This window comes from Amborella trichopoda, chromosome 7, assembly GCF_054954075.1.
Source record: "Amborella trichopoda isolate Santa Cruz 75 chromosome 7, AtrichopodaSantaCruz75HAP2 v2.0, whole genome shotgun sequence".
Taxonomy (NCBI): domain Eukaryota; kingdom Viridiplantae; phylum Streptophyta; class Magnoliopsida; order Amborellales; family Amborellaceae; genus Amborella; species Amborella trichopoda.
This window is the reverse complement of record NC_142342.1, coordinates 42,280,350-42,352,438: the sequence shown is the minus strand read 5'-3', so window position 1 is coordinate 42,352,438 and position 72,089 is coordinate 42,280,350. Positions and strand designations below refer to the sequence as shown.

The 72,089-nt window shown below is 34.6% G+C and overlaps 3 protein-coding genes across 4 annotated transcripts in view; 1 reads left to right on the top strand and 2 right to left on the bottom strand.

Moving 5' to 3' along the window:
• Positions 1-7,720, top strand: part of LOC18422905 (transcription factor MYB17) — an 8,578-nt gene extending 858 nt beyond the window's left edge. Inside the window, exons 2-3 of the mRNA XM_011626930.3 lie at positions 2,079-2,208; positions 6,290-7,720. Of these exons, the coding sequence (XP_011625232.1) occupies positions 2,079-2,208; positions 6,290-7,115 (956 nt within the window). The 3' untranslated portion in view covers positions 7,116-7,720. The remainder of the gene's footprint in view (positions 1-2,078; positions 2,209-6,289) is intronic.
• Positions 7,721-17,077: 9,357 nt separating this feature from the next.
• LOC18423055 (remorin 1.4) lies at positions 17,078-25,890 on the bottom strand. 2 transcript variants are annotated; one of them, XM_088871465.1, is made up of 5 exons: positions 25,655-25,890; positions 24,328-24,390; positions 24,115-24,202; positions 22,783-22,864; positions 17,078-17,840 (listed from the first exon to the last, which is right to left on the bottom strand). In XM_088871465.1, exons 1-5 carry the CDS (start codon positions 25,782-25,784, stop codon positions 17,838-17,840), a joined length of 366 nt encoding a protein of 121 aa, XP_088727591.1. In that variant the 5' UTR covers positions 25,785-25,890; the 3' UTR covers positions 17,078-17,837. The 2 variants fall into 2 exon arrangements, with proteins under 2 accessions (XP_088727591.1, XP_006827693.1); XM_006827630.4 differs by having other exon boundaries at positions 17,078-17,563.
• A 20,217-nt stretch (positions 25,891-46,107) lies between these two features.
• On the bottom strand, positions 46,108-56,718 carry ACYB-2 (Cytochrome b561/ferric reductase transmembrane protein family). The gene is made up of 4 exons (XM_006827628.4): positions 56,531-56,718; positions 54,455-54,503; positions 51,081-51,280; positions 46,108-46,513 (listed from the first exon to the last, which is right to left on the bottom strand). Exons 1-4 carry the CDS (start codon positions 56,681-56,683, stop codon positions 46,208-46,210), a joined length of 708 nt encoding a protein of 235 aa, XP_006827691.1. The 5' UTR covers positions 56,684-56,718; the 3' UTR covers positions 46,108-46,207.
• Between the last annotated feature and the right edge of the window lie 15,371 nt (positions 56,719-72,089).

The window sequence follows — 72,089 nt, the reverse complement described above, 5'->3', positions numbered from 1 at the left end:
AATATAAATAATTTCCTTCTTAAATTTGAAATAATATTGGGAAACAAATATTTTGTCAAAAAAATATTGCCAAGTGTGTTATAACTTCTTGGCAAAAATAGCTTCCATATTTTTTTAAATTAATAATAATAAATGTCTATTCTCAAGCTGTAAATTAAAAGGAAACAGTTTTCAATGGGAAGCAACTTAAAGAAATGATGACCAAAATTTCGGCATATTTTCAGTGAAAATCGGCTAATCAACAATGACGAAATTTCGATGCATTTTTGTATAGATGGCTGTGCAATTTGGCCTTCATAATTTTTTATTTGAGAATTAAAATTGGAAGACTCTCGGTTTTTGCACAAATAATTAATAATATTAATAAGTACAATACTGCGAAGATTTTGGTAAATAAGGGCTGGCAATGAGTCGGGCCTGTGTGACTTGAGGGCCAGTACCAGCCTAGCTTGGCTTTTTTTTTTTTTCTTATTTTTTCTTTGGGTGTGGTTTCTATAACGTTGCAACCTTAAACAATCCAATTAAGGTTCACCTTCAAATTTTATCTTAATGTGTAATTTTGGTGTAAAAAAATCTTAGGATTATTTAAAATATATTTTTATATCTAATTATAAAATTTTAAAATTAAAAAATGATTAAAATCAAGTAGACCTATAAATATATGAAAATCTAGAAAATGGACGGTCAAAATTATGTGTTGCAAGATACACTATTTTTGGGACTCAAAATCATTTTTTTTTTTCATATTTATACTTCTCGATGTTAATATCATCAATTAGATGGTTTTTCAACATTAAAACAACATTATTCGATGGATTTTTTAAATGCATGTGTAATTCTACATTTTAAAGTTTCAACCTTATATAAACTTTTTCTTTTTCTTTTTAGTTTTTTTCATTTGTTTTTGCCCGACCTGGCCCCTACCCTAACGCGGCTAGGTCCTGACTAAGGCCAAGGCTGGCCCGGCCCTAACCCGGCTTTTGCCACCCCTATTTGTGTTCGGGCTTTGTTTGGGCTGAATTTCGGTTGACTTTGGAAATTATATGCTTGAATATAAATGACTATAATTCAATCTTTGATTATGAAAAAGTGACATTCTTATATTGTTTACTCATTTTTAGTAAAACCGTTCAATAAAAGAAAATAAAATAAATTACTTGGGAGAAACTTAAAATCAAACAAATTTCTTAAAATCTTTTTTTTGTGTTTTTGTTTTGGGTAAGTAGGAAGAAGGCCCCTACCCGTTTTTCATTAATAGGAAAAAAAAAGAGTAAGTACAAATCATAGTGTTACAACCCGGGAACTTGTTCAAACATCAGTAAGTAAAGGAAGGGTAAGGGTAAGAAAATTTGGCGGTTTTACATGACAAATGGTGGCAATAGATAAAGGTGTGGCTTTCTTGGCAAGAGTGTCAGCTATCATATTGGCCTCATGAAAGATGTGTGAAAAAGACCATGCGGCATTTTTTGGCTTGGCTTACAAAATTGAAGTTCTACATTAATAATAACTTTTAAATGTATTTAATTTACATTTTATTTATTATTGATGAGATACTTATAACTATCTATGCCTGTAAGATTTGGGATTATATAACATTAGACCATTTATTATTGTTATAAAAAAGGCACAATCATTTTTAATTATTAATTTGAAATCCAATAGATTGAAGTGTGTCATAACATTTCAAAATTTTTAGTTTAGACTATGTGCTCAACCAATGATGCATCATCCATCATTCGATTTCACATCCAACGGCCATTAATGATTTTGACATCTTTGTATAAAAAATAAATGGACTCATTGTATACATTTCTATAAGATTTTATTCAATTTTGTCACCTATTCAACCCAGCATAAATGGCAGGATAGCAAAAAAAGAAAAAGCCGAAAAAAAAAAATCTCTTGGAACCGCTCTTAAGTTAGAACTATTTTATTTTGGACGACCCAATCTATTTACCTGTTTTGTACAAATCTAGAAGTTTTTTCTATGTCTTGGGTTTGCTCGGGTGATTATGAGTCATCTTATCAAAGAATTGTATCACTATTGAAATATTATGAATTTCTTTTTTCTTTTTCAGGGTTGCTTAGATGTGGAAAGAGTTGCCGCTTACGCTGGACTAATTACTTGAGACCAGATATCAAGCGTGGCCCTTTCACACCCGAGGAGGAGAAAACCATCATTCAATTGCATGGTCTACTTGGAAATAGGTTAAGTTAAATTTTTGTTTTTATTTTTATATTTTTTAATAGTAATAGGTAAATTAATTTATTTATCATGTTTTTTTTTTTATTTGGGTGAGTCAAAAGTAGTCAGTCACTGGGGATTTTGAACCCCTACCTCTGTTGGGAATGGAGTCAACGATCCTATCATGGGGCTCGACAATACTACTGCCAACATCCAGGCCATTCTCATTTATCATGTATTTCGTTTTACTACTTATTTATTATCGGACATGCCTTCTATACGGGTATGCCTGCAAGCCCTCACACCATCTACCCTGTCCAACTTAATTGTACAGTGGACATTCCAAGGGCATGTTGCACAATTAAGTTGGATGGTTTAGATGGCGCTCGGGCTTGCGAGATAGCCTGCATGAAACAATTTTGCCTAATTATTTCTATTTTGTTATTAGTTTTTAGTCCTATATTCCAACCAAAATTGACATTGCGTAATGTACGCATGGCACGAGGCCTCTACGTGCACCTGCATGTGCAGCATGAGCTCTCCACCCACACCTAGATGTGTAGCCTGAGCATCAGTCTGCAACTTCATGTGCGGTGCGAGCCTTCCCCTGTGCTAGTGAGCTGCACATGATCCTTGAGAGTTTTTTTTTCTTTTTTTTTGCAGCAAATGCTTTAGCATATTTTCAAACGACACAAAAGCTAAAAAAAAGCGATGTTTTTTTTTTTTTTTAATTCATCGTTATCGAAGCCTTTTCTCTATATTTGAGGGTGGCTAATTTTTTTTAAAAAAAATAAGTTGTGGAAACTAATTGTGAATTATCCCATCATAGTGCGAGTGGCTCTATCCGATTGAAAAAGATGAATTGCTAAGAACACTTGATAATTTACCAAAACTAATTTCTACATTTTTACCATTTGTTGAAAAAAATATAATGGTGAAAACCTACCTTTTTACCATAAATTTTGGGTGGTTTTTTATTTATTTATTTATTTATTTTTCAATTTTTACTACAAGAAAAATACATTTGGATAGAACGAAAACATGATAACAATATTATAAACATGTTTTATCAGTCGACTCCTAATAGTTAGTTAAAAAAAGACTATAAAGATGATGATTATTATTATTATTGTTATTATTATTATAAACATGCCCTATAAGATACCATGTGACACACATCAAAGCAAATATGGCACATAGTAAAATCGAGCGGTTTCATTCCGCAAGTCATTGTACATATGAAGTATTTTACATGTACAAGAGCATTTAACCTCTCATTTACTTAAAAGATCAAATATAAAGGGCTGCATGCAATGAGACTGTCGCTTTTAGTACACAAATTACAAATGCATCACCGACTGAAGTCGCTTCTATGCACAGCTTTTCAAAAAAAAAGAAAAATTTTTAGACATTGGAGACAGTCCGCGATATACCCCAAATCGTTTGATTTCACATTTAATGGCTAATGGTCATTGTGATCTTTTTGTATCAAAAAGAAATGGATGTACCCCAAGCCGCTTGATTTCATATTTTAATGGCTAAACGTCGTTGAGATCTTCCAAACCTCTTGATTTCACATTTAATGGCTAAACTTCGTTGAGATCTTTTTGTATAAAAAATAAGAGAAATGACATATTGAGACTCTCTCGCACTTATATGAGTAGGATCCCAAAAGGAGCACCATTAAATTTGACATAGATTACTAAAAAAAAATTATCACATGAGTGTGAGACTTGACTTTTTTAAAAATCTGTGACAAATTTGATGGTGATTATTTGGGGTTCTATTCATATGGGTGTGGGAGGGTTTCATAAGATCATTAATCAAAAACTAAATGGTCTCATTATATTCTGACTTGAACAAGTTAGATGTGGACTATCCTACTAATCTAGGATTATTTTCAGAAGCCTCATCTGTTTTTAGTTCCAACCAACATGAATCAATGGATGTTCCCTTTTTTGTTTCATATTTTCTTATTTGTAACCTTAAATTCTTATTTGATATTATCCTTCTTAATAGTCAATATCTCATTTCAAGTGTGACCTGGTCTTATAAGTTCTCTAATGTACCTTGTTTCACAAACAAATTATACTTTGAAGGGGTTTTCATTCCTAGTAGCTTTGCTTTCTTTTATATAGTTCCTTACCTCGCTAAATATCTTTTTAAATAATATATCGTGAGTTTATATCAGATAATCTGTTCTAGATAAAATTAATGTATCTAGGTGCTGCTTTCTTTTTCTAGCTTTTTTTTTTTATAGCTATTTTGGCAAAAGCTATGATTTCCAATAAATTATTGTGCATAAGTAAAAAATGACATTTCAAAAACATAAACTTATATTTAAAACTGCCATTAATTTTATATAACTTCGTGATGGACACCGCTAAATAATAAATAATTGATAATCATTTTTTTGACATGGAAGTAATTAATTTTCTTTCTTTTTTTTTGGTAGTTCAATTGTAAAAATTGAACTTGAGATGTATCATTGTTAAATGACAACTGAAATAATTAATTACCATGATTATTGTAATGGTAAAAGATGCACTGAGCAAATAACCATCAAATTTTTAGGGTTAAAACCAGTGATTTTAAAAATGCCGGGTCGGCACTGCCCGATCCCATCCGGGAGTCATTCACCCCGTTCTAGTTCTGTGTATATATTGAAAAATTGCCGAGTCTAGAAGTGAACTAAAGGCTTTGCACTTTAAAACAGTGATTCTCTACAGTAAAACATCAATTTGGACTGTCGATTCGCCGATTCAAACCATTGTTCGTCGGTTTACTATTTTTTATTTTCATATGTTTTTTTGTCGGTTCACTATTTTGTTGGCCTAATAAAATAGTAGTCCAGGTGGCCGATTGACCAATCTGGATCGACTTTTGGGGTACCCGATCTGAAGCACCGCTACGTTTTTCAAATCACTTATTAAAACAATTTAAATCACTGGTCAATAAACATTTCGGCTTTTCAGATATTTTTTGTTGGTACTGTTTTAAATGACTTGGATACATCTTTTCACTCAAGTTGTTGAATTCATATATGTGGAGAAGTTTGATATTTCACAGGCGACTCGAGGGGACAGGGAGGGTTAACAAGCGACTTCAGGTACAAGGAAGTGAGAGATCACCAATTAATGAAGTTAAGAAAGAGAGAGAGAGAGAGAGAGAGAGAGAGAGAGAGGGTTTAATGAGGTTGGCAGCAACCAGCTAGTGAACTGCCGACGCAGTGTACTACTTTCTTTTCTAATGTTTCTTGTGCATAGCACTGTAGAAACCCCAACAATAAAGAGGGACAAAAATACTCCCCCTCTCTTTCTCTCTGTGTTTATTCTTATTTTTTCTCTCCTTTTTTTTCAAACTGTAGCTAGTTTCATCAAAAAATCACGAGAATTCTATGTTTCTCCCTCCTTTCGAGCTCACTAGTAGAGTAAAACCTGGGAATTTAAAAAATTAAAAAGCGTAAAAATAATATTAAATTATAAAACCAATATGCATTTGTTATATGTAATTTCGATGTTATTGATAATGTGAGCGTTTTTTGTCCTATATCTTATGTTTACATTTTTTATCCTTTTGTATTTTTTTATTAATAATGATCTTATGAGACTTTCTCACACCCATGTATATAGGGTCCAAGAGATCACCATTAAATTTAGCACAGATCTCTAAAAAATTATCAGATTGGTTTGGGATTTGATTTTTTTAGAGCTCTTACTATAAAATAACCATTTTTAAATCTCTGCTTTATATTTTTTTTCATTTCACTTGGTGTTATTTTTAGTTAGTTTGATCTTCACTCTTTTTTTTATGTTTAACCGTTGTTTTTATTTTTAATTTATGCGCATACACTACTATTGGGGTAATTCTAATGGAACTCATCCAATTTATCCAATCGACTAAGACTATTGTCTTTCAATTTAGAGCTTTATTCAAACTATTTGAGGTCATCTAATAACTCTTGGGTTGACATTTCTCTCTAGATTCATGCATTACTTCTCTCTCTCTAGTTATTGCTAAAAATTGTATTAATTACAATCTAAAAAATGTATTAATAATAAATAAATCAGATTATGATTATTAATAAATGAAATTAATAATCAGGTGGTCCTCCATAGCCTCTCAGCTCCCTGGACGCACCGATAACGAGATCAAAAACTTTTGGAACACTCACCTCAAGAAGCGCCTCTCCCTCTGTGGGCCCCTCCTTGAGTCGTCCACATCACCCGCCACGTCATCACCGCTAATGGGACCCATTCCTTCCATGACAACGTCCACCCGCCACATGGCCCAGTGGGAAAACGCCAGGTGTGATGCCGAGGCCCGCCTCTCCCTCCAAAACCAATACCAGAACCAGAACCAAAACAGCCTCTTCCAAAACCACCAGAGTCGAAAGGCGGTTTCTGACCACTTCCTCAAAATCTGGTATTCTGGCGTCGGGGAATCGTTCCGGCAATTTTCCGGCAAGTACGACGACCTCTCTCCGGCGACCTCATCCACGAAGAGGCCCCATGGGTCGGATTCCTGCGAATTCAATGTCCGAGTGTCAGATTCTGTGGAACTTAACGGCCAAGTCCCCGATTCCGGCGAAGTTGATGCTTCCCGTTTTGGTTCTGTCGAGATGAGTGGCGGGTGTTTGGACTCGAGCGAGGTGAAGGGCTTTCAAATGGATTCGGGTGAGATGAACGGTGCAGATTTGGACTCGACTGAGATCGACGGTGGTGGATTGGATTCGGGTGATTTTAAGGCAGAGGACTCGGCTAGCTCGAGCGAATTGGAAGTGACTGGTGCGTCATTTACGGCCTTGTTGGGGACCGAAATATTGCTGGATTTTTCCCAGGCCATGGCCGAGTCGCCAAACTTCGGTGGTTTTAACTCGCGGTCGAACCCTCAGATGTTGCCTTGGAACGATATAAAGTCCGAGTTTTGACTGTTTAGGGGTGATGTGCTGTAATTAAAATGACCTTGCTTTTATCATTATGCTTAAAAATACCCCTGACTTTTTAGAGCCATACGTTTGGTCCCAGTAGTGTCATTTTTGTTTTCTTTCTTTTTTTTGTTATCTTGTTTGCCAACACCCTTTGTTTTGAAATTCCCTAGCCTTTTTGGTTCCTCAAGGGTAACTTGGTATTTTATGTGGGTCTCTTCAGTGTTAGGGCTTATGTTAGAAGCAGGGGTCGTTTTGTTGAGTGATTAGGAAGTGTTTTTTATGGCCATGAAGGGGCATTTTGGTCACCTAGTTTTTGTCCTTTTGTCAAAAGTTTTTTGGGGTAGGATATTTGAATTTGTAGTGCTTATTATTACACATATAATGCATGTTTTACTTTTTTGGGTAATTTGTGGGATTTTTGGCTACTTTTTTGAGTAATTTGTGGGGTTTTTGGCTGGGTTTTATGTAAAGCCATGGAAGCAGGTAAAGGAAGGGGTTAAAGGTGAAGATAGATGGTAAATATTTTGATTTTGTTCGATATGGACATTATTTGTAACATAAGACATTTTGGCTTTTCTGTGATAATGGAAAGGAAAAGTTATGTATTTTGAGCTCCTTTGTGGCTGACAAGCTTTTGATAAGCACATTTTTTTTTTTTTTTGTATGGGTAATTTAGTGGGGAAGAATGGCCTATACCTATTTTTTTAAATTGATTAGAAGTTAGTTTTTTTTATGGTGTTAGTGAGACGATGTAGTTGGGAATGGAAATTACAACGTGGTGGTGATTAGGATACAGGGGTGCTACCACGACCCCGTTTCGATGCATGAAGTTATTCTACAAGTGAACTAATATATGAGTTCGTTCATTAGAAGTGCTTCTTATGTTGAGTTGTTCCCTCTACAAATTAAAGGCTGGCAATGGGCCAGGCAGTCCGCATGGAAAAACTTATATGGTTGGACCGCTTCGGCTTGAGGACCTAGCTATACTTGGCTTGCCATGGACCTAGTCGAGGGCCTTGGACCTTGGACCAGGCTTGGGGCAGAGCGCCTTTGATCTGGTCTAGTAGAATTCAAGGTGACGAGAGAGTGTAGGGAGGGGAGCCAAAGTTGATTAGAAACGATATTAGCATGATTAGTGTAGCCTGCCCTTGCTTCCGAAGATTTACATGCTCTGCTGAAGTGTTTTATTTCAATTTTTTGGGAAATTCAGTGGAAAATATGGGCCCGTGTCTTTTTTTTCAATTAGTTTAAGAGTTTGTTTGTTTAAAATGTTAGTGGGGTGGTATTAGTAGGAATGAAAATTACAACAACGTAATAAGGGTGTCGGGGTGCTACCACCACGACCCCAGCCCCTTCCCAAGATTGAAGATTTACGTGCCGGTAGAAACATCATTTTTTTTTTTTTTTCTTTAAATGTCTGACTCTTCATTGAAAAATAAAGAAACAATCGTGTACATGAGAAAAACATGCTGTATGGGACCGAGAGCGGCCAAATTTTTTGAAAACTCCATTACTCAAAATCTAACGTACAAAATTGTCTCGAAATCGATCTCCTTGGCAAGGACGTCAGAGGCAATCAGCCTCGCTGTTTGCCTCTCCATGTAAATGACTAAAAAGTCCCTCTCTTTAACCCACCGGGTCCTTAATTTCTAAAAAGGTCAAGCATATAACCGAGAGGGCTCTTAGAGCATCTCTGCACTCTCTAATGGCACTTTTTAAGAAGTATTTTTATGTGAAAAAACTTCATCATGTGATTAGGTCTGGGAGTTTTTTTTACACTAATTAAACTCAGTACATTTTTTTTAAGCATTCAATTGGTCTGAAAATTCTTTCATATGTAATAACATAAAATAATTTTTTCAAGCAAAAATATTTTTCATGCATACCAAACATGCCCTTAGTAAGTCCTCTTCTACTAAAATTTTCCTTGGGTGATAAAGTAGCAGCATGAGACCCTACAACAACGCCATAAGCCCAGAATAAAATTCAAAGCATCACGTTGTTGTGGATATAAGCATCACGTTCTGGTTATAAGCCCACGGTGGAATTCAAAGCATCGGGTTGTGGCATCCTGCCCACCATTTTGACTCCTTAGCCTTGCACCCATTCGCATAAAACTAATTGGGAAAAAGATTTTATACTCATATTGAAGTATACTATGCATTTATTACATTGGTTCAAACCCAATCCAGGAGCAGCTCTAGGACAAAAACTTTAGGATGTAGCTTTTTCAACAATAGACGAACCTCAATTAATTCTTTCTATATACTTGAATAAAATAATGTCTCAAGTTTGAATAAATACCATTTTGATTTTTGGAGGGTAACATCCAAGTGCAAAAAAAAAAAAAAAAAAAAAAAAAATTTATATAAAGTTGAGGCTCTAAACAATCAAGCTAAGGCTCACCTCTAAAATTCATTCGAAGTTATTTCGATGCCGAAAATTCTTGAGATCCCATCATCTCAACCTTGAGATACATAGATTTCACGAAAAAGAAAAAAAACTTCAAATTGTTGGACATAGTGCATCTTGTAAGTTTTTATTTAGACGGTCATTTTTCAAAATTTTCAACTGTTCAAAGATGTGTTTGATATGCACACTTTTTAAAACTTTAATTTATAATTAGAGAGTAAAATAAATTTTCAAACCATCAAAAAGACTTTTAGCAGTTAAACCACATCCTTCAATACTATTACAAGTAAGCCTTACTTTGATTGTTTAGGGCCTCAACTTTATACAAACCACACACTTTAAATAATAATCTAGTGATTATTAGGTGTTTCACAAATTTTCATATTGACAAGGAAACCTCCTAGGTGGGTATTTGACCGAGGGAGTAGATACACAGGTTGTTCCTGTGACCGCAAGCACGTAGTATAAATCTAAGAAATGACACGTTCACGTCCAGAAAAAGCGGTGCGTCATGCTCTCTCTTTCAACCCTTATAGTCCGTAAAGTGTTAGTGGTCCACAAACATTAAGTCTCCGTACACTCGCATGCCCCTCTCAGTAACTCTCTCTCTCCCCATTTTATGCCAAGCGATTATGTGCTCCCGCGGGAGTGTAACCCCAAACCCTTATAGTCCGTAAAGTGTTAGTGGTCCACAAACATTAAAGTCTCCGTACACTCGCATGCCCCTCTCAGTAACTCTCTCTCTCCCCATTTTATGCCAAGCGATTATGTGCTCCCGCGGGAGTGTAACCCCAAACCCTTATAGTCCGTAAAGTGTTAGTGGTCCACAAACATTAAGCCTCCGTACACTCGCATGCCCCTCTCAGTAACTCTCTCTCCCCATTTTATGCCAAGCGATTATGTGCTCCCGCGGGAGTGTAACCCCAAACCTCCCCACTTATTCACAGGAAATAAAGAGAAAAAAGTATATATACAAACCTTATTTGGCGTAAAATCTTCGTAGCCTAAATTTTGGGATGCGCCCTTGAATAACCTTAAATATAAATAGAAAAGGTCCCTTTCCATTTTTATGCTCCTAAACATATGATTAATGAGACTATCTAATAATTTAAATATTTTCAAACTCAATACCCAAAACTAATTTTCTCATGATATTCATCCATTGGTTTTAGAGGAAATTTCCCATATATCCTATGTAATTACATAATCACTAATATCCCCTCAATTATTGCGCATGTATCCCATTTCTTGTTACATTCTTTTTATTCCTATTTTACCCACACTTATGATGTTGAAAATCTAAGTCACCAAATTATGACTTTGAATTTCTGATGTCTAAAATTACAAGGTTACCGTATGACTTCAAATTTCCAATATCTATATTCACAAGATCACGACATTGGATTATCTAAATAGGAATAAAAAACCATAAAATAAATGTATATAATTTTTAAAAACTAAGAGGAATTACAGTAAGACAATTATTTGTATAAGGTCACAACCCTAAAATGTAAAATTAAAGTGCACCCAAAAAATTCATGGAATAAGGCTATTTAAATGTTTGAAACTCTCTAATTGATCATCTCGACATCGAGATATCAAAAATATGTGGAAAAAAAAAAAGAAGAGAAAGATTTTTTGTCCTAAAAACAGTACATTTTGCAACACATTATCTAGATCTTCTATTTTCAAGATTCTTACATGTTTATAGATCTACTTGATTTGAACCTTTTTTAGAATTTAAAATTTTATGATTAAAGATGAAAATGAATTACCAAGACATCGTAAAAAAAATTTAACACAAAATTATTTGTTATAACAAAATATAGAAGTGTACATTACTTTGATCGTTTAAGATTGCAACCTTATACAAACCAGACCCAAATAGGTATTATGGGAATTATACAAGGATATAAGGATAATTTTATCTTAGGTGTGAAGTGAGTTCCAAAATTTCGTCTCCAAATCCACTGTTTCCCTGATGAGACAATTTCATAGTATAATCCCGAAGGATGACGATATCTTTCAAGTAGATCTCCACGCCATGCTGAGCGACGTGTTTCTGTCACTCACGCCGTCACATCCCCATCAAAATTGCGTCAAATTCATAAATTTCCTTTGGCAACATTGAAACGTCGATTGCACGTCGACATGACGGCCTCTCCCCTTAGGGGACAAAAGTGGACAATAATACCCTTTGTCAACATATGCGTCGTCAGAGCATGTGAATAATTAACAAAAAAACAAATTGCTAAAAAAAAACCTTAAAAAATATATTTTTTTGGCGACTCTATCGCTACCCAGAACGTTTTTCATTTATTTTTTTCAAAAATTATCTTTTATAATTATTATTTTTTATTAGAAAAATATATATTTCTTCATATGACAAATCATTTCCGGGTCTCAATAATGAAAACCTCGAACCGCTTTTGTATAACGGTAGACTCCAAACCGCATTTGTACAACGGCAAACTTTTTAGTCTGATGCACTTCAAAAAGCCGAACTACCCCTCTAAAATGCAGAATTGCAGCTTCAAAATATCATACCCTAACTTCAAAATGCCAGACCGTCCATTTCAGCAAAAAAAATAATCGTAAGACCGCCACCATAACTTGTTAAAAATATCAGACTGGTCACTCTGACGAAAATAATTTGTTATATGAGATAAAGGTATTTTCGTCCAAAATAAATAAACTCTTTGCGTAGGAGTATTAGTTAAAAAACACCATTTTTTTTTTTTTTGCTAAAAAAAAGAGTTTCGGCAGAGTGTAAAATAGGTGGGTTTTAGCAATTTTTCCAATAATTAACACCATAGCAGACCTTTTAAATTTCGCTAACGTTTCGTTTTCGGAATCGCCAAAGGCTTCCGTGTTTCGGGAAAGTTTCGTTAGGATGATTGCTGCATGCCAACATCATATACGTCATTCACATGCACGCACATGTAGATCGCATCATTTAGAGTGAACATGCACATGCATGATCATCCGCATTAAATGCAACAATGTAAGGTTCGATCAATTGAAAGCGGATTTCAGCGTTCAAGTAAAATTTTCTGGCGGATTTTCTACTTTGTTTCATATAGTATTTTCCATGTTCTTATTTTGAGATTGTATATTAGGAGACCATTTACACCTGCTTATAACAAAGTAATGTAAGGTATGACAATTCCATTTTCCATCGGGATAATTTCTTTTGAACTTTGAGCCACGTTAATGAAATCAATGTACTCACTTAATCATACTATCTCATTTTTTCTTAACATAAAATATTACTAAAACTTATTATGAATCATCAACCTACAATAGCTGCGTATGCTAAGGGGTTTCCCATAAGCAACACACTGTATTGGAACTCGAAAAAAGTGATAAATGAGCAAAAGTTTACTAAAAGTATATGACTCTTAATAAAGCATAATTATAGATTAAAATTTGTATAACTTACCTCAATTAGTTGAAAAAAAAACTTTGACATTGATAATGATCCAATTATACATCTAATGATCAAAGATTAATCGTGACTTCTATGTATCAATTATAAATGGTCTTATTATACAATTTTTTGTTTTTTTTTTAGGAAAAACTTATTAAAATATCTATATCAGATGAACTATTTAACATTGTATGTACTTTATTTTATTTAATTTCAAAATTCCCATAAAGAAACACATGATCACGAGAATAGTGTCATAAATAACCTTGTAGAATTTCTTATTCTAGTAATAATTATCTCTAATAAATGTATTTATTTCTTTATTTTTCAAAAAATAAGGTCTACCTAAATTAGTGCGACTCCCTAGTCCTAACCAATGAATTGGTTAAGTTGGGGCAAGGGAAAGGTTCAGTCTCTATCCGATTAGAGACTTATACAGACCTTACTCAAAGAAAAATTAGTAATTCATATTTGAAAAGAAATGTCTCACTAAACCGAATGAAAAGCAAGGAATTGATGGCGGATATGTGAGTTAAAGCTATCAAAATTGGATACTATCTAAAGCTTTAAAAATTAGATTAGATACTAAGGTTTGGTACTTTAATTTTGTAATTTGATAGCAATTTAGAAACTTATAGTTTAATGTTACTTACTTAGGGAAGGGGCTGGGGCATAGCCACCCTAGACTTAGTCACCACATTACGGTTTTCATTTCTACCACTAATACCACTTTATTAACACTTTAAAAAATCTAACTCTTTATCTAGCTAAAAAAGCGGATAGGGCATGTCTTCTCCACTAAATTATCCAAAAAAAAGAAAAAGAAATGTTACTTAGATAAAAGTAAATGAAAAGCAGCATGTAAGAACTTTGAAATATGAGTGAAAGCTATTAATTGGATATTAGATTTTAATATTTTAATTTTCATATAAATAAAAATTAGGGAAAATTTACTTAATACCCATAGACAATGAACTATTTAACATTCTACTCATATCTTTTGGTTTATTTAAAATGTTCATAAATAAAAAAACATGATCATGAGTTAGAATGGTAACAAATGGGTAAAACAACAAATAGTTCAACTTTTATGAGTATTTTAATAAAAAAAATTTAAAGGGTTATGTTAGCGTGCTCACACCATGGAGTAATTTAACATTATACTTAATATAATTTGGACATTATATATATATATGAGAAATGATTGTATCGTAATATGATGCAACAAGCTTCAAAAACCATGTTATGGCCATTTGTTTGATCCAAATTTTGAAATATACACTCTCTTCATTCTAATGAACAATCGCAAAAAAATATACACTCTTTTCATTCTAATGAACAATTGCAAACAAAACAATATATATATATATATATATATATATATAAAGAGAGAGAGAGATAGAGAGAGAGCGAGAGAGAGAGAGAGCAATGATCCAATGCAATGGTTGTATTATAGTATAATGCAACGACACTTCTAAAAAACAATGTTTGTGGTATTTGAATGAACTCAAATTTTACACACACACTCTCTTCATCTCAATAATAAATACCCAAAAAAAAAAAAGTTCAATTTTAACCCTATATATGGTCCAAATGAGTCATCTCAAAAAACGAATCTAAATCATTCATTTTGTGAATTTCAAGATCTTAGCCTTTATAAACTCAAAATCATTTTTTTCTTTTTTAATATTGTTCATCTAATGATAATAAAATCATCCAAAAAAATTGGAAATGAAAAAATCCTTCTAAAGCCTAGATCTCAGTATCTCACCAAAATGAACGGCCTATGTTAATTGGGCTAAAAAAATACTTCCTAGATTGTGTTTTCAATTTTTTATTTTTTTGTGATTGTTCATTAGAATGAAAAGAGTGTATATTTCAAAATTTGGATCAAACAAATGGCTATAAAATGGTTTTTTAACATTGTTGCATCATATTACCATACAATGGTTGCATGATATCATTGCCCATATATATATATATATATATATATATCATTTACCATTCATACAAGACAGTCACAATTACTTACAACCATCTGATGTGGAATTTGATAGCTTGGATGTTTCACAAAGTTTGAGAAAATTTCTTTTGAAGTTTGAGCTTGGTCAATAGAATAATTGTAGCTACTCAATTTCACATCTAATGGTCAAGATTAATGTAACAACCTTGTACCAAAGGTAAATGCTCTCACTTTAAACTTTCCCTATATATGGAAAAAGTTCATATAAGGTTGCAACCTTAAAATGTGGAATTATAGATGCACCTAAAAAGTCCATCAAAAAATGTTGTTTTAATATTAAAAAACCTTCTAATTGATAATCTGAATATTGAGATGTATGAATATGACAAAAGAAAAAGATTTTGAGTCCCAAAAATAATGCATCTTGCACCACATTATCTAGATCGTCCATTTTCAATATTTTCATATATTTATATATCTACTTGATTTTAAACATTTTTAGAGTATAAAATTTTATAATTACATATGAAAATAGATTTTCATATAATCTTAAGAATGTTTTAAACTAAAATTACATGTTATGATAAAATTTGGAGCTACGGGTTAATTGGATTGTTTAAGGTTGCAAACTTCTAAAACCCATACACAGAGTGAACTCAAAATTTCATACTTAAAAATTTTTTACAAGAAGAAGATGCCCTTACAAATATAAAAACTACATTAAGACTAGCCTATTGGAAGGGAATATTTGTGATTTAATAAATATTTACTCATTATTAAAAAAAGTCAAAAAAATCTTTTTAAAAGTAGTATAGATATGGCTGATTGAAAATATTTCCATAATGAAGCTGGTATTACGGTGTTTCGGATGGAATGTGGGAAGGTCACATTCTCATTAATAGATAAAGAGATGTAACCTTCAAATAAGGATAGATGACAAAATGTCCAAGACTAGGAGTCCACTTTGAACCTTCAAAAAGCTTAAAAAACGATTGCAGTTGGTTGTTTTTTAGGTGTATCTAATCTTGATTTCAAATTTGAGCTGTAATACCATACTAAATGAGGATATTTCGCATTTTTCTAATTCTTATTCCTTTATTTATTTTATTATAGTGGTTAGATCAACCAAAAAGGCACTTCCCTCATTTCCCATTGAAAAAAATTGGCAACCTAAGAGTATGATAATCATCTTTCCTGTTCCAACATGGCATTGGAATGTGTTCATGTTATCTCAGAATAGGACATCCCCCTCTCTCAATCCCATATTTCAATAATAAATGCTACATTTGAAAACAGGAAGGGCTTAAAAATTATTTTGTTGATTAATAATTAAAACAATCATCTCCAATAAATGAACTTCTTATATCCATCTCTAACAAGTACTTTTTTTATTTAGCATAGGGTTTTAACGTGTCGACGCTACATGTTCAAAGGCGGTTTCATCCTAAAATCCAACTTAGACATGGGTTATGTTTTCAGAAAATCCAACTTAGACATGGGTTATGTTTTCAAAATTTATCGGTCAATAATCTCGACCACGATGCAAAACCAGAAAGAGAATGGAATTTGGTCCTTCAAAATAATCCATCCTCTCCTGTTCTTTTGGTCTTGTCGTTTTAGTTTTCATACACCATCAAATTTGAAATTCTTTTTGAGCTGCAAAATCACGGATCTAAAGTGAAAAAGAGTTTGGGGTGACTTAAAGGTATGCTTCAGATCCCAAGTACCGTGTAGACTGACTTGTCTAGAGATGTACAATAAAATTTTCCTGTAATCGATCCACAATTAAAGCATTCAAAACTTTTGTTTCGAGGGGATCAATGGATACCTAGTGTATGAATCATTGTTTTAAACATTTCCACTACTTTCCCCTAACAAATTAAACATTTAAAAACCCTTCTTAAGAGTCATACATCCCCCTTTTATCACGCCACCTTAAAATCTTGAATCATTATCATCAAAACTTCTTTCCAACTAATTAAAATCCGCTACACTAATCCTGATCTACCATTCTGCTTTATTAAAATTCATACTCTTAATAAGACCATAAACCCTCATATGTTAAAATCTAGAATCCTAAGATACAAAAAGAGGTAGATCTCGTACTCAAGGTCACATTCAAGTGCATTATCTGTCTCTCAATAACACACGTGTATATGTTTGCACACACAAAGATTTGCTTCAATAACAAATTCTTGTAAATCATAAACACATGTTGGTCCTATGCAATTAAGTAGGAGACCTGGACATACACCCCTTAATTGTACAACAAATATAAATACATAAAATACACACATACATACCTACATACATGGACACACCACTGGAAAAATTAACATAAAACCCCCAAAAGAACGCCAGATCAAATCAACATGCTTTAAGCACAAACGATGGGTAAAAGAGAAAAAAAAATAAGCAAATGTAAAAAGAAAGAGGGCTTTTCTAACCACCAAAACAGCCTATTAGCTTCTTTGGGGCAAGGCCGGTGGCCCTATACTTCGCGGCTGTCTCCTCGGCCTTGAGCAATTCTTCACCACGTTTTGCTTCAGTCATGGCTCTCTTCTCCTCAGCCTCCTTGTGGATTAGAGCAATTTTGTTCTTCATTTTCTCAGCATACTCTGCTTTCTGTCTTTCCAACTTTTCCTAACATAGAGGAACCATTGATAATGCATCACTAGGCATGAGTGATTGATTTTCTTTTTACTGAACCTTTCCGGTGAAAGTTCATATTTTTCTAGCCTCTATCAGTAAATAATGCAAGTCATAAAAAAAGAAAAAAATCTAGAGCCAGTTTGGCTGCAGCTTGCATATTGGTAAAATCCGCATTGACAGAGCTCTGACAAAATGCGACTTGTTGCAGGTGAGGTGAAAGCTTGTATTTTTCAATTCATCCAACAGACAAACCCATGTCCGTTTTTTACTGCACCAACACACATGGCATTCGTGAGTGGTATCCATAGATTCCATTCAACCACAAAACTAGCATTACCTAAAATGCCACCCCAACAGATATTATCTGAGGTAGATGCTTTTCTTCCTATTCTGATGCACGCATTGTTCTGATGGACGCTTTATTTTCAGTTGCCCATTTCCATTCAATATCCAAAAGGGCTACAAGATTGGTTATATTTCTCAATATTAACAGATTGGGCCCTGCCGACTACTATGTGCCAGAGTGTACCCTATAAAGTCAAAACTGGTATAGCGAAATATTGGACCATTTTGAGGATTATTCTTCAGTTATTGGCATGAAAGCCAATATAGCACTTTCTTCACTATTTGAAACAAAAGGACCATAAAACCCCAGTATATCTATCTCTTCTTAAAAAATTTCCCATGAAAAACAAAAAAGTTGACTATTTCTTGAATATATTAGTAAATAAAGAATGGCACAACCATTATATTTGTTATAAAGTTCGTTACGTCCAATATCTCAAACAATGACAACATTAAGCTGTTGCATTTTAAAAGATATTTGTGCTTTTATTCGATTATTTTAACCCCCATATATAGATCGGTCCCGTACACGATAGTGTTAGCCTTTAATCAATTTAGACATCAATGCCTTGATGGAAAAAATACAACAAGATTATTTACCTTTAATACAAGGAGGTCACAATCAACCTTAGCTGTTGGATGTGAAATCAGGCGGCAAGGGTTGTACCATTGATCAGGCTCAAAGTCCAAAAGAAAATTTTTCAAACTTTGTGACACACCCTAGACTGTCAGATTTCACATCTGACAGCTATGGGTGATTATGACCTCCTTGTACCAAAGGTAAACAGTCTTCCAGTATATAATCCCATTTTCTTACACTTCTTCGCTGAGTTCCAAAAGGGATTGTCTACTATAAAGACCATTTAAGGTGGTACAATGAGGCCACAATCATCTATAGCAGTCAGATGTGAAATCTGACAACTTGGGGCGTGTCACAAAGTTCAAAAAATTTTCTTTTGAACTTTGAACCTAGTCAATGGGACACCCCAAGCCACCTAATTTCACATCCAACAGCCCAGGTTAAATGTGACCTCCTCATACTAAAGGAAAATGATATTATTGTAGACTTTTCCTTCCAAAACAAACCTTGAAAGGCTAATCAATTGATGGCGTAACATCCATCCTCTTGCACAATGGGGCAATACGAATGAAGAGAAAGTAGGTATTTTCATTCGTCTTGTAGAACCAGGGCTAGAGGCGGCATTTTTATTAGTTGCTATTTGTAGAAGTTTGTAACAAAGGTAGAGCTTTGACCGCCGGACGTATTCTCACCCATTTTGGTAATAAAAAATTATGAACTTCGCCCTTTTCACCAACAAAGTCTTAGTCTTTCTTAAGAGAATTTGTTTAGAAAAAGAGTTGGGGAAATTTTAAAAAATAAGACTGACAATTACTAAAGGCCCATTAGGACATCATTCTAGCCACATCGTAGCCTTATGTTTACCTACCTTTATGGGCAAACATGACAATAAGCACTCAAATTGGACATAAAACTCCTGGAACAATATCCACATTTTGTGTCGATGGCGTAAGATAGCTTTTTCCTTTCCTTTTGTCACTATCAACAAAACCCCCACTATCGACGACTTTTTCTAAATAAGTGAGTTTCTATTGCAATGAAGTTGAATCCATGAATAGTGGTAAGCCAAGCTGACAGTCCACAAGTTCCAAGGCAACTATAAGGGAGGTTTATACCTAATGCCAAAAAAGCGAATGCCTAAATGGTTCTTCAGTATATAGTATGGTACCAATGTTACCATCACATACTTTTATTGCCTGGTAGCACCTGTCGCACATGGTTATACTTTAACATGTATTGACACTTCAAGACACCTAAGCATCTAAAAATAGTTAAAAACTATCAAGGGGCTCATTCTAGGGTTTGAACGAGTGTTTCATGGATATTAACACAATGTCAATGCCTCCAAGTGTCGAGGACTCTAGTGCTTCAATCTAAAAGGTGATATGGCTAGACACATCCGTACAATTATTATTTACAAACCAAATATTATAATATTTTAGTACACATAATATAATTCCTCCATTTGTACCACATGAGAAGTGGATGTGGAGGTGGTAAAGTATATGACAGTAAGCCATTGCTTTATATATGCCATTGCATTCTCAAGTATCGACACATGCTGAAGTGTCGACTAGGAAGACCAGCCAAGGTGGGGCGTCACAAATACACTTAGTCTAAACTTGAGCCATCATTACCTACCGTCCTATGCTTTACTACCTTCCAATGTACTTCTTACGTGATATACAATGTGAAATTACATTACATATATTCAAAGATACAATAATTCTATTTTATAAATAATAGTTATAGAGACGTGCCTAGCCGGATCAACTTTTTAGGCCAAAATACTAGACACCTTTGACACTTGTAGACACGACCATTCAGCCATGTAACACTTAACAACACCCTCAAAATCAACCCTCAATCTCAACCTTTCTCAACTTCAGAAAGAGTAAAAAACTTTCTAGACTTGCCCACTGAAGTTTCCATTACAAGAGTCCTTGATATGTGGGCCGGCGATCATGGAAAGCATTGTTATGCGCACCAAGTTTTTCTCCACCAAACTTGCATTCTGTAATTTCAGGGCCCTTGCAAAATATAGAGAGGGCTTTCATTTGTTACACTTCACCTGGGAAGAGGTCGAGATCTATTTTCTCACTGACTGCGTGAGAATGTGTTACCGTTTGGCACAATTCGACAAATGGGCAACTAGTGAAAATATTACTCCTGGCCCTTCTTTTACAAATATAAGAAAAAAGACCTCACAAGGTATTTTAATTCGTATAGTACCACCCACAATTGAACACTGATTGAACAATGTAACAGGGGGCTGTTACACCAATGGCAAATTAAGTAGTAGTCATGAGCCCTCTTTTTGATCCCTTTAACTTGCAATCTCAAGTTGTTCATTTGTGAAAGCAGTCAGAAAAACTATGAGTAACTCATGCTTTGCTCAATAGCAGGGTATTGGACACCAATTCAAAGCCCATGGCATCGATCTAAAATTTTAATCGTGTTTTGAAGCAACAATGGGGGGGAATGACAATGACTAATGTATGTTTTGCTACAGATTTTCCTAATTTACCTGCTAATAGAAAATTGGCTTGAAATCTCAACACCAAGGAATATGATGAACCAATATTGAGATTCAAATGATCTAGAAAAATAAATAAAGTGATGCAAGAGAACATTAAAAACAGTTGTCGTTTATAGATTACCAAATTCGCAAACGCAGGAGTAACAAGGACAAAGTGCAGGACAATAAGCCAATTAGTAGTAAACAGGCCTCAGAAAATCACTTCCAGGTGTTATAAATTGGTCGCTTCCACCATTACATGTGGAGAACTTCATCCCTCTACAGATTTATATGTCCACGGACAATTTTCTCTATTCAGTCCATTTTTTATAAAATCCAGATGGATGAAAATATTTAACTGACACCTCCAGCTGTTTACTACTTCACAACTTATAGCCCGCTCTCCTCCTGCGACTCGTATATAAATGATACAGCGACTCATGTAGAATATGGCAGCCCATGAACAAAAACTAAAAGAAATTTGATTTTTTTTTCTTGCATCCTTGTTTTTCCTTTATTTTCCTTGTCCATATTCATTTGGATCCAGCCACCATTTTATCACATTCTTCGGAGCTAATCTTCATCCCAACTATCTATCTCTAATATAAAACTAGAAAATTAGGATGACTCTAGTGAAGGACATAAAGAGTTTTGTCATTAGAAAGTCTTGATCCTCGATGCATGGATTAAATTAAAGGGTAGGCTCCAAATGGATAACCTTCTTCATTAGTGATTGGCATGAGCCATTTGTAGCCTTTCTCGTTGTTCCAATTGATCAATATCCATGAATTTTGAAATGAGGGGGTCAAAACAAAGGCCATTAACTAATGAATGACAGTCTTTTCCCTGTCTTGGAACTTGAAAGGGTTCTTCTCTAACTAAGAAGACAACCGTGTTGGGCAGGCTTCGTATGTGTCAAGTGTGGACATATCACATGCTGACATGTCAAACACATAACCCAACACATCTCAAATGGGTCACCATATATGAGTTGAAACCCTTTGGGACAAACATGTGACACGTGGTCTGCCAAACTTCATCACGCTTGTGTCAAGTCTGGACACGCATCTCTAACTTTGGACACCTGTGTCCTTCATTTAGATACATATATTCATAATTTGACACATGGATATGCAATTCTGGTTAAAGATTAGAAACTATACTAGGATAAAAGGAACCATATTGTAAGATAAGTCATTTATTAAACTCCCATTCCCAAAATGGACAGTCAAAATGGATCACAGCACCATTATCAACATAGCTCATATCATTGACTCATTATTGTCCCGGCAGATATCTCTGTCTTGGAGATGGAGAGCTAAGATGATATGTATCATACACAAAGCATCAATGTATGGTTTGGTCAATCAGAAATCCATTCCAAAGTGGATGGATTATGATTAGCGTTTTAAAGCAAGGACCTGGTTGGGTATTCACTAGGGTCTGGAGTCCGATTCAAGCAACTTGATTTAGCTGAGTCTGGTGGAGACTAGGCCGAGAGCTAAACAAGTTAACAATCATATATTGGTGAATCAGCTCCCATGATTTATATCGCGGACTCGGCATCTTGCCGAGCTTGGACGAGTCCGAGTCCGAGTCGGACACCCCCAGTTCCCAAACAGTGGTTAATATACTATGATCAAGCATGCATAGTACCAGTCTCTATAGATGCAAGCTATGAAATAGCAAGTAAAATTAATGGGAAAAAAAAAACAAAGAATGAGGAGGTCAGAAAAGCCACATAAGGTAATAGTGCAGAAAATAAACCTCGATCTTTCTCAGTTCGGCTTCAACAGCTGCCTTTTTCGAATTTTCCCAAGACCCTATGGACGAAAGCTTCTTGTAACACCTATCCATGGACATAAAATGAATCAATCCTAGTTTAAAGCACCAAATATAAGGCCCATTGAGTCAATATTTTACTATGTGGATTGTACATAATGAGATCGTCAACTTTTGTACACAAAATTCACAAATACTAAATAGGGAGTGCCTGGTTTCTCTACTCAAAGTCCTACAGAAAATTTCTCGAATTCGAGCTTTATTATAGGCAAACCTCCAGCCAAATGAAAAATATCTCTAATTCAAGCAATCTTAACGGCACACCTCCAGACACCTGATTTCACATTTGATAAGTCCGAGTAAATCGCCCATGTCTAGTGTGCATTTTTTAAAAAAAGAAAATGAAGAAAAACATATAATATGTAAATTAAGTGCGAACTTTTATAACATCAAATAGCCAATGGTGTGCCGTGGAACGTTGGGCCTCGATTTTTTTAAAGTTTCTATGAAGTAAAAACAGTGACAAGTCTAATCAATGGTGTGTTGATTATGCCGTGGGACGTTTGGGCCTCAATTTTTTTGAAGTTTATGTGAAGTAGAAAAAGTGACAAGTTAGTCAACGGTGTTTTGGTTATGCCGTGGGACGTTTAAGCCTTGATTTTTTAAAAGTTTCTGTGAAGTAAAAAAAGTGACAAGTTTTTATTTAAAGTTTCTCATAAGTAAAAAATGTGACAAGTTTTTATAAAAAACGGGATGTTCTACCCACGATATCTGCCAAATCTCACGCATAAGCGATAACCAGCGACACTTGACGACTTATGTAACTTAAATGTGACATATAAATATAAGAGTAATGACACCATGAGATCCTCCCACACGCATCTGGGTAGGACCCCAAAGGACCACAATTATCGTAGTGGGACTTGACTTTTTTTTAAACATCAGTGCCAAATTTAATGGTGATCCTTTGATGTCCTACACAAATATTACACAAATATTTAATGGTGATCTTTTGATGTCCTACACAAATGGGTACAAATGGGTGTGGGGATCAATACCCTAAATATAAATATACTTTATAAAAATTGTTGCTAGCAAGGCCGAGTAACTCGCACAAGTTTCAAAACCATGGTATTTTCCTTCCGGTATTTTATCGATCATAAGCTCTCTCTTTCTCTCTCTAGACACGTGAATGTGTCCCCACATGTCTCTCATGTGGACCCCCCTCTCTTTCTCTCTCTCTAAAAAGGATTGAATGACTCTCTCACACACACACATAGAGTGAGAAGCATCAAAAAGGATGGAATGAAATCTTACTTGTTCTCAGCTTTTGTTTTCTCGCTTTCTTCCCATGCCCTTATAAGAGACATTCTCTTCTCACTCTCAACCTTTGCAAGAACCGCATCTGAATATATGTATCGAGAGAAAAGGAGTAATTTCCCGGGATTAGTTAGAGACAGAGAAGAGAGAGCAATTAAATTTCAAGGATTTGATGACGAGAGAGAATAAATTCAAGGGATTAGTATAAACCTCTGTCAATGGATCCTCCTATGCTTTTCTCCACGTCCAAAGAGGGAACAGGATCTGCAACCTCTGTAACGATTTTTATTTTAAATGCCGAACAAAACGAAAAATTAAGAGATTATATGACAAAAAAAATATAGGAAAAAAAACAATTACCCCCCTTCTAAGAATGTTTTCGAAATTTATAATAAGGAAAAGAAATTGGGGACCTCATAAGCCATGGGTTCAGTAAATATAAAAAGGGAACAAGTTTAAAACAAACTGAATTCAATAAAATAATTAAAAAGGAATAATAACTATAAGATAAATTTCATCAAGAGTAAAAAGAAGCATATTTAATATCTCTTAGAATAGCAGAAAAATTAGTAATATTCCAGGAATAAAAAAGTGAAATATCCGTGTTTTGGTAAAATCAAATGGTACTTTACACAAATCAGGTGAATTCAGCAAAGAAGGTTGAGAGATCGTGGTCCCGCGTGATCAAAATTGAGAGAGAGAGAGAGAGAGAGAGAGAGACTCCTAAGAAGGCCCAGCGATAAGGGCCCAATAAGGCCAAAATATGAAGGCTAGAAACCATAGAGGGAAAAAAATCGTAGAGAAAGAGAGTCCCCAAAAGGTTAGGAAATGAAGGCCCAAAAAAAGTTAAAATTAAGATTAGAGGTGGAAGAGAGAGAAGGTTGAAACTTGAGAAATAATGGGCCCAAATAAAGACAAGAGGAAGTCGTAAAAAGGCCAATTTAAGTCCAGATTGAAGATAAGAGGAAGGATACAATTCCTAAATATGGCCAAAGTAAGACCATAGAACCATATTTCGCAGATAAACTCGTAATAAAGCAGAGATATTGTGGTCGGAAACTTGAAAGAGAGAGATCAGAAAAGGGCCCAGACTTAGAGACCCGATTGGACCAAACTAAACCTAGAGAGAGAGAAAGAGCCCAGATTTAAGGCCTAATTAGACCAAACTAAAACTAGATAACCATGAAAACAGAGAGAGTTCTAACAAGGCCTAGAAATAAAGGCCCAAGAAGGCCAATCGGCACTAGCGAACCAGAGAGAGAGAAAAAAAGCATAGAAATATAAATCCGAGAAGCTCAATCAACAGTAGAGAACCATGAAGCCCAGAAATAAAGGCCCAAGAAGGCCAATCAAAACTAGAGAACCAGGGAGAGAGAGAGAGGGAGAGATTTCCAGCAAAGCCCAGAAATAAAGGCCCAAGAAGGCCAATCAAAACGAGAGAACCATGGAGAGAGAGAGAGAGGGAGAGATTTTCAGCAAAGCCCAGAAACAAAGGCCCAAGAAGGCCAATCAACGCTAGAGAGAGAGAGAGAGTTACTTTCAACGACAGCAAGAGCCTTTGAATCGTCTTGAGGAGCCGGAACAGGTGGAGTCTCATTAGTTCGAGGAATCACAGTCTTCTCCTCTGCCACATCTCCACCCATCGCCTTTGCCTCCTCTACTCCCATTTCTTCTCCTTCTCTCTATCCCCTGCCCCGCTAACTTACTACAAACCCCTAAATTTAGCTACCTCTTCCACCTCTATTCAAACGACAACCACCTCCCCCTCACCCTCTGTCCTCCACAAAACCAATTAAGAGAGAGAAACAATTGTAGAGAGAGAGAGAGAGAAGTGGAAAGGGAAGATGAGACTTGGGTCTCACTATTATAGGGAGTTGAGGGGATTTAAGAAGTCAGCTGCCCTTATCCTCAACAAATATGCCAATGTTCACTTGGTCCTGAACTAAGTTTTTAATGGTGAGGTTCATATCACAAATGCACTTCTCTTTATTCGCTATTCTCTCTTACTGTTGGCAACTCCATGCGTTTTTATGAGCTTCTTTTACATGGGATTCCCACCCACCCTTTTGTGGGAACTATTACTCTAATTTGAGGAGGTTCTACCCTATTATATAGCTTTGTTTATTCTTTTTTCTTTCTTTCTTTTTCCCCTTTCCATAACTTTTATCTACATTCTCATAGATCTTGTCTCTTTCATGTTCACTTTCTCTTTTTAAAGTTCCAATTTTTTACCCTATGGTCTCCCAAAATATTCAAAAGTTATAGGCTGTTGTTGCAGGAGCATCATATCTATTCTCATCGAGTTAGATCCTAACTAGAGTATTTTATAAGATCCCATATGTAACCTCCTCAACTTAGCGACACACCTATGGAAAAAAGCAAAAAGAAAAAAGAACATCGTAATATTACACAAAGATGGTTATTTTTTTGGACAACTAGCCTATGTTCTTAAACACTTAAATCCATGACTTTTTTCTTAAACATATCTATTTCATGGTTTTATGTAGATCACAAAATTTCAGATTAAAAAAAAAATCCCAGTAATTATTCTGTTTGAAGGAGTTAGTGTGAAGCATAATCTCAAGGAACTAAGCCACGGGAGCTCGTTCCTCAACCTTGGAAACTATGGATCGATATTGTGGAGGATACTTTAAGGACTCCCATGACATATATCTATTTGTTATGGATATGTTGACAGCAAATTATGTGGCTCACTTGGAGTGGCATTCATGTGACCGTGTGTTGGCCGTGTGTTGGTGTATCCATTACTTGAGGGTTTTGCTTTTTTTGTTGTGTTTCATTTTTTGTCCTCAAATGATCGGCGATTTAGGACCTATTTTTTCGAGGGACCATTTCTGCTTTTTTTAAACAAAAATTTATTGTTATTTTTTGGTTTTCAGTGGTTTTGGGACAAAAAACGCCCATGTTTTTGTATTGCTAGTTTAGAATAACCTCCATTTTTTATTAAAATTAAAGGGTGCGGTTTTGGTGTGGGGGCGGCTTCACGATATTTATTGAATCCACGCTTCGCAAACGGGCCTGGTGGATCTTTGGTTTTGGGTCCTGGCAGCAGGTCAGTTCAAGTTCCAAGGCTAGATTGCCTCGATCTAATATGTATATGGGCAATTATGCAATTGGATCATATACAATGAAACTATTTACCTTTTAAGTGTCTCACAAAGCTCAAGCCTTTTTTTTTTTTTTTTATTTTAAATTTTGTGTTTGATCAATGAAATAAATGCAAACACCCAATTTCACATTCAATGGCAAAAATCGACTGTGACCACTTTGTACCAAAGATAAATAATCTCATTATATGTTTATTTTTATATGATATATATTTAATTATAAAATTATAAAATACAAATATTTATTTTTGATACAAAGTGATCACAATTACTCTTGACATGTGAATTATATCACTGCATTTATTTTATTTATCAGGCTCAAACTTCAATAGATTGTTTTTTAAGTGGTTAGTTTCTAAATATGTTAGTGAGAATGAAGGTCAAAACTTTTTAAGTGATGTTCAGAGGTACTTCTACCACAACCCTAGCTCCATTCTTACATTAAAGAAATTAAAATATCCTAATTAATATTAAAATATATTTAGGTTATATTTCACTCATATACCGCCTAAATAAATATCTTAAAAATGCTCAGACTGCCTTTATTCAGGGTTGGGAAGTTGAAATGTTAGTTACATTTTAGTAACTTTGAAAGCATTTACTCCTTCTAGTTAGTCTCTTGTGGAGTCAAATTATCGAAATGCTATCGCTTGTTCAAGGTTTCTAACATTAAAGGGAGGTAGTGTGAATGTTTTTAAATATATTTTTTTAAAAAAAATTTGGGGTAAAATAAAAACTCACAAATAATCTTTCAATGTGAGATTTTCTAAAAGATTTTGAGCCTTCAATGATATTTTTCCTTTTATAAAAGGAAAAAAATTATATCAAGGTGAGGCCCTAAATAATTAAATTAAGGCACACTTAAAAAAAATCCACCAGCAAAGATTATTTTAATGCCCAAAAATCCTCAGATCCATCATCTCGGCCTCAAAATGTATAGACATGATATTTCAAGTCTTAAAAATAATCTATCTGGTAATGTATTTCTGATCTATTAATTTTTCAAGTATTCTTGAATATGTTCAATGTACACCAGTTTTAATATTTAAATTTTATAATTAAATATAAAAATAAAATTCGTAGCCATCACAAAAACTTTCACTGCCCAAAAAACATATTTCAATAAAGTGTGCCCACTTTGATTGTTTGGGGCGTCAGCCCTATACAATCCACAACCTCATAAAGACAAATACTTCTCTACTTGCCAAAAATATCTCGACGGCTAGGGAACAATTGTGGTACATTCGCTGTATCTCACCGTTACGAACAACGCAATAGATATTCACGAGGCAATAATAGCGAGCTCTCTCTCTCTCTCTCTCTCTCTCTCGCTCTCGATTTAACGACCGGTACTACGTTTTGTCGCATATTTCGTGTTGTCACGGTTTAGATTGGCCGTTCGGTTTATTAAATCGCCTAATAATAATAATAATAAATAAAAGATAAAATAAAATATTAAAAAATACTTAAAATAAAAGATGGAGTTTAGAACTTGCGGGTTTACTAATTTGATTGATTCTGGATATATAATAGAAATTGGATTTATCCTACTTATTCTTAATTTGAATTAGGCATTTTGATCTATACCGATACCTTTTAAAAACATAGCCACAAATATGAAACAAGTTAGCATCATCATCATGGTTTTTTTTACCTACTTGGGATCGATTGTATGAATGAAAGTTAAATAGACCCACATCGATCTCTCGCATCTGCTATCTAAATCCAAACCTGGATGGGTTGACGTGACCCGATGACACCCATAGGAGAAACACACCTGTAGAGTAGATGGAGACAGAGAGAGATGCCGTACAATGCTCATGGGCTTTACGTGGACCTCGATATTAACAGTATTTATCTTAGCCATCAATCTTAAAAACAACATAAATTTGACATTTTGCCATGAAACATAAAAATTTATATAAAATAATAATTTTAACTGTAGAATAAAAATTATATTAATATGTAATATTTATTTTAATTAGATGATGTAGATCTGATAATTTTTTAAAAAACTTATTTTAAACACATCATAAGTGAGATTTTGAAAAAAAATAAAAAAAATTTGAGCATATTATATGTATTAACGAGATCACATCTTCAAAAACACCCTAAAACTACTTTGAGATTGAGTTGTATCGATAATGAACATTATGATATAAAAATTTATATAAAATTAATATTTTAATTGTAAAATAAAAATTATAATAATCCGTATTATCTATTTTAATTCAATGATGTAAATCTGATAATCTTCTTAAAAAAAAATTTAAATAATAATAAATAAGATTTTTTTAAAAAAAATATTAAACATAACGTATGTATTAAAGAGGTCACATCCTCATAAAGATCCTAAAAGTACTCGGAGATTGAGTTGTACCCAAGGGAGTAATGGACGTTATGCTTCTGCAGAGCAAGAAATCTTTTGGCGGATAAAAAGTGTTTGTATTCTGTATTTTGTGGAATATGTCACAATGATACCAGGCAGACACGTTTTATCCGGTGGGTATAAATGTACAATGTACTCCTGCATAAATGTACAATGATATAGAATCATTGACAAGAAAGGAAAGATGCGCATGGTGCGTATGTAGTTTACAAGTGACGAAGTGCATATCAGCTCAGGTTGTGGACCAATAGTTTGATGTGAAATGTCCATCACAGTGTCCACTATAGAAAGGCCAAGTTCATCCCATCCGTCCACAATGGACGGTTGAGATAATGTACGGCCTACTGATTGTGAAATCGTATGCATCACATCTGTACAATCCTAATGGTCTTCGTCTGAAATCTATTTTTTTCTTTCGGTAATTAAAAACATGCTGGGGCCACTCAGGAGCGATCCAGAAATTTCCCGACTCACAGGCCGAGATGGGAACTCAACAATTTCTGATGAAGAACATAAAAATCGGGGCGATTGTCTTGATCCCAGGGTGTTCTTTGTTATTTTTCGCAAAATCGACCGATTCAGACTTGATATGCTGCCTTCGATTCGATTGGTTCTAAAACTGACTTGGGCTTGGGAATCTAGTCACTCGAAGCCGAGTCCGTTTCTTAGGCCACCGTCTCTCGCCACAAATCTATGGCAATTAGTGTTTTAAAACCTGCACTTTTCGATCCAAATTGTCGATCTGATTTGATACGAAGCGGTCAGTACTAAACTAGTTTTAGGATGGTTTGAGTCTCAACCCAATTCCTCCCAAAAGAACCTTCCTTGTATATATTTTCTTATTTTTCTTTTATGCTTATTCAATGTTTTCATAAGGACCCTATATGTCCCCACCTTATAAATATCTGTTTTAATTTATATTTTATTTTATTTATTTTTTAATATATTTTAAATCACCTATTCATATCAATCCAGACCCGATCCAGATCACTTATCCAACGAACTACATGGACATGTGGGTAAACAATCCATCCTACCAATCCAGATTTTGAAACATTGATGGCACAGAGACGTACACATTAGACAAGAATTCGAAAACTCTAATAGTCTTAAACAATAACATATATGAAATAATTTCATAAAATAAAGAAAGCAATCATGAATATATAAAGAGAAGCAATTGACATAAATTTCGGTTAAGATGCAGCAGATTCAATGAGCCAGAGTGAAAGAACAAATAATGTAAAAGTGCAAAAGGGCGAGAGAGTAGTAGCATACTGGACAGGAAGATCCCGAGATGTGATGAAGCCAAACGTAAGGAAAAGGTTTCTATACTTCTTCTAAAACATAGGAGATCTATGCTTATTTACCATCCAACCGTCCAATTTTGATAAAGAGAGCTATTCATCATTTGAACTTAAATCCGACATCTGAAAGTATTTTATTTTTAGTTTTTTTTATACAAATTGTATGAATATGAAATTTGGCACTTGTCATCTTCTCTTTTGGGCACACCTATTAAAAATATTTTAAAAAAATTAGATAGAATATAATGATCAAAATACTCATAAAAATTTTCAAAGGTATTTTGGTCATTTTATTTTATTAGAAATATTTTTTTATATTTTTTGTTAGTGCGAGTTTAATAGAGGATTGGACATACAAAATCTGGTGTCAAAATATTTTCTAAAAAAGAATTAAAAATAAAATAATACAAAAATGTAACATTGTGATTGAGACAATCTTGACCCTTCATTCAAAATGAAAGGTTGGATAAAGAGAAGGGTAGAAGGTTCATGTTGTAGGGAAGCACCCCCATATTGAATATCATAAAATTTCAAGACCACAGATAAATAATGCACACTCAAATTAAAGATCTCGCCATGATGGGATAATTATGTAATTTTCAGAAGTCAGCACTAATTCATAAATTAGGGCAACTTGGTAATTTTAAAAAGAGAGTCAGATTGAACTCGAGATAGCATAGAAAATAAAGAAAAAGCTATTCCGTGAGGCTACAGTTGTATACTATTGTAGGCCAAATATTTTTTGAAAAAACAATGACGGTACTAGAACTTTCCAAAATCCATCCTCTCTTTCTTGATTTGAAAATAATTTTAAACCTTAAAAGTCGTTCATCTTGCAACACTTTTATTAAGCCAATCATTTCAAGTCTTCATAAATATTAGCCATTGAAGTAGCGGCCTTAGGAAAACATTTGCAGAGAGTTTAGTGGAAAGAATTTAAATGAAGCTCGGGCTTTACACTAAAAAGTAAATTAATGCTTCAATACCCAGAGGAAAACGTAACTTTGGAGTAAGAAAACCATCAAATGGATCATTTCGAACTAAAAAATTGTGCATTTAGAAAAAAAGAAAACTTTCAACCACTAAAAACGATATATCTTGAGGCAAACAATATGGACTGTCAATTTTCAAGTGATTTTTTGGCTATCTGCAATATTTTGAAAGCTTTAGATTTTATAATGATTAGGAGGAGAGTCTGGTGCCATTCAACATCAAAGTTGGATTTTAGGGGTTTTGAGATGCAGCTTTACTTTTTAAGTAAAAACATAAACCATATATTAACCGATGTCATATTTTTTTTGGATAGATCAATGGGGAATACATGCCCCTACCTGTTTTATAAATAATTAGTGGTTTTCAAAAGTGTCAGTGAATGAAAACCTAAACCGACAGTTGAAGCTCAAATGGTGCTAACAATCTTACTTAAAAGAGGGTTATTTAAGCAATTCATGGGGATTTCCAACCTACTCATGCTAATGAAGATTAGGTGAGGTGCTCCTTTCTTTTGGTGCCATTGGCCTTTTCAAAGTTCTAATTTTCAACAACGGATAATTTTATCTTTTTTTTTTAATACTACTAAAGTAAAAGCTCAATGACCTTTAAGTTTGCTGTGGGTCCTAGCAAAAAGCTATAAATGGAAGCTTCATTGCTGTCTTGGTGCCCCACTATACTGAAAGCATTTATGTAAAAACTTCGAGGAATTCTTTTTTTTTTTTTTGGTTTTTTTTGGTTTTTCTCTCTTTTGCTTTAACTCCTTTTCTCTTTTGACTAAAGTTTAAAGCATCATTGGAATTGGCCGTTATTCATGATATTAAGGATGAAATATTCGAATAAAATCCGGAAAAGTGTGTGTCCGTTTGGACCAGGAGGGAAGCCACACCAAATTACTTTTATTGTATCATATAACATATTAAAACGGGCACTATTTAATAGGTTTTTATGCACATATAATTTATTTATATTTAAGCATCAATATTTAATCAAGAACAGTCAATTGTCGGTTATCAAATATAGACAATTATATATGAATAAGAACCCTTGAAAATTTACCCTGATATTGTAATTTATATTCAAGAAAGAGAGGCTCAATGCACAAGTTGTTAGGATGGCAGGCACGTTCCATTTCTACAAAGTCTTGATTTCACATATTAAAAAAAAGAAGAAGAAAAAGAAAAAGTAAGAAACTCAAACACTCGATAATCACAATGGTAGTTTGATCTAGGAAATTATATCATTCATATCAAACATTTTGGCTTCCAATAAGCTCGGAAAATCTCAACCGTCCATTCTATGGGTGTGTAATCCATTGGGGTTGGGCCCCATTATGTTTTGGTGAAAACCCCATGCCATGTATCGTGTTACGGATCATCGACAACATACAATCTGTAACGGACTTCTTAACCTTTTGTGGAGTCACACAAGCGAGCTTATTCCATCGTTTTGTATTTTTTAATCGTTATTTAAGGCTGCTAACGATTTGGGTCCGACTGCACCTAACCCAGTAAACCTGGGACCAATGTGAACCCAACTGGGTCCAGATTGACTGGACTTGGCTCCAACCACCTGGGTCCACGTCCAAGTCTACACACAAACGTCAGGCCCATACTTAAACCCATGTTGATCAGTTGATCCACCCAACCTGCTTAGCAACCCTAAATTTATGTGTATAACCTTTTCTACCAAGCTTGAATCATGTACCAGCTGACATTTTGCTTGTAATCATAGCACGTGCCTAGAATATAACGAAGCTCTAGTTGAGTGTTGTCATTGTCGGACTAATTCATCGATGTTCATTTATTATTGATGATTCTTATGTCAATAATCATGTTTAAAAAACCACTCAAAAAATACTTAATTTTTTTTATATAATAATATTGTGCGATCATATGGATTATCAATTATATCACATCATTATAATGCAGAAAAAAATTTATGCTGGATACCAACCTAATACAACCATCTTTTTTTCTCATATGGGCTTGGGACTGCCAATCGCAGCTCACTAAATACAATATATAAAAAGTTAAAAAATTGTTTCATCACATTTCTCTTATGTAAAATTCCAAACTCCTTAAAGTGCCACCTTGCAGAAATTTAAAGAAAGGAGGAAGGGCTCTAGGTGGCCCCTTCAAGAAGATTAGGACATTTCTTTATTTGAAAAGAAAATAATGTTAAAACACTCATGAGAGTTGCACCATTTGCCATTTTATACATTGATAATTATTTCAACTCATGATGTTTTATTCGCATTTTATAATTAAATCAAACAATGTGTATAATAATAATAATAAATAATGTAACATTTTATGGGTATTTTACAGATTCATGAGAAATATTTCATGGGTGTTTTCCGGATTCATGAGAAAAGGCTTTGAAGGGGAAGAAGAAGATGATAATTTTTTATCGGTATTTTAATAGGGTGCGGTTTGTATAGAGAAAAGGCTTTGGAGGGGAAGAAGAAGATGATAATCTTTTATCCGTATTTTAATAGGGTGCGGTTTGTATAGAGCCTAGGCTCTAAACAATTAAATTAGAGCCTACCTTCAAATAGTGTCGAGAATTGTTGTTTCAATACTAGAAATATTTGTGATAGCCTTAAAATATATTTTCATATATATTTATAAAGTTTAAAGTTTCAAAAATAGTGTAGATAAACAGATCTATAAAAACTTGAAATTCTTGAAAATTGACGGTAAATACAGTTATTTTTAAAGCTTGAAATCAATTTTTTTCTCATGCTCATGCATCTTGATGTCGAGATTATCAATTTGAGGATATTTCAGCATCAAAACAACATCTTCTAGTGAAATATTTGAGATAAGTTGTTAATTGATTGTTTAGAGCCTCGGCTTTATATAAACTTTTCCCATTTTAATAAAGGAAAAAGTTTATATAGAGTGAGGCTCTAAACAATCAAATTAGAGCCCACCTCAAAAATTTTACTAGAAGAGGTAGTTTTGATGTCTAAATATCTTCAAATTGATCATCTCGGCATCAAGATGCATGGACATGAGAAAAAAATAAATTTCAAGTTTCAAAAAATAGTGAATCTTGTAACACAGTTTTGGACAGTTAATTTTCAAGATTTTCAAAATTGCATATATCTGCTGCGTTCTACACGATTTTTTATGCTTTAAATTTTATAATTAAAAATGAAAATACATTTTAAAGCTATCACAAAGATTTTCCAGTATTGAAACCATATTTCTCGATACTATTTGAAGACATACTTTACTTTGATGGTTTAGAGCCTTAGCTCTTTACAAACCGCACCCTTTAATAAATTTCCCCATATATTTTATATGTTAAGAGAATAACGTGTCGAAAATATTTGATAGAGCTATGGCTCCATCAAAATAAGAAACCTTACCTCAAAACTCATTAAAAATTGAAGTTTTGTTATCATATAGCTTTCAAATTTGTCGTCTCCGGCCTTCAATTATAGTTGTGAAAAAAATTAGGATTTTAAGCCTTAAAATTAGGGAGGGCTTTCTATGTGACCCCACCCACATATATGATATATGTGACCCCTTGTCTCTGCCATCAGATCTAAGTAGATGGCGAGATGGCTTGAGTCACAAAATCACAAGCTAGCACTTAACCGTCAGATCTTGATCAGACATCTCATACTATTTTATGTTTTTTTTTTTTTCTACAAGTAATTCTGAAGCAAAATTTGGGGCATGCATAGATCTAACAAGGGTGCACATGATAAAAATATTTTAAAAATATTTCCAATGATGAAAAATTACCAGAATACCCCGTAAAATTGTAGGTACATTTTGATCATCTATTTTTACATGAAATATTTTTGTTTTATTTTTTTTCCAAGTTCGCCTTAATTTTTTGATGGGATGCCCAAAATTTCATCAAAAAATATTTTAGACAAAAATTAAGAAAAATGAAATAGTATTTGATATGACATTGTGGTGTGAACAATCATAGCCGTTCGATTTAATTCGAGCGGCTAAAAAGTGGGATCACAAATAACTTATATGTTATTGGGGTCTCATAGAAACATTTCCAATGTATATTGTAAGACATTTATTTAGACGGTCCATTTCACCCTTGTTTTCACATATCCACAAGATTTGTACTATTTTTTGAGCTACAAATTTTATTATCAATAGTAAAAATTGAAATTAAAACCATCATATATACTTTCAATGGACCAACAAATTTTATGGACAAAATTTCATAGAGAAGATTTGCTTTTTTTTTTCATAAGACATAGGCCTTATAATACTACATCGTATGTCTTTTTTAGAAAAAAAAAGGACGAAAGAAGATATTTTGATGACCGGCACTATTCTATCCATTGTATTAAAAAGGTTGGTAGCCGATTAAATCGGTCTGTAACTCGGCCGACAAAATAGCGAAATACCTTAATGAGGCCACGTGGCCTCTTGTGCACTATCTATACACGTGGCGGTTAGGCGAGGGATCAAATCTCATGTTTTTGGACAGCTGGCAGTGTCACCAACTTTGCACCAAGTAGACCCAAGACGAGCATTGCTTGTGTGTTATTAGGTGACGTTTTGGGTTTGAATCCCCTAAACTTTTGAAGAGAGGGAGAGAGAGCTTGGGAGTCGAGAGGGTTAGATAGGGGTGGCAATGGCCCCGACCCGACCCGACCCGACTTAAACCTAACACCCAACGGTTTCTAGTATGGGTCTAAGTTTTACAACCGAAAATTGTTTGGGTCCAAGTCCAGCCAAACCTGACCCGTTGTCACCGTTAACGTCGGATAGAAAAATTGAGAGAAGGGATGTGAGGGGAAAGTTCATGGTTAGAGAGAAAGAAAAAATGCATATAAAGAGAGAGGGGAAATGGGAAGCATGTGGCAAGGCATAGGCTGGATAACCCTAACCCGGGGCTAGCCTAATTTGGCCAGCTTAGGGTCAAGCTTTTTTTAGCCCGACTAGGGCCAAGCCCCTCTAGGGATTAAAACAGGAACAGGGCTCATCGCCTAAGTCAGAGCCAGCCCAGGCTCAGGCCCAAGCCTAGGCTCAGGCCCAAGTGCAGGCCTAGGCTTAGGCTCAAGCCCAGGCCATCTTGTTGCCACCCCTACCCGGAAAGGTTAGGCTAAGAGAGAGGAGAGAGAAAGTTACAAGAGAGTACGGGGAAGGTAGAGAGAGAGAGAGTAGTTGGAGTGGGGGATACGATAATTGAAAGGAGATCAAGATACAACCACCCCATCCCGGACAACGATGAGAGCCCACTTATTTTTTGTGGTTGTGGAATCTATATTTTGAAATTTAGAGGTATCTTTTGTGTTCATTCCTTAGTTTTGGAATAAATAAAAAAATTAAAATAATTGGTGTCTCTTTTTTAATATTAAAAAGATTTTGTTTTTTCTTTTTTTTTGGATACCAAGTGTCTTAGAAAAATAAAATAAAATGTTGGAATCTTAAGTTAAATATGACAAGGGGATCTATTCTCTCATTCATTTTGACCATTTTATGGGAAAATTCTAATAATATAACAAGTGGATCTCTTTCTGTCACTTAGGAAACTATTAGTAGAAGTGTTTGGTGAGGATAGGGTTATTGGACTATGTCCGCACATTACCTTCTAAGAGTAGAGATTAAATTTAAGCCTCTACATTTACTGTTCATTGTAGATTGACGGTGGATATGTCAAGGAAGGGGTTCAGTAATGTCTCCCAAACTTAAAACCTTCAAACAACATACAATGAGGTTCTCAAATTGTGTCTCTATTCAGGTTTGGGTAAACTTATACAAATTATATCGTTAAAACTGTTTTCCAACTAATTGGAGTTGATTACATGAATCTTGGTATGCCATTCTGCTATATTAAGAGTCATACTCTTAGTGAGGCAAGAAGTCATGTTGACCTCACTGACATAAAATCAAATTACGTTTCTAATACACTCGTTTCACGCCTAATTTAGGGTAATTTGAATAAATGAGCTAAATTACCAAATACGTTGTTTGGATCCAAAAACCTAAATGAGGGATTTCATTTTAATGAAAAACCTCCATTCCAGGTTTGGAAATTGGAACAAACTAGGGTATGCATTATTGGGCTTGAGCCATATAAATCGAATGACACTTCAACTACGAGATTTTAATTAAAAAAATATGTTTTGGATTTGGAACCCTATGGAAGGCTTATTGCAACCGATATCCTTACCTAGAAGGCTTATTGCATTCCTTGAAAGCATTGCATCCTAAATACTAATTCGAGATGACTCTCCCAAGTTTGATTTTTTAAAAAAATTAAACCTCATGTGGTATTGGGGTTGGGGCATCAGTGGTTAGGGGGCGAATGCTTCAACATGATGTCCAATCTTCCATTTCAAACGTTCCATTTCAAACGTTAACGTGTCAAAAAAAAAAAAAAAAACCAACCAACCATGTAGCACCTACACATGTTGTGTGCATGAGCTCATAGACGGCCTTCTACAAGAATATGGTGCATTCATGATATTTCAAGACTGAAGAAAAGAAAGACACCCTTCAAATAAATAAGGGAAAAGTTTATATAGAGCCGAGGCTCTAAACAATTAAATTTGAGCCTATCTAAAAAATTTCACTAGAAGATGTTGTTTTGATGCTCAAATATTGTCAAATTGATCATCTCGACATTAAGATGCATGGACATGAGAAAAAAATAGATTTCAAGTTTTGAAAATAGTGTATTTTGTAATGTAATTTTGGACCGTCAATTGTCAAGGCTTTCAAGTTTTTATAAATCTATCGATCTACACTATTTTTTGAAGCTTCAAATTTTATAAATAAATATAAAAATATATTTTAAGGCTATCACAAAGATTTTCAATAATGAAACCACATTTCTCGATACTATTTGAAGATAAGTTCTAATTTGATTGTTCACAGCCTAAGCTCTATACAAACCGCACCCAATAAATAACACGTAATGCATTCATGAAATCACACATGGCCTCATTTATGACTCATGGTGAATGCGTGACAGCATAAATGGCCCCATCAATCGCTTGATTAATTGACCAAATCATACCAAATCATTTGCAAACGTATGGAGCTTTCCTTCTTTCTTGAGAAGAAACAATTTCCTATGCAATGATACATGCTTCTTTTAGTCTTAAGCATTTTTGCCAAGAAGACGGTTTGATAGGGCTGCAGCCCTATCAAAATAAGTAAATCCATACTTCATGGCTCATAAAAAATGGCAAGTCAAGCATCGTAAGAGCTATACATCGATCATCTTGACTTGAACATTATCGTTGTGAAAAACAAATATGATTTTAAGCTCTAAAAATAGTGTATAATGTAACAAATTATCTAGACTGTTTATTTTGCTTTAAAAATAAGTGTTCACATATCCACAAAATCTGTACCATTTTTTAGTTTCAAATTTGATTGTCGGTGTTGGACGTTAATTTTAGAGCTATCATAAATATTTCGATTGCTGAAAGTACTTTCAAGATGAAGATTTGAGGTGAGATTTTCTTTTGTTTTCATAAAACCTCATCCTTTTTCCATAATGGAGTGCACGCAACAAGCACTAGTGCAATGGATTCAACCATCTAAGCAAAGCAAGATTAGCCAATTATAATAAAGAAAAGTGGAGGTGGTGCCAGCCTCAACAGGCTGTTTGTGTTGAATTTCACATGCTCATCAACTAGAGAACTCAAGAAAAAGAAGAGCTTGTCAAGATGAGGCAATTGTGATGGTGAAAGGGCTCATGAGGCACTAGCCATACCAAGAGTGGATAACCCCTCCATCCAATCATTAAAGCCTCTCTTGTAGCGGTGACAATCGGACCTGGTGCTTGGTGGGTTGACCCGATCGGTTCCAGGTATGGACCCGCTAGGGTGGACGTGACGGGATGGGTCAGGTCCCCAGATGGACCTTGTCAGTAGGGCTGGGCACATGCAAGTAAGTCCTAGATTCGAAGGATCCTTGGCCTAGGGCTCCATGGGCTAAAAAGATTCAAGAAATTTAAAAAAATGAAAAAACAAGAGCAAACATAGGGCTGGGGTTGGAAGTGGCCTAGGCCTAGGAACAAACCTCGTCCTCAGGTCATATTTTATGGCTCATGCCCTAGTTTTTCAGAATTGGCCTTGGAGACCGACGATTGCCAAACTTACTCGCCGGATCAGGTCCAAATCAGGGTTGACCAGCCCCACTTACATAGCTATATTCTCTATCTCAGTTGAATACCTACTCCTAAGAAGACAACCATCTTTCACTGTCACTTGTTTGAGTAAGAAAGAATATGTCTATATTTTGTGGATGTCGGTAGGTGTCTAGGAGTTTTCCCTTTGTCTCTCGAACTCTTGGCTTCCATGTATCTAATCAAACCAGAAACCCACTTGCCACTCACTAATATTGAGTATATTACAGGAGACTAACTTAAAATACAACAAATAACAAAAGACTCCCATTTAAAATGAAATCGTAGCTTTCTTCACAATGAAGGTTATTCATTCATTAATTCTCAATTTGAGGGAGCTTCTTCTTGATACCTACTTTTGATCTTTTATATAATAAGGCTTCAAATAAAACACTGTTACTTTGTGAGCTTGATGAAAATTGAAAATACTAGTTTTCATCAGCTCACAAGTTGGCTACTTTAGGTGGAGCATTGAGCTCAGACTGATCAAACTCAAGCTAGCATCCAAACTCGGAGCAAAACGGTCTGGAAAAAATAACATCGCAGGAAAGAACTTAGACTGTGCGTTCAAATCCAAGTGTTTAGAAACTCAAAAATTCATAAATTTTTGAAATTATTTATTTGGTGGTCGCAATGTAATAGTGTCAGACCAAACAAATCCTCTTAGATGGATATTTTACTCGAAGGAGCGAGTGTACAATTTTCTTAAGGAATACCGTGCACTACCACAGGTTATAATGTAGCATGCATCTTCTTGGGCTCACCAAGAAAGAAAAAAAAAAAGAGACTACCTATTCTATACCCTAATGATTATTTGATGAACTCGTTCAACTCCTTTTTTTTTTATATTAATTTGGAAAGTAGTTGTCTCTTTTATTTTAGATTTAATGCAATGAAACTATTCCAAAAGTTGATCCAAAATACTCATCTATTTTGCCGTAGAGAAGCCAGTTTTGGAGATAGATGGTTGAGATGGATTAATGGTTGCTTGGAATCTACACACTTTCAATTATGATTAAAGGCAAACCAAATGGTTTCTTTAAGACTACACGAGGGATAAGACAAGGGGATCCTTTATCCCCTTCCTTATTCACTATTGTGGGGGAAATATTTAATGGTTGAGATGGGGATACTTTGGTTTTATAGTTAAAAACAATGGGATTGTGGTATCCCACTTTCAATATGTTGATGATATTTTAATCTTCTGAAAAACACATAAACAAACGATAAAAATACTTAAGAGATTCTTGAACTGTTTTGAGGTGATCGTAGGGTAGAAAGTGAATCTCCAGAAAACTAATATTTTTGGTGTGGCATGCAATGAGCATAAGATGAGAGCATTTGCTGAGGTGGTTAACTGTGGGATTGGTACTTTTCCTATAAAGTACTTAGGTTTCCCTTTATCTACAAATAATAGACCTATGGCCATTTGGGATCCTCTAATACAACGGATGCAATACAAGCTTGATCCCTGGAAATTAAGTTGTTATCTCTTGGGGGTCGTTTGACACTTATTAAGTCAGCTTTAGCAAACCTACCTATTTACTATATGTCCCTATTCAAATTTGCCAAGTAAGGTGATAAAGAAGTTGGAATATATTATGAGAAGATTTTTGTGGGGAGAATATGATGAGAAAAAATGTTTTCACCTTGTTAATTGGGATAAGGTTTGTGCCCCTATTTGTGATGGTGGTTTGGGTATCAAAAGACTAAAAGCAGGGAACAATGCTCTTCTTACAAAATATGGTGGTGGAGATGTGCTAGTGAGGATGAGCAATTATGGATGACCATGTTAGGTGAGAAATATGGGACTGATAAGGAACATGGGATCATTGCTAAAGGAAGAAATGTAAAAAGGATTACATCTATATGGAAAGGGATTGTAGCCCATCGAATTTTCTTCTTGGGTAATATGAGAATGGAAGTGGGCAAAGGTGTTAAGGTCAGATTTTGACAACAAATTTGGATTGGTCATTGTCCCTTGAAGATCCAATTTCCAAATTTATTTGCTGAGGTGAACTCTAAAGGTAAGATCATATGTGAAATGGTAAGTGGGAGAGGTTTTGAGGCAGTTTGGGACAGTCAATGTTCCTACAGGAGAGTTAATAGCATTGTAGCAGACACGTTTGTTTAGTGTTTTATCTTACTTTAGCAATATTTTTACTGTCCTAATGAAAAGGATAGGTGTGTTTGGACCCCAAATAATTATGGTCAATTTACTGTTAAATCTGCTTATAACTTGATGTAACATGACGGAGTTTGATAGATAAAAGGTTAGCAAAGATTTGGCAATGGCCCATTCCCCTTAAGTGAGAGTGTTCATTTGGATACTATCATAAACAAAATTATTAATTGTGGATACGTTGAGAATAAGAGGAAAAGTGATCCCAAATGTATGTTTATTATGTAAAAATGATGAAGAAACTGTAGACCATTTATTTTTTAACTGTGAATTTTGGGAAAAGGCTGTGGGGATGGGTGTTTAACTTTTTGGGGGTGAATGTTGGTTTTCTTTCAAATGCCGACAGATTTATTGATGATTAGAGCAAGTAGGTAAAAAGGTCAAAGGTATTTGGAAAGTGGTGAAAGAAACTATTGTGTGGGAGTTATGGAAAGAGAGAAACAACAGATGCTTTGAAAGTCAAAGTAAATCAGTTAATGGGATTAAAGAGAAAATCAGGATTACTACAGTAGAATGGTTATCAGTGATAAAGGATTGGTGGGGGGTACCTCGGGTTGATCTAATGTATTATCTAAATATCTTATTAAAGTAAAAAAGCCTTAAAGAGATCAGAGTAGGTATTTGGAAAAAACCAAATGAAGGGTGGATTAAGGTGAACTTCGATGGTAGTTCTATGGGTAACCTAAGCCCTGCAGGGATTGGGGGTATTATCTGTGATTGTGTTGGAAATGTCTTATTGAAATTTGCCGGACCTATAGGGACCATAATGGCAAATGGGGCGGAGATGACGTCTTTGCTTCAAGGTGTTAAATTGGGTAAACAATTTGGCAAACCCTGATAATAGAAGGCGATTCACTAAATGTTATTAAGTGGTAAAGTCTGAGGCATAATTTCCTTGGTTGTTACATAGATTGGTGAGAGAAATGAGAGTGGAATGCTGTAATTTAACTGTTCTATTTGGCCATGTATATCAAGAATCAAATATGAAAGCTGATAGGTCAAAAATCAAATATGAAAGCTGATAGGTTTGCCAAAGAAGGTGTTTCGTTGGAAAACTTTTAAGTATTGAGCTGTTGCAGGATTTGTAGTGCTGTGTTTTAGTTTCTGGTTTTTTTTGTTTTTTTAATAATTGTGTGGAGCTTTAGGGCTCTTTGTAGACTGTTATATTTTGCGATGAATGAATGCATGAAAAGTGAATTCTTATAAATAAATAAATAAAATAGAAGGGGTTTGCTTATTCTTTATGATGACCAGGACAAGGCAGATCCAGAAAGCATTGCTATAAACTATCTTATAAACACTTCATAGGTAGGTACTAGGGTTAGAAACGTCGACTCGGGCCGAATACTCGGTCTAGGCCTGAGTTGAGTACTCGGGTTGAGTCTGAATAACTCGGCCTGAGTAGTGCTGTCGAGTAAAGTAACAGCAAAAAAAAAAAAAAAAAAAGCTTTGAAAAAGTATTAAAAACATAAAAATTTTCAAAAAAAAAAAGAAAAGGAAATGTGATGCACTAGATTATCACAAGATCACCATTAGCTTGTGTTCATTAAATGGGTGCCATTTGTATAAGGTCTCAACCCTAAACAATCAAAAGTAAGTCACAACTTCAAACTATACCGAAAGATGCAATTCTCCTATGCCTAAAAGCCTTATGATATCATGGAAATTTATTTCCACCACTAACTACAAAATTTAGGAAAAGGAGGGCATGCTTCTACATGTGCGTCCCTTGATGCAACTATCATCCATCTTAAAGATGGAGGTTAAAAAGGTGTTGTTACCACCAAAATATATAAATGAACAGTCTAAATTACTTTTTTTTACATAAAACATTTTTAATATTCATGTTCACAATAATATAGATTATCAAACCTAAAATTCTTTAATCCATCGACGGAGCTTTCTATGTGACCCCACAAAAATATAAAGTATATGTGACCCCTGGTCTCAGTCGTCAGATCTGAGTAGACGGTTGAGATGGCTTGAGTCACAATGTCACAAGCTAGTTCTTAACGTCATATTTTGATCAGACGACTCATAGGTTTTTTATTTTTTATTTTTATTATACAAATAATTTTGAAGCAAAATTTGAGGCATGCATAGATCTGACAGGGGCACATACGATACAATTAATAAAAAAAAAAGACTCTTGAATATTATAAGGGCATTTTAGGGATTTATTTTAACATAATATATTTGTTTTTTTATTATATTCTTTCTAATTCTATCATGGGATGCCTAAAATTTTATCCAAAAATATTTTATAAAAAATAATTAAAAATGTGTTTGACGTCGTGACATTGTGGTATGACCCCGTTTGATTATCGAATGGCTAAGATGTTTAGATGTGGCCATATAGAAACATTCCCAATTCGAAAATCGATCTCTAATAAAATAGATTTAGGAAAGGGGACTCAATTGAATAAATGAGTCAACCCACAGAAAACCTTGTCCCAGTTCTAGAAATTATGTAAGTCGAAATGTCGCACATAGAAAGTAAAGTCGAGTTCACGTTGATTCCCAAAGAAAGAGGAAACGCGTGCCACATGGCACTGCCTTATTGGTGTACAGAATGGACAGCCAAGATAAAAAAAATCCGGACTGTTCATCTCCAGTAAAAATCACCACACCCGCTTGGAAACCACTTGAGAAAACGTAAAACGTGGCAATATATGATTGGTCAGTGCATACATACATTTCAATCTGAGCTTGACGGCCACGATCTACGTGACTGCAATGATCAAAGAGATCTAAACCGTCCATTTGGGCAATTTGAGCCCACTGTTTGAGCCCCCCTTATGCCTCACACGCAGTGAAACGCCCATAGTAATTCTCACTCCACTCCTTTGCTTAAGCTTATAAATTCACTTTAACCCAAGCATTTCAGTTCAGTTGTGTCTAGAGAGAGAAAGAGGCATTAATTTTCCTCCCGTTGGGGAGAGAATGATACGATTTTTGTTGGTCTTTAGAGGGAGAGAGAGAAGTGGGGTGGTCTGCCTTGGATTAGAGCTTAGAGCTTAGAGCTTAGAGCTGAAGGCTATTGAACAAAGGTTTGAATCCCCCCTTTAGAGACACAGAGAGAGAGAGAGAGAGTGAATCCCCTTTAGAGAAAGAGAGATGGATGTTTACATTTCTGAGGAGTATGTGAGATGCCGGTTTAGAGAGAGAAAGGCAGCAGCAGCAGCGACGGCAGCGGCTGCCGCTAGTAAGAAGGGAGAGAGAGCAGTTGATGCAACAAGCAAAGAAGCAAAAGAGAAGAGGAATTATGTGCCACAAATGGAAGTGTCAGATTTTTTGAGTTGTGGACGAGTTAGTGAGGAGATCCTTCTAAGTTGCATCTCTGCTTGAAGGGAAGGGTCCAATTTTTCTGAATATCTTTTTGTGTAATTTTTTTGTCTATTAACACTCTTTATAAGGGAAATATCAGAAGCATGCATGTGTCTTTGAGAAACAAAAAGCCTCTCACTCTCTCTCTATCTATCTTTCCTATAGAAAGAAAAAGCCCCTCTCTCTCTCTCTAACTTGAGTGGCAACATTGCATGAGCCTTAGAGATCACAGATTAAAACAACTCAGTCCTGACATTTTGGGGAGATGTCACTGCAAATAAGTAAGAAGCAAGTTCCTTTGCATCAAGGACAAAGGTTGATGATGGAATTGGAAAGGAAGGAGATTAAAAAGTGATAAAATGGCCATCTAGAGAGACCTCAAACCCAAATTTGCTGAGATTAAAGATCTAACTCAGATCAATCATGCAAGGATCTCACATTGTTATCTTCAAAGCATGGCCTCAAGGACAGCAATTTTGTGCCACTAATGATTTTAAAAAACGGCTCGTCATCCCCACTGAATTACCCAAAAAAAAAAACCAAGCATCAACAACCTTAATAATATTAGTAATACAAATTTAAGCATCGTTTGTATAGCTAATTACAATACATAAAAAGATAAATTCCCTTTCTATTAATCTTCAGCTATGGGAGCATAGCCTTGTGGCTCTCTTTGGGTAGGTAAAACTGCACTTAAAATAACAAAGGCCCCAAGAAAGACGACAACAAGTGCAGTGAAATTAACCAAGAGGGCCTCAGATCCATACTTGTCTAAGCCAGAGTTCTCAAGGAAAGTCAGCTTCTCTAAGAACCCTAACTCTGCGGTGGCCAAGGCTAAAATGTAAACAAAGAGTCCAAAAATCACATGCCATGGAAGTATTGTTGCCTTTACGGTTTGGGACCCTCCCGGATAGAAGAATGTGACCAACCCAATCAACCACTGCAAAACAAGTCAAACAAAAATATGGATTATTACAAATCATGAGGCGGATCCGGATCAATTGGCTAATGCTGCTAACTAATAGGGGTTTTGTAAACCTTCGATTCCTACCTTTTTAACTACACAAGAAATATATAATAATCTTCTTTTAATAAATTAACTAACTGTTGTCAAAAAGAAATATATTGAAAACATGTAAGAAGCTTAATGTATAGATGTGGGTGTGATGCTCATGCATAAGCCATGTGTGCAAGAGAGAGAGTTCCATTTCATTTTTGGGATGGGAGGACATTAAGATCTTTTGGAAATGTAGTTTGTCAGGTTCTTTTCTCTCGAAAATTTATTTTTTCAATAATGGTACAAAAGCCTTATTGAAATATACGTGAATTATCATGTAGTTAACATAAACACTTTTTAGCTTTAATAGAATGTTGCATGGGAGGAAAAATCTGTTTGGATTCTTTTTAAGAATTTATTTTTTATATTATAGATATATAAAGTTCATTTAATTTCTAAATATCTTTTATCAATTTGTGAGAATACTTGGATGACATCCTATTATGTGAGTCATTAGTGAACTAATGATAGATTTAGCTCATTACATATGATTAAACAGTTTGGTGACAACTTGTTAATCCTAATTAGCTGCACTTGAAAGAATTAAAGCATGAGTTAAACTTGAATCTCAACTCCCATAGACTATAAATATAAGAGTTACAAAATACATATGTTCTCGAGGTTAACCCCTCTAAAAAAGATAGAGAGAAAATGATAGAAAAAGTAAGAGAAGGTGAAGAAGACTTCAAGGTTGCATATATGTCACCAGATGGCTTGATCTATAGGATTTGATATGGAACCTCAACTCCCTCGTATGATTTAAAAACAGATCCGAATAAATTGTTTATCAATTTTTATTTATTTATTTATTTTATATAGGGATTAACAATAGTATCAAAGCAAGGTTATGAGATAGTTATGAGACTTCCATGCTCATTGCCGCAATTGGGGATGCATTCTGGGTTCCTATGTCACTTATTTTATTTTATGGCTTTATGGGAGCTAGACTGCGGACCCAATCAGTGTTCTTTATGTCGAATACTAAATCCGAAAGGGAAAGGGTTAATTGGAAGAACCATGTCTCAGTGGTTGGAAGTTTTGGATAGGTTATTGGGTCAATTCCACTTCGATATCCTTATTCTCCCGGATAAGGTAAGACCCTCATTTAATTTCTCCCTAAAACCATCACAATCACAATCACTTGGGCCAGTGATATGCGAAATGAGATCACTTCCTTTGTACATAAGCTTTCGTTGTTCAGATTGTTGCAGTTCGATGAAAGATACATGATTGGATCCATTTTCTTTTTGCATTGACTCATATTTTAAAAAAAAAAATTACAAGACGCTCTTGCTTTGGTGTTAACCTACTTTTCTCGGGTTCTTGATGTTGTGATTCTAGGCCATCAAGATCGCACCAGACCGGACTAGACTGCAATACAATAGAGTTTACCCCATTCAAACTTGGTCAAAAGATCCCTTTTTTTTTTGAGTACTTCCTCATTGCTGATATTTGAGGGGAAAAAAAAAGGTTAACCAATTCCGGATCAAGCAATTTTTTGGACCCTTGAGAGTTCATCTATATGCAAGGAGCCCTTGATTTCTGTAGTCGCATAAATTTTTTTTTTTTGGTAAGTTTGAATATGAAATTTTTTTGGTAGGTTTTAATTTCAAGCATTTTATAGTAAGTTCTTTATTGCCTTAAAAAATAGTAAGTTCTTTATTGCCTTAATTTTTATAGTAAGTTCTCTAGAGCTTTAAATTAAAAATTTGCTCACATTCTATTTTATCTAAGGGTGCAGTTGGCATATATAGATGCTTCTGTAGGTGTAGAGGTAAGATGCACATTCAAATTTTAACATGATATATAATTTTGATGTAAAATGTTCTTAGGATTGTCTCAAAATCTATTTTTATATCTAATTATAACATTTTAAATTTAAAAAATGGTTAAAATCAAGTAGATATAGAAACATATGAAAATCTTGAAATGGATGGTATAGATAATATGTTGTAAAATACACTATTTCTAAGACTTAAAATCTTTTTATTTTTCATAGTCATACATCTCGATGTTGAGATGATCAATCAAAAGGTTTTTCAACATTAAAACTACCTTTTCCGATGGATTTTTGAGAGGCATCCGTAGTTCTACATTATAAGGTTGCATCCCTATATAAACTTTTTTCATAATTAAAAATAGAAGGAAAATTGTTTGATAGGGCTGCAGACTTATCAAAATAAATAAACTCTCACCTCATAACTCATAAAAAATTGCAATTCAAGTCTTGAAAAACAATTAAATCTATAATCTTAGCTTGAACATTATGGTTGTGCAAAAAAATTAGGATTTTAAATTCTAAAAATAGTGTATATTGCAGTAAATTATCTAGACCATCCATTTCGCTCCAAAAATAAGTGTTCACAAATCCATAAGATCTGTACCAGTTTTTTAGTTTCAAATTTTATTGTCGGTGTTGGAAATTAATTTTAAAGCCATCATGAAGATTTATGATGCCGAAAGTTCTTTCTAGACGAGGATTTCACGTGATGCTTTATTTTATTTTCATAATGCCTAGGCCTTATTGAAACTTCATCCATGGGCATGGTATGTATAAGACCAAGGCCCTAAACAATCAAAGCAAGGGGCACATTCAAATAGTGTTGAAAAATATTGTTTCAGTACTAAATTTTTTTATAATGACCTGAAAATTTATTTTCATATCTAATCATACAACTTAAAGATTCAAAAATAGTGTAGATCGAATAGATCTATGAACACTTGAAAATCTTAAAAATTGACGGTCCAAAAGTGCATTACAATATGCATTAGTTCCAAGACTCGAAATCTATTTTTTCTCATGCCCATACATCTCAACGTCGAGATGATCGATTTGAGGTTTTTGGACATTGAAAGAACCCCTTCTAGTGAATTTTTGAGACATGTCTTAATCTGATTGTTTGGGCCTCACCATTATATAAACTTTTCGATGTAAAATAGAATTGATGTCCACTTTGTTTGTTTTAAGTCTTCTCTTCTTTGAGATGAATCATATAGGCAAGGCCATCAAATGCATCAAGTTGTTTTCCATGGACCTCGTCACACCAAGATGTTACTAGTTATGCCCTAAGCAATCATGGAAAAATGGCAATGAGGCTCAAATCTGTTGCCCCAAATGAAACCAAACCGAAAAAATAGAGCCCAAATTGAAAAAGCCCGGCAAAGGGGGAATTGCTCGACTCCCATACAAGAACCAGCCGATTCAATTCAACTCGTGTGATTCCTCAGTTTGGAGTCCTCCAAGACTTGGGACCCGATTACTCATCCATTTCAATCTCTTATTTGGTTAGTTAAGTAATCCGATAAAAGATAACACATTTTATGTGCTCTAATCGATTTACCTAATTAAAGATGAGAAATTCGACTGACCTTACGTAAGATTTACATCTTGAACGCAACGTTTAGTCGTTGAATTCATCTTAAGGTCGAGAATGGGTCGAATCGGGTCCGAATCCGATTTGATCCAAAAAAAAATTATATATTATTTTATATCTATAAAATAATATATCTCCAAAAATATTATATAACATAAATAATAATATATAATATTTTAATAATTAGATCAGATCCAAATCGAATTCACCTGTACCCAGATCTGATCCGAAATACTATTCGAATCCAAATCTTGGATCCATACAAAGATCCGAATAGGGTGCGAAATTCGGGTTACGGATTCAAACTGGGTAAATTCTCAACCCTACATGAACTAAAGTTCTTCCCAACTAAACAAGAGAAAAATCAAGATTTGCCTCTTCGCGAATTCAAACCATTCTACTCTTTACCTTCCCTAAGAAGATTAGTTCTCAACATGTTCCATTCTCATTTTCCTTCTAAAATCACATTAGAACAACTAGTCCATGTTCCTCTAAAAAGGAATTCAATTTGAATTTCAAGTATGGCTTCAACTGGTTTGAATTCATTTACTTGCTAAAAAATTGTTTTTCTTTTTAAAACTTTCACGAAAGGAAACTTTTGATCAAATCATAAGCATTTTGTCTCTTTCTTTGGGTATGTCAGATTTAGGCCTTCACAGCGTAATCACCCACAGGAGTATCGAAAGACTCCTTAGTTATATGAATTCAAAATCTAGTTATAATTCAACTTTAACAAGTGATATAACCAGTGATTGAAAAATCGTTGAGCCCTCTCATAATCACCCGAATCGGCTAGGACCTAGAGAGTCTTCAGTTCCAAATGGCACCAAATCACAGAATTGCATGTATTGTCTAGAGTATGGTGGTATACCTTGCTGAATCCTCCGTTTCCCTAAAAGGCTCAGGCGATTTCCTACTCCAAGCAATTTTTCGTTCTTTTTGTTTCATCTTTTTTTAAAAAAAAAAAAAACGTTTAGGCCAATTCAAAATCTTGACCGACTCAAATCGGCACTCAATTCCTATTTTCTAAATATTGATTGAAATTTTAGAAGGATAAATATAACTGAATCTGATACCTGGATGCCAAATAAGCAGATGGTTCCAAGCCCAATCCAGGAGTGCAAGCTGTATAAATTCACAATCCCACTCTCGTTGTGATACTTGAAAGCTGCATAAATGCCGACGATGCCGAGCACAAGTGCGATGAAATGGAGGCTCAAATGAATAATTTTCCTCACCTCTTTTGTCCCAGGAAGAATTCTATAAGCCAAAATAGCTGCATTACAAAGAAACAAGAAAAGAAGATTTCAAATTTAGAATTTCTCTCATCTCTTTTTTTATATCTTTCTTTTGTTTAAGTGGTAAGTGTGATGCAGTGCAAGGGCTTCCCAGGACCACAATCATACTGTTATGAGAATCAGTGTTTTAAAACTCTTAGTCTCATCGGGGTGAGTCACTTGGACCTGCCAGGGTGTTGGGTCTAAAGAAAAACCTTAGAACCCGGACGTCTCATTGATGCTCAAGGTTCTTTGTTAAATATATTGACTTGGCCCGGTAGCTGGGTCTGACTGAGACTAGGGCAAGTCGATCCTCCTGACTTGCTCTTGGGACCCTCGTGAGTCCCAATCTGAGCCAAGGGTTTAAGATACTGGTATTGATTCCATGTTCGTATGGCAGTTATTGTACTTGTTAATTTCTGGGATAGAAATTCCAGCTTTCTTTCCACATTTATTTGCATTGTATAGTTTCATCTTTCAAATAGATGCTATTATTTTTTAAAAAATAGATTCTTTTAATTATCTTGTAATGCAAGCCTTTCTCAGTCATATGCTATTTTTGAATAAATTTACACACAGTGCATATAATTCAATATGCTTTTACTAAATTGTTAATGCAAACCAGGTACTTTCACATTTACTCCTTAAAGATATCACAGTATGTCAAACTTTTCAGGCATAAAATAAAATATTAAAAATCCAACCCTCTGTTGCATTACAGTTTTCCAGGAAGGTGATCTTCATCATTTGTCAAGGACAATTGCAAACAGGAAAGTATACTATTGCCTCATAGAGCACGTTTGGTTCGTGGGAGACTTCACTTTGAGAGAGTTTTTTTCTCCATGGCACTGCTTTTCCATGTTTCTTAAGGAGAAAACAAACAGTAAGAAAGCACCCAAGGCTCATGATGCTACACGAAATAGCACTTGTCATGGTAAAGCGACTTCACTTCATAGTTTGAGAGTTATGGAGATGATTTCCTGGAAATCTCTCTAGTAGAGATGCCTGGATGGATAGTAGTGATTTCCTATGAACCAACATACTCTCCTAGGGTACATATTCTATATATATTAGGTCATAGTAGGGGTGGCCATTGGCCGGTTGGTGCAGCCCGGCCCTAAAAAGACTAGGGCATGGGCCATAAAATGTGGCCCGAGGACCATGCTGGGAAGGGTTAAGCTGGTCCAAGGCCAGGGCCCGGTATGGTTTGGCCCAACCGGGCCATCTTTTTCTTTACATTTTTTCTTTAATTTTATTTTATTTCCTTTGGCCCAACCTGGCCGTGATAGGGCCAGGGCCTCTTTGACCCAGATAAGGCCGGGCCAGTTCTATGGGGACTAGGGCCAAGGATGGCCCTCGAGGGGGAGCAACCTACCTCTTTATCCAAATTTATATCTATCCCTTCCTATAATAAATATTTCTATTTACCTTTTAATTGAAAAAATTATCATATATCATTGGGTGCAAGAATCTACCCTAGCTCTCCATAGATTTAGGATGTGAAAAATATCTTAAAGTACATTACACAGTAGATCCATATGTTTGTAGATCTAAAAATAGTGTACATCCTTTTAAATGTTAGCTTTAGCTTGGGACTAGTAAGAACAAAATTCGGGACATCACATTTTGGCACACCCCCCCCCCCCCCCCCCCCCCGCACACTAACTACGGCTGCTTAGAGCCCATTCTCACGTGAATAGGTAAAATGAAGGGTGCAAAAAATAAGTTAAAAATGGACTTATTTTAAAGTCATTTTCTATTTGTTCCTTAGATTCATTATTATGGTACTCGATGTTATCGAACTAGAATGGTACAATACATGAACAGGTGCGTCCATTTATGCACCAAAACCTCAACCTCAATAAAAACTAAAGAGTGCGGCCGAGGCTCTAAACAATTAAAGTAAAGCACACCTTCAAATAGTATCGAGAAATGTGGTTTTAATATTGTAAATATTTGTAATAGCCTTAAAATATATTTTCATCTCTAATTATAAACTTTCAAGCTTAAAAAATAGTATAGATCGGGCAAATCAATGAAAACTTGATAATCTTGAAATTGGCGGTCAAAAAATGCATTACAAGATGCACTATTTCTAAAACTTAAAATCCAATATTTTCTCATGTCCATGCATCTTAAGGTCGAGATGATTGATTTGAGGATATTTGAGCATCAAAGCAATAAAATTTTAGAGATGCACCCTAATTTGATTGTTTCGAGTCCCGCACTTATATAAACTTTTTCCAAACCTAAATAATACGTAATCTAATAACAAAACAAAACTATCTCTTTGTGAATGGAGCAAGTTTATATAAAATTGCAACCTTATATGTAGAAGTACGGTTGCAATAATCGATACCGTCCATTTTACTTTGGATCGAATTGATTTCACATTATCTTTAAAGTCGTATAACTTTTTGTTACTATCTTAGAATAAATGTCAAATATACTTCTACTAAATTAAAATAGACGGAGAATATACAACGCACTTTGTAAGATCATTATCTTCATCCAAACTTAGGAATACATTTTGGGATTACACATCATCATCATCATAGCCTTTTTTCAATTAATTGGGGTCCGTTACATGAATCCTGGCATGCCATTCTGCTCTATTAAAAGCAGAGATACTCTCGATCATTCATTAAAAACTTAATCCCTAAGTTTTAGGTTTTCTTATTCTAGAAAGATTATTGTACCTTTTTGTTACCATCTTAGGATTATATGTTTTTTTGCATTCTTACCATCCCAATAATAATAATAATAGCGTATAAAAAATTGACTCAGCCAAGGCACGCGAGCATTGGCTGAGGGGAGTTTACTTGGGCGAATCCGAGTGAACAAAAAATATATTATCCCTCTTGTTTTCTAACATAAAATGTTAAGAGTGCTGGTTAGGTAGGGCTGCACCACGAGTCCATCGGCTCGTGGTACACCATATAAGAACATGCATAGCACATGCCTAGTGCTGCTAGTGTACAATAATCCTGAGGGGCATCCACCTTCTCCATTCTCGCATGGCTAGATGAACCATGCTCTAAGGGATATTCAATAGAGGATGATGGTTCATCTCCTCCGTCCATCTCGAGAATGGACATGGATACCCTAAATGTGTATTAAACACCATATACAGGTTCGTTTACAGTGATCGAAAATACAATGAAATGGTGTACCTTCACTTGCGACAAAGACAAAGCCGATGAGCATGAGGACCGGATGGATCTGTCCAAGAAACGCAAAAAGTAAAACCACAATTAATCAGCCCTTATATTCAAAATGACAAAAATGTCCTTTTCATCCATTGCAAAGTACCACAACACAGGGGGACACCATAGGACAAAAGAAGGATACTATAGTCAAAATAGGATAAAATTACTAAATTTTATGTCCAAGAAAAATAAGCTTTTCCTTCCTTCCTGTAGGGCTCCTGTTAGCGTGGCAGCAGATATTATATATTCTAAAATACCATTTCTAGGAGCATGTATACCATGCTCTTGCGGGAGCAAGCTGTACATCCTATTTAAGAGGATATTTTTTAAAAATTTTAATTTAAAGTTTCAACAACCACCTAAGATCATCATCATCATCCATCTAAAAATCACTAGAAGATTAGTTTCAAAAAAAAATATTTATATTTTAAATTTTCTAACACATAGGTCTCACCCCTCAAAAATTGGAGGTTCTATATTCAATCTTGAGATACATTCACAAAAATATCCAATTGGATAGCTTGGGTGTTTCACAAAGTTTAATTTTTTTAAAAAAACTGTCTAATGGGCCACTTTACTCACAACCACACCATTTGAAACAACAATGGTTTTTTTTTTAATGGAAAAAGTTTATATAACACCTAGGTTCTAAACAATCAAATTAAGGCCTACCTCAAAATTTTCACTAAAAGATGTTTTGATGCCCAAATATCATCAAATTAATCATCTCGACATCAAGATGCATGGACATGACTAAAAAAAATGGATTTCAAGTTTTAAAAATAGTGAATCTTATATCTTATTTTTTGAACAAACAATTTTCAAGATTTTCAAGCTTTCATAAATCAGCTTGATCCATACTATTTTTTAAGCTTTAAATTTTATAACTAAAGATGAAAATATAATTTAAGACAATCACAAAACTTTTCAATATTAAAACCATATTTCTTAGCATTATTTGAAGGTGGGCTCTACTTTGGTTGTTTAGAGCCTCGGCTCTATACAAATCGCACCTTTTATTCATTGAAACTTTTCAATATTAAAACCATATTTCTTAGCATTATTTGAAGGTGGGCCCTACTTTGATTGTTTAGAGCCTCGGCTCTATACAAACCGCACCCTTTTTTTTTATTGAGGTTGCTTTATGGATTGAAGAAATCACATGACAAAATTTGAGGTCCTAAAGGTTTTATCCTTTTAGGAGTAACTGGACAGTATAATACCGCGTGAGTATGAAATCTTTTGGTATTTTTTTTAAAATAAAATCCTTTATAATGAGTGTTATTTTTGGGCCAAAAAAACAACTTTTCTTATTCGTGAAAAACGTGGGCACCTAGTGAGTATACCTACCTCCAAAACACAAGTTCACCGACTTATTAAGGGCAGCCCATAAGCACAGTAAATCTCAACTGAATATTGTGAAAATCAATTCTAAAGATAAAATAGTTAAAAAAAGAAAACCTTAAATCTCCAAAGAAGTAAAATAGAAATTAAACAATGAAAACCTAAAGCTTAACCACTACATTCTGAAATAAATACACAAATTAAAAGAATCCGAAATTTCGAAAAAGCATATAACCATTTTTAAGAAAATAAAAAAGCCCCAATTTCATTGATTAACAGGGGTAAAATCTACTCCAAACTGATTATTCTCAGAAACAGAGAGGCGAACCAGTAATATCCATTTCTTGGATAAGAGAGAGAAAGCCAATCATATCCATAAGAAACCATACAACCCACAAACCCTTAAAAAAAAAAAAAGGGTGAAAAGGCAAATCAAATAACTAAAAAATTATTTCGAGCACCATCACCAAGATCAATTAGTATTACTACTTCTATCACAAAGGATAATACATTAATAATTTGATTGTATTAAAAAAATATACTTTTTTTTTTATTAATTTTGATCATTATATCACAGAAGGAAATGAGTACTTTTTTTAAAAAAAATCTATTAATTTTGATCATTATATCATAGAAGGAAATGGGTGTTACTATATTTGCAGGGAATAAAAAAAAGGAAAATGGGTTATTACTTACATTGAAAATGAGGGATTTATTGGAAGATGAGAAAGCAAGCCCCCCTCTGAAATAGATGCACCAGACGAGCACAAGAACAGCAGCGATGACGCCCAATCCATGGACGAAGAAGGTGAATGGTGTCGCCACCACACCAACTTCCCCTCTTGCCATTTGCGCTTCCCCCTCTCTCTCTCTCTCTCTTCTCTCTCCTCCTTTCTCTCTCCTCTCAAACCCTAACTCTCTCTCCTCCTTTCTCTCTCCTCTCAAACTCTCACTCTCTCTTTGATTCTTTTTCTTCGTTATTATCCCCTCTTTTTTAAGTTTTTTATCTGCTATTCGGAAAGGAAGACCCCATTTACCACAAACAAATTGACAATGTCGTGCCTACACCCAAGACTTTTCATGGAGCATTGTAGCCTCGTTTTCGTGCACATACTTTTATTGGTTTTTTAAAACACGGTTTTGGTGGGTCAGCGAACTCATCTATTACCGTGCGGTCTCTTATCTATCTATCATCCATCTCTAAGATATGTGTCAAAAAATGTTAGGTCGACTAGAAGTTAAAAGGAATGGAGAAGAAAGGAGTTCGAAAAATGATATTTATTTTTTTAAAAAATAAAAAATGCCAAATTTAGATGAGTGTCATACTTTGAGATTATTGGACCCTAAAAGTTTGAATCGAAAATGCATCTTTGAGACATATTTTGTAGGGCGACCGCATAAAAGTAGCGTGTCGGCTCACTCACCAAAAACTTTTTCGTTTTTTAAAATCTAGTTCAGTGGGACGGCTTGTTTATCTCATAGATCTGTGTTGGATCGCTAGATTTGCTATTTGAATTGAGTATGGATGAGTTGAAATTGGTTATCCCAAAAAAAAGTAAAAATAAAAAATAATATTAAAATTACAATAGGGGCTTATAGGATGGGGATTTAAGGGCACTTGATAAAACATTTGAAAAGAATGAAGCAAAATAAACAAATATAAAAAAAAAAGTGGGCGGTTGGGGTAGGGTGGGGTTCGAGGGGCAAGGGCTTGGGTGTATTTATAGGGGAATCAAGCTGATATCTACACCATCCTTGTTAGACTTAGGTCCTTGGCCGATTTCTATCCAGATTGGCATCCAAATCAGAAATTACTAGGTTCTTAAAACACTGTCTTTTATCGATCTTGTCGTACAAATACGTTTCTTGTTTAGGTAATAGAGGGGGTTTGAAAAATGATTTTGCAGATCTTGATCGGCTATGGAGGTTGATTTTTTTTAAAATAAGAATTGACCCGATTCTCGCTAGTTTACCCATTTCGCTGTGTTTTTTTCTATGATTTAAACTCTAAAACATCATACAGACATGGATTTATACAACTCCTTTTCCCTCTTTCTAGATCTAAAACTTTTCAGTTAAATAGCCAATTCCGAAATCCAAAATCAGCTCAGCAAGTGGCTAGTTCAATCGGCTGACCGATCTGTTAAACACTGGCCAGTAGGATGTGTACGTTTGTGCTCTTTGCCTGTATTTATCCATGTATAGATCTCAGATGACTTCTTATTTCACATTCCATCGCTTAAAATTACTGAAAGAGACAATGTATATCATCATTTAATCTTGAGCTTTGTGAAAATTTTCTTCCTAACAACATCGGCAACTCCACAATGTTTTATTTTTTTATTTTTTTTGGTTCAAGAAGATTTTTTACAAAAAAACTGAATTGTATATGACAATACCATTTACCTTTGATACAGGACGTCACAATTATTTACAACCATCTAATGTGAAATTTAATAACTTGAGTACGGCACGAAACTTCAAAAAATTTCTTTTGAACTTTGGCTTAGTCAATAAAATAAGTGCAGCTAGCTAATTTCACATCTAATGGTCAAGATTAATTGTGACCACCTTGAACCAAGTGAAATGGTCTCATTATACACTTTCCCTATTTAATAATACTAAAGAGTGTGTATATTAGGCCCAAGACTATAAATTCTAGCATATAGTCTAAGAAAGTAGGACTCCACCTCTGACTTATCAGGGGTCTAAGACCGTATACCCCAAATCTGAGCAAGCAAGTCTTGAGTCGAATCAAAACATTTAACAGAACCTTTGAGTATGTTAGAAAACTAAGAGACACAAGACTTAGTGTCTTTAAGCGCGAGGTGCTGCTCCAATCCGACTAGGGAAATTTTTTAAGGGTGAGGTTTATATAGCCACCAATCTTATATTGTAGACGTAAAGCACACATCTAAATTTCATTTAGAGATGTAGTTTCGATGTCAGAATTCTCATGACAAAAATCTATTTGCATCTCCGATTATTAAAATTTTAGATTTAAAAAATTCTACTGATTAAGCTGAACTATAAATATTTGAAAATCTTGAACATAAACAATCCTAATAACTGGTTATCGTGTAGCTTTAAGAGTTCGAATTTTTTCCCTCCATATTCATAAATCTCTTGATCCAAATGATTAAGTAGAGGGGATTATAAATCAAAACACTCCATTCTAAAGGATTTTTTAAATACACTTTACTTCAATATTATAAAATTGATATCTTATGGAAACTTTTTATACTTCCTAGACTCGGGAAGGGAGCTGATAGTGTTTAGTTTGACTTCCTAACCACAAGAAAGCTAGGGATATTGGTGACATTCTTATATTTCTTAGGGGTCAGCTTAGACCGTTCCATTAATGACTAGGGGCCCCAGTTCGTTCAAATAATCCAGACCGTATAGTTTGGTAAGCTTGGGGATTGAAGATGAAATGGACGTTGGATCTTCGACAATTGATTATGTAAGAGCTTACGTCACATATTAATTCTTGCATCGTGGCTTGTTCGTGACAGCTCGGCTCAGCTCGACTCGGCTCGAGATGGAAAGATGAAACGGACGTTGGATATTGGACGCTTGATTGTGTAAAGAGCTTGCGTCACATATTATTTATTTCATCGTGGCTTTGGTGACCGCTCGGCTCGGCTCGTCTAACTTGTATAGTGTCTTGTACAGGACTTGAGAATTATGTTCGAGAATTATGTTCGACTCGAGGATAGGTAGACGCCATGCCGGTTCCACTGCAATACAGAGAATCGCCCGCGTTTAGAGAAAATTGAACGATTCTCAATAGTGAATCGTCGAGTCACTGTTGAAATTCGTCCACGAACATGGGCTGTACATTATTTTTTACGATTTTCATGATTTTTTATCATTTTCTTATCATTTTTCATCTTTTTCAACTTTATAATCGAATCTTGCAGGTTTTATTTTAAATTTTTCAGTCATTTCAGTTAATAAAAGGTAGTAAAAATCACCGATTTTGATCAAAAAAATTTGGATATGTGAATAACCCTAAAAAAGTTTTAGCGTTCCGCCATTTCTTTGATTTCAAGCAAAAGAGAGCATCATTTTTTGTAAAATTTGAGGGTTATTGATCGTAAAAGTGTTACTCAGAAGTTTTTGTTCATAATTTGTGAGTATTTTGGACGAATACATATCAAATTTGAATTTGAAGACACGGGTGCACGAAAAACAAGTAAGAACTGCGCTTTTTTTTTTTTTTCTGTCATTCTATCAAATTCACTCAATATTTTACAAATAATATATTAAATTTATAGGCTCTTGATTCGTTATAGTGTTGTTTATCATCACATGTATTCAATTTGATTTTATTTATTCAATTTGAGTTTGATTTTTGAGAAAAAAAGACTTATATCTGTGAAGAAAAAAAGGACTACGTTTTTGTTTTTTTTTTTTTTTTTCCGCCATTCTATCAATTTCACTAAATATTTTACAAATAATGTGCTAAATTGATAGGGTTTTGATTCGTTATAGTGTTTTTTATCATCACATGTATTCAATTTGATTTTATTTAATTTGAGCTTGATTTTTGAGAAAAAAAAACTGATGTCTGTGAAGAAAAAATGGACTGGGACTTTTTTTTTTACCGCCATTCTATCAATTTTACTCAATATTTTACAAATAAATGTGTTAAATTTATAGGGTTTTGATTTGTTATAGTGTTGTTTATCATCACATATATTCAATTTGACCTGATTTATTCAATTTGAGCTTGATTTTTGAGATTGAATGACTGATGTCCGTAAAGAACTGCATTTTTTTTTCTTCAATTCAATAGATTTTATTTAATATTTTGATAATAATGTGTTTATATTATAGGGCTTTTATTCCTTAGATTGGTGTTTATCCAAACATGTATTCAATTTGATGTAATTTATTGGATTTGAGGCAGATTTTTTGAGTTGGAATGACTGATGTTAGGTGGATATGTGAAGAACTGCATTTTTTTTTTTTTTTTAAATCATGATCAATTTTTTTGAAAAATTGTGATTTTTCAAAAAATTGTGACCAGTTTTTTATTATCATGAGGAATTAAACAATATTTTTAATTTTTATTGTTAAATTTTTAGTTCAAAAAATTGCATGTTGATAGATTATTTATGCAAAAAAATACATGTTATTATATTTTTAATGCAAAATTATATTTTTTAATTTGTTGTTAATGCAAAAAAATATTTTAACAAATACATGTTGTTAAACTGTATTATATTTTTAATGCAGTTTTGCATAAAAAAAATCTTTTTAAATTTTTAGTGCAAAAAATACATGTTGTTAAACTGTATTATCATGAGGAATTAAAGTGAATATCATTGTAAAATAATTGTCGCATGTATGATAATTCTATTATCTTGCATTTTTCAATTTTATTTTTAAATTTTTAATGCAAAAAATGTATGTTCTTGATAATTGAGTTGTAGCAATGTTTGGAGCTTGCATTTTTTATTATATTATCTTGCATATTTGTAATTGAGATGTACGACTATTTGTGATTATTTCAATTGAGTTGGGATCGTGCCCACTATATCATTGTAAATGTTTTTTGTGTCAAATATACGTGTAGTGGCATTATGGATGACTATATTATTGTACTTTTTTTCTTGATTCTAAGTGTGACTTAGACATACTTTTTATTATCTATAATGTTGCATAAATATATATTTTTTGTCAGTAGGAACTAATTCATGTTTGTCGAAATGAAGATTTGTAACAAGTCCATATGTATTGGCATTGTGAATTACTATACCATTGTAAATATATTTTTTATTGATACTATATCAATGTAAATTTTTTGTTCTATATGTAGTGGCTGATATATATTTTTATCTATAATGTTGCGTAAATAAATTATTTTTCCCAGTACGAACTAAAATATTTTTGTCAATAGAAATATTTTGCTTTAAAAACAAATATAACTTCATGAACTACCCCTACATATTATCACTACACATGGTGATTATTTTTCATGTTGAACTGTCAAGTTAATTTTTAACTTTTTACATATTAAAACAGTTGAACCATGACAAGAACTGCGGAAGACCCTACATGACAACATAGGGTCAGACTTGATCCCAACAAAAAAGATAAAATTATTTGTAATTACTGCCAAAAAGTGATAAGTAGTGGGGTACATAAGTTCAAGCAACACTTGACAAGGGTTAAGGGAGATGTTCCTACGCGCAATAGTAACCCTAATAATGTAAGAAAGCAGATGACGACATTTCTCAAGGCTACCAAAGGTAAAAAAATTGCAAAGCAGAAGATAGATGAGGAGATAGCTAGTTTATATATGCCAACAAAAAAGACAAAAATTATTTGTAATTACCGCCAAAGAGTGATAAGTAGTGGGGTACATAGGTTCAAGCAACACTTGACAGGGGTTAAGGGAGATGTTCCTGCTTGCAATAGTATCCCTAATAATGTGAGAAAGCAGATGACGATATTTCTCAATGCTAACAAAGGTAAAAAATTGAAAAGTAGAGGATGGATAAGGAGATAGCTAGTTTATATACGCCATCAAGCGGGAATGATTCAGAAGAGCAATATAATAATGACTTGGAGACCACAAAAATGAGTTTACAGGAAACAGACCAGAGGGAACGCGGTTTTAGAATGCCTGGTGATTATGACATGGGCATGCATGGTGGGCCTAGTTCAGACATGCATGGCGGGCCCAGCTCGAACATGTATGGCAGGCCCAACTCAAATATAGGTGGAGACGTTGATGGCAATATGTATCAAGAGGAATCAGACAATTGAAGAAATTGTTTCTAGCTTATCTAGGAGTGCCAATATTGTAGGTCATGGTCGTATAGATCCATTTCTCTCAAAGCCTAAGTCAGAACATATGACCCTCAAACGCATGGTGAAAGGTACAAGAAACATGTTGGGCAGATCTGTTGGTAAATGGTTATACGATAAAGGGATCTCCTTTGATGCAACCAATAGCCTATATTTTGTACCTACGGTAAACGCAATCTAGAGAGCTGAGCCCGGGATAAAACCCCCAGCGGCATATGAGCTCATTGAGCTAATATTGGATGAAGAGATGGAGGAAGTTAGAAAGTGGATTGAAGAATATAAACAAAGTTGGCCAAGAACAGGCATTACTCTCATGAGTGATGGTTGGTTCAATAAAGTTAGCAAAAATAAGTTTTTAAACTTCTTGGCCTATTTCTTAAAAGGTACAATTTTTTTGTCTAGTAAAGACGTATCAGGGACGAAAAAAGATGCAAACTTCTACATACGATTATATGATAAGATAGTGGAGGAGGTAGGAGATAAGCATGCAGTCCAATTTATTACGGATAATGCGCATGTATGTGTTTCTGTGGACAGCAAGTTGATAGATAAGAGAAAACATCTAGTATAGACCCCGTGTGCTGCACATCATCGATCTTATGTTAAAGGAGATCGGTGAGATCAAAATTGTGAAGGAGACTCTACAGGAAGTGAGGTTGGTGTCAAGATTTATATATAACCATTCTAAAATTTTATTTTTGTTTAGAGAACAGTCTAAGAAAAAAGAGATAATCAGGCTTGCCATAACTCGCTTTGCGACAGATTACTTGACTGTGGACTCCCTTCAAGAATCTGAAGGTGCAATAAAGAGATTCTTTACTAGTGAAGAGTGGTTAAATGACCGCCTCTCAAAGTCCAGTACCATGCTAAAAGTGGACGGCATAGTCTCAAATACGACGTTCTGGTCTTGATGTTCCAGTATCGTAGAGGCCACTGCCCCTTTGGTCACGGTGTTAAAAATGATGAATGTTGGCAAGAAAGCTACCATGGTCATCATTTATGAAGGTATCGAGAGGGCCAAAACAACTATTGAAGAGAAGTGTAGTTTTGCTAGTAAAGTGATCGAGATTATAGAAAGAAGGTGGAACACCAAATTTGGACGTCCAATTCATTATGCAGGTAAATATATATTTATATCATTAGAATGTTTCATTCTAAATTATTTTTTTATGAAATTTTAAATGACATTTCTCTATCTATATATTTTGTAGGTTACTATTTCAACCAAAATTTTTTCTATTTGACGCCTGAACATCCCCACAAAATTATGGAAGAGGTCAGTACATTATTGCTAGGTTAGAAAGAGGTCATCGAAACCAGGTAGCAGCAATACAAGAGGTATTCCTTAATATTTGGGCAAGCACTTGATTGAGTTGTTATATTTATGAGGAATAATACACTAAAACGAAATATTTTGTTTTAGCTTCCTATGTTTAGGGATGCTATAGGATCCTTCGGAACTGGACTTGCCAGTAATTCTCGAACTAAGATGGATCCAGGTTATCCCCTAACTAATGTTCATTCATATATTTAATCTTATGAATTATTTTTGCCCTTACAATGCTTTTTGCATTTTAATCCAGCTGAATGGTGGGAGATATATGGTCAGTCATGCACCTAAAGAGGATAGCAATCAAGGTGCTCTCCCAGACATGTTCTGCCACTGGTTGTGAGCGAAACTGGAGTACGTTCCAATGATTGCACACTACTAGGAGGAATCGACTCACTTCGGAGAAGCTTCATAAACTAGTCTACGTTCATTACAACTTAAACCTCCGAGAGCAACAAATAAGAAGGAAGCTTGAAGACTATAGGCGATAGACTTGGATACAATATTTGTCACAGACACAACAGGATAATGGGTAGTAGAAGAAGAGGAGCCAGTGTTGCACAATAGAGCGTTCCTTGAGGCTATCGGTGAGGAAGATCTTGAAGAAGGTGATGAGCAGCATGAAAGAGAAAGCAACATGCTAACATATCCACAATTCGTTGGAGATGTCGGTGATATTGCACCTAATGAGGGAGAGTGGGAAGGGGGTTTAAGGGAAGATGAGAGAGATGATGATTTTGAGGTCACCCAATCCCAACCAAATTATTCACATATTGAGTCTAAACAACAAGAGGGTAGGGAAGAACATGATAGTGTAGGTGACCATGAAGGATTGACATGTTCAAGGATTTTAGATTAGGACTACAATAAAACACTAACACTCATGGATTTGGGTATAGCTAGGTACCCACTAATTTGGGTGATTCGTTTTTAGAATGAGTCAATGAATTGTCAAGCGAATTCAATCAATGGCACATGCGTGACCAAGATGAAGAACGACGTCGTCTGTCATTTTATTTTTATATCGTATGTTACGAATTGTATGCTTTATTGTAGTCCATGTATGATGATATACTAATCCATGATAATCTATGTTTATCCTTTTGTGTGATGTAAATTAAATGGTAAATAGTAGTTCATGTAGGGAAAGAACATATCAATATTCGTATATTCATGCAAAGAAATGAAATTTTTTGATAGGGTACCCTCATTTCTTATTGAATACTTAAAAAACAACATTTATAATGAATTTTAATAATTTTTTAGGATTTTTTTTAAGGTTTTAATCCGACCGATTCAACCGATTCTCGATCCGAATCGTTGATTCACCCATCCGAATTGTCGATTCGTCGATCCGAATGGGTTTTTGAGATGCCTGATCCGGGTCACCGATCTGCTTTTTAAACCACTGGTCTTGCATTGTGGCTCATGCAGCAGGGCTTGATCAGCCCCCCACTGATAAAGAAAAAAAAAAAAAACTTAACCCTTATTGATCCAATCATCAAGATGGATAGGATTCAGTTGGTTTTGAACCAGAGGATGGTATGAATCCTACCTGGTTCTCCCTGAAACCCCTCTTATAACTTTTGTTCATTTTATAAGTTTTTCAAAGTTTTTTAGGTCCTCTTAAATCCCCAACCCATAAAGTCTTATTTTTATTTTATTTATTTTTAATTTTTTTAGATCACCCAGCAATGTGAGATGAATTTGTGGATGAACAATCCTCCTCACCAATTTGGTTTTAAAATACTACCTGATATCAATGTTTGAAACTTGGATGTTGGGTATTGTCTTTCCAAGAATCTGTCAAATCAATCTCTTTCTCTGGTGTAAGGGTCGATCTATAAAAATATAAAAATATAAAAATATAAAAAATAAAAAAAATAAAAATTATAAATTTGTGGAACCAAGTGATTTGGATCACTTGATTTGTGATGTACCCAACCGATTGCCAAATATACTACGCAAGCCTATGAGAACCTGAACATTGCCGGTTCCAATAAGATACCAAGTGGGTTTGAACCGATTTTCGGTCCAGGCAATTCCTGAATCAAGTGCCAGGTTTTAAGGCACTAGCTTGGCACGGCCAACCTAAAACGGCTAATTTTTTTAGGAACCTAAGTTATTTTGCATATTTTACATGCAAAAGTAAGGAATGTACGACTATCATTTTGGACATTGGATCTACAGATTAAAAAAAATTGGGTAGGGGGCTTTCTAATAGAAACAAAATACAAAAAAAGAAAGAGTAAATTACAAGATAAGAATGAGATATTGCTCTTTTTCTTTGAGAGGAGAATGTAACAAGATAAAAATTATATATTACATGTTACAAGATAAGAAAGTGTATATTACACGATTGCATTACCAGTACATATACAATAAAAGAACTACCAGTACAGTTAAATGTTCATAAAAAATGAAAGAACCACCACAAACGATATGTAGGTATAATTATTTTTTCAAAAATTCTTCTCTTTTTAAATTTTTTGCCTTCTCCCCCATTGACTTATCCAAAACAACAAAAAATGTGTATGTACAGTTACCTTTTTAAAAATTCTTTTCTCTCTCTAAAATTCTTCGCCTTCTCCCCCACTGACGTATGCCAAAAAAAACAAAAGTCAAGATATTACAAGCTTTGGTGGAAGCAGGGGAGCCATGAGCATATCATTCATTCAGGGTAAAACTATGCATGAGCATTTTAGATTCTCAAGGTGAGGATGCGACCACCTCAACCAAGTGAATAAGATAGAAACGAAAATAAAAAGAATATTATATTTGTTGTGCCACAAGAAAATAATGACCTAAGATTGAATTCAGATTAGGGAAAGAGCATGGGCTTAATTGGTTAGCCTTGCAACACTACTAGACTCATTTCCTACCAAGGCTAGGGGCCCTTTCCCCACTTACACAAAAAAAACTTCGATTGTCCAAATTTGTTTTGTTTGAGATATTTAAGTTTTAAAAAACATAGATATCCAAGTGTTTAAAAACTCAAAATATAAAATCTTTTTTGAAATATTTATATTATGATTCTATAATAGACGCCAAAATTTCTAAAAGGGAAATTTTTTCTAGGTTGCTCTTAGAAGGGCAGATTATTGGAGTTCATATAGACCCTCAATTAATTAAAATGCCAAAACATAACTTTTTGGAATAATTTTCTTGGAAATAAACACTTCTACATATGGAAAACCAAATCGGTTTGGCTTTGATAGGTATCAATACAGGGCAATAAATAGTACAACCTGGTATGCAGCCTATATTAAGCAACTTTGAGAACGGGATACATAAAATCATCATCATCATTAAAGCCTTATTCGAAGTAACTGGGTCGGAGCAAAACATATAAAAGAAAGATAAAAATAATAAGAATAAAAAACTAAAATATCCAAATGTTTTCAGCTTTTAAGTTTTTAAAATGCAAGCAAATATATTAATCGAGAGGTTTTCATATACCATAGCATTGGACACGATTGTCCTTTGATATTTAGAAAGAGTTATGATTTAATGTAACCATGTATTTATAAGTGTATAAGAAAGATATATACGAGCTCCGGTAACATCCTTTTTCTTACGTGGGTCCTTTAGGTTGTGGAACTGTAAATGTTGCTGAGCTTAGTGCGTTGTTCTATGACTTAAAAGGTCCTTATTGATAAAAATTGTGGCAGCAATTATGTGATAGTGTATGATTCATTGAATATGATTAAATGGTGTAAGAAAGAACAACGCATTTTTTGGGAGTTTTGGTCTTTATGGTTGCGGCTTATGGATCTATCTTCGTCTCTGATGGTTTCTTTCTCTCATGTGTACCGAAAAGCTAATACTGTAGCGGATGAACTGGTCAAGGGTGGTGTTTTTTTTATCTGATCTTGTTGTTGCTAATGATGTAATCTTTTTCTCGTAGTTTGAATAAAAATTAGTAATATTTGTCAAAAAGAAAGAAAGATATATATGAGTTATAAATTTATAAACGCATAAAAAGTTTCTTCAAATTTTTTAAAAAAGTATAAATTCCTAAAAACTTCGGTTTAAACAATGGGAAGTTACACTATGTTTGCAATGGAAAGGACTATACTAGAGTTTTGCTCCTGAGTCCCGAGCCAGCACCCTCTGCCATCTAACACGCGCTCGACAATGTAGAGCAGAGTTTGGAAAACAAAATTCGTTGGGCTGTAAATGGGTCGGTTCAGGTTTGGTTGACCCTAACCTAGATCCTCCCTAAGGTCTCTAGGTGAAACTCAAGCCCAAGTTGGGTCCAAGCGAATTGGATCCTAACCCAACCTTGACCTCGGTCGAGTCCAAGAAAGTTGGACCTAGATTTGATCCGTTCAGTTGGGTAGGGTGGGGATGGGTCCAGACATAAATAAGGTATTAAAGGAAAATGTTACCATAAGGTGTAGACCTCAACAAAAAAAGAACAAAACAGAACAACAACACTTAAAATCTCACAAAATTGTAGTTCCCACATTGAAAACCCTCAAGTTGATCATCTCAACTTCGACAATTTTGAATTTCAAAAGGAGATTTCATGCACAAAAATGTTTTACTTTTTACTACACTATATGGACATTTATTCAAGGATCTACCAAATCTGCACTATTTTTTAACCACCAAATTTTATAACAAGGGGCATAAATAGATTTTCAGGCCATCATAGGGGTTTTTGATACTAAAACTGAATTTTTCTGTGATGTTTTGCAGTGGGGCTTTACTTTTTCTCATAAAGCCTAGATCTTATGTACTAATATTGATTATTCTAATATTATTTGCAATATAAGCTATGCGGTTTCTACTATATAGATTACATATACTTTATATTTACTTAGCTAGATTGGGTCAGGTCCACCCGCACCCAGACCTCGCCCGTTCGGTTCAATGCTTGGGTCTAGACTTGAACATGGGTTGGACGATCTATCTAACTATTTTCTGACCCTTATAAACTTGGACTTGGTCTAGTGTGAGTTGCCTCGATGAGGCCAAGCCAGCTAGACAAGTCCGGGCAGTTCTCATTAACTAAAGAAAGAAAAAAAAAAACCAAAATTCCAAAAAAAAATCTTTTATCAATCTTAAAGATTGTGAAAAAATGGCCACGGCACTCGAATTTTGGGGTAAAATACAACAAAGATGAAAATGCAAGGCTCAAATTGATCAAAATCCTAAAAGGGGGAGGCTATTGGACCTGGGTAATTTCCTGTGATTAGGAATCGTTTGGATCCCATTCAAGAATTGGCCACTTCTAGGGTCCTCTGGAACCGATAGAATCCCCTATCAGCATCCATCATATATATATATCAACTCAGTCGATTCTAAATCGACCCGGTGATTTTTTCAATCAGGTTCGAGATTGGACAAGTGAAGCTAAATCGTAACTAGTGCCAATGGCCAAAATGAATGAGTATCTTCATGAAGAGTTTTTTTATTTTGGAAAAAGTTTATACAGAGTTTAGGTTCTAAACAATCAAGTTAGAGCTTACCTCAAAAATTTGACTAGAAGATGTTTTGATGCTCAAATATCCTCAAATCGATCATCTTGGCATCAAGATATCATAGACATGAGAAGAAAATAGATTTCAAGTTTTGGAAATAGACCTTCTTGTAATGCATTTTTGGACTGTCAGTTTTTAAGATTTCAAAGTTTTCATAAATCTGCTCGATCTACACTATTTTTGAAGCTTTAAATTTTATAATTAGAGATGAAATTATATTTGAAAGCTATCACAAAGATTTTCAGTATTAAAACCATATTTCCCAACCCTATTTGAAGGTGCGCTCTACTTTAATTGTTTAGAGTTTGCGGCTCTGGCACTGTTTTATTCTAGACTTTTAGAGGTTTAACTATTAGTTTTCATGAGTACAGCTCCAAAAGTAGAATAATTACAAAGAGAGAAGTAATAGAGGAATAAAAAAGTATGAAAATGCATACTCGTCCTTCCAAAGATGACCAAACCTAAAGTGTAAAATAGAGAATAACCTAGACGATGAAGGTCCCTAACGACCAACTACCCATCTAAGCCGCATAAAACAACTTCCATAGACATTATCCTCTCTGACCTCCACTACCCATCCCAAGTTTCATATCAAATCACCCATATAGATCGGATTCTGCTCGGACCCAGACCTCACCCGACCCGACCCGACCCGACCCGTTGCCAACCCTGCCCAGGAGCCATTAACATTGACAATCGATCTTTGAGGAGATTGCAACATCTCATACGCCATTTTAGCAATGTTTTCACAACCGTGATTATTTTTTACTAAGTGACTTAAAAAAGATAAATTTTTTTTTTTAAGTGACTTAGAAAAGAAAAAAAAAGAAAAATTGAGTTCCTGGTGGTGCATGAATACCTGAGATCAAAATCCCCTCAATGATTGAATCTTTGGATCTAGGGAATTTGACCTCAAAGCCTTTCATTTTGTAAATAGTTAGATTGTTTGAATAATTTCATATTACAAAAAAACCCTAGAAATGTTTTGGCCGCATATAAAATGTGGTCTCGCAGTATCACCACATCCCACCAGGTTTAGTAACGTGTATTATTAGCTCTTATTTTATGTTAAAGCAAGTAAGCAAGGTCTGTCACTTGCATAGCACGATCTACCAGGCAATAATATATAGAGAGAGGGAGATTTGGGCACGGACATAGTTTTGGTGAGTCCGCCAACTCACCTATTACCATGTGGTTCCCTATCTATCTAATGTCCATCTCTAAGATGGATGTCAAAACATGTTATATGCACTAAAAATTAAAATGGACGGTTAAGAAAAGAATTCAAAAAGTGAAATTTATATTTTTTGGACAAAAGAAATGCCAAATTTTGATCATTGTCATTGTTAAGATTATCAAACCCTAAAATTTTGAATCGAAAATGCACCTTTTAAATATATTTGGTAAAGTGACCGTAAAAAATTGTATGAGTCGGCGGACTCACCAGCCACTTTTCCTTTGCTAAACCCGGTGGTTGATTCTCGGTCCAAAAGCATTCTAAAAGGAAGATTAAATTAAGCAAAAATAATCATAACAGGAGTTATTGCATATCTTTTGATGATAAATGAGAGGATACACCCACGAGAATAGACCCCACTTTTGAGGGACATTATTTTTTTTGGAAAAATTAAGTACATATTTATTATATTTTTCGTTATTACGAAACTATCGAATAGTTTTTGTTATTACTTGTCTATCTGTTTTTTTCACGTTAAAACAAACATTTAAAAAAAAAACACCTTTACTTTTTTTTGGTTGTTGAACAACCGAATTAATAGGATTTTCGATTGTTCAACAACCGAAAAATAGGCCAATTTCGAATCTTGAAGAATCGAAAATTTTGCTTTTGTGGTGTGCAACACTCTCTCTCTCTACATGCCCTCTCGCACTTTCTCTCTCTTTCTTTCTCTAACAGCCATCTCTCTTTCTCTTCTCCACCCGCCATCTCTCTCTACTCGCCCTCTCTCTCCTCCACCCGCGTCTCTATCTTCCATCTGCCATCTCGCTCCATAACTCAAATATAGGTAACCTTTAGGTATAGGTAACCTTTAGGCATTTTTTTTTTCATCCGCCCATATCCAAGTCGAACAGAGGAAACCTCTTCCATCTTTCCAAGTCCCAATCTCTCTCTAAATCGAGAAAACCATCACGATCGGCTGCTTTTCCCTCGTTCCTTTCTCTCTCTGGTTTTCTATTCAGATATTTATCTGTTTTTTCATTGATTTCCATTTTTTTCTCTCTCTCTAGAAATTCATGGAACACCAATTCGTGATGAACTTCAAAACCCTGAAAGTGATCCAATCCAAGCTTCCAAACTCTGGTATTTTTTTTTCTGTACCTCAACAACCCATCTCGAAGAAACGCCCTCACCCCCCAATTCTTCAAGGAATTCCCTAAAGCCCTCTCTCTTCTTTACCAAAAACCAATATGCGAAACTCATCATACTAGCCTCTAATGGCGACCACTTCTGCTCCGGCATAGGTGTCCTTACTCTTAAATCTATCCAAAACCAATAAACCCAAGACCCAAGTCGGGCCCGAGAGGCCCTTTGGCCGGGCATTAAAGAGATGCAGGCTGCCATTACAGCTATTGAACTTTGTCGAAAACCTGTCAT

Coding starts and splice junctions, on each gene's coding strand:
- LOC18423055 (XM_006827630.4), bottom strand. CDS start 25,784: ATGGGAGTAGAGGAGGCAAAGGCGATGGGTGGAGATGTGGCAGAGGAG. Junction 24,203..24,327: donor AGGAGGATCCATTGACAGAG/GTTTATACTAAT, acceptor ACATATATTCAG/ATGCGGTTCTTGCAAAGGTT. Junction 22,865..24,114: donor AAAACAAAAGCTGAGAACAA/GTAAGATTTCAT, acceptor GTCCATGGATAG/GTGTTACAAGAAGCTTTCGT.
- ACYB-2 (XM_006827628.4), bottom strand. CDS start 56,683: ATGGCAAGAGGGGAAGTTGGTGTGGTGGCGACACCATTCACCTTCTTC. Junction 51,281..54,454: donor TGTCTTTGTCGCAAGTGAAG/GTACACCATTTC, acceptor TTTGTAATGCAG/CTATTTTGGCTTATAGAATT. Junction 46,514..51,080: donor TCTGCTTATTTGGCATCCAG/GTATCAGATTCA, acceptor CTTGTTTTGCAG/TGGTTGATTGGGTTGGTCAC.